At 36.4% G+C, this 72,089-nt stretch overlaps 2 long non-coding RNA genes and 1 pseudogene across 6 annotated transcripts; 2 read left to right on the top strand and 1 right to left on the bottom strand.

The window, feature by feature from the left end:
* Nucleotides 1-33,522: 33,522 nt before the first annotated feature.
* LOC126701270 (uncharacterized) lies at nt 33,523-38,191 on the bottom strand. Of its 5 annotated transcripts, XR_007647270.1 has the most exons (7): nt 37,871-38,191; nt 36,896-36,917; nt 36,635-36,723; nt 35,104-35,173; nt 34,840-34,949; nt 34,130-34,235; nt 33,523-33,822 (listed from the first exon to the last, which is right to left on the bottom strand). It is a non-coding gene; the product is annotated as an uncharacterized LOC126701270 (long non-coding RNA). The 5 variants fall into 5 exon arrangements; XR_007647269.1 differs by lacking the exon at nt 36,896-36,917 and having other exon boundaries at nt 34,412-34,949; XR_007647266.1 differs by lacking the exon at nt 36,896-36,917.
* A 10,669-nt stretch (nt 38,192-48,860) lies between these two features.
* Nucleotides 48,861-65,553, top strand: LOC126700977 (putative wall-associated receptor kinase-like 16; annotated as a pseudogene).
* A 3,920-nt stretch (nt 65,554-69,473) lies between these two features.
* LOC126699717 (uncharacterized) lies at nt 69,474-71,169 on the top strand. Its single transcript, XR_007646871.1, has 2 exons — nt 69,474-70,018; nt 70,918-71,169. It is a non-coding gene; the product is annotated as an uncharacterized LOC126699717 (long non-coding RNA).
* The last annotated feature ends 920 nt before the right edge of the window (nt 71,170-72,089 follow it).

The raw sequence follows: 72,089 nt of genomic DNA, 5'->3' as shown, positions 1-72,089 counted from the left end.
TTGTCATTGGTGTCGTATTGGCTCGGGTGTTGGCAATGAAGCAATACTAGTGCTGTTCGTTAATGGAACAATGCTAGCACTTGTTTTTTGCATGAACGTGTTCCACACTTGTCTTTGCAACGTAGTCACACCAATTGTTCTTATCATGAAGCCGCGCAAAGTTTGCATTTGCATTAATGCAACCACGTCAACACTTCATTCGCATCGAAGCCGTGCCAACGTTCATCTTTGTCATGAAGTCATATCAACACTTCATTTGTGCCGAAGCCATGAAGCCACGTCAACACTCCATTTTTGTCGAAGTCGTGCCAACGTTTATCTTTGCCATGAAGCAATATTTGCACTTGCATCTACTATGAAATCGCACCATTATTTGCATTGAAGTCGTGCTAACATTCATCTTTGCCATGAAGCCATGACAACACTTCATTTTCACTAAAGTCGTGCCAACATTGCATCTTTGCCATGAAGCAATATTTACACCGAAGTCATGCCAACGTTCATTTTTGTCATGTCAACACTTCATTCGTGCCGAGGCCATGCCAACATTGCATCTATACTGAGGCCATGCCAACATTGCATCTTTACCATTGAAGCTACGTCAACACTTCATTCGTCGAAGCCGTGACAACATTCATGAAGCCACGTCAAAACTTCATTTGCATAGAAGTCATGCCAATATTCATGAAACCATGTCAACACTCCATTTATACCGAGGCCATGCCAACATTGCATCTTTGCCATTGAAGCTATGTCAACACTTCATTCGCCGAAGTCGTGACAACATTCATGAAGCCATATAGCAATTTTCAAAGGCAACATTGCTCAGACATCAAGGGCGTATAGCACTGTAATCAGACATCAAGATTTCAGAGATGCCAACAAGATTTTGAAGATGCAAGGACTTCTCATTAAGATTTCGGAGATGCCAACGAAACCTTGAAGTTTCAAGAAGAATGCCACTAAGACTTTGACATTGCATGGACATGCCCCTTGGAGGAGAGATGATGCAACACCAACTTCAGATGTTGGAGGAAGGTGACATTGTCCAACTTTTGGAGACATCATGTGAAACTGCACTACTCAAAAGGGAGATGATGTGATTCAAATTTCAGAGTTGTGAAGTGGCACAACCTAGAAGAAAGACGATGTAGCTTAGACTTGTAAGGTACAAGAAGATGCCCCCAGAAGATAAGTGATGCAAAGCATACTTCAAAGATATAGGAGGATATCGATAAAAGATGAGCAATGCCATGTAGACTTCATTTCTTACAAAAGAGGTTAAAATTTTTATTTTACTCCACAACCAAGAACCAACTTATGTTTATCATTAGTTCAAGGAAAGCTGAGTAACACCAATTCTTTGCAGCTGTCATTTTCTACCATAATGATCTTTGAGTATCATGTAGTGAGCAATTGACTGATCTTAAGTGACGCCTTGCCAATCAAAGGGTTCTTGAAAGCACGTTGATGGCCTATGGAGAAACTCTTCAAGCTAGACAGGCAATCCTTCTTCTTTTCATGTGACTGAACTTAGTGAAAAGTACTAAGTTGCCTACGGAGGATTCTGGCCCTTTGCCCTTTCTGGGAAACATATTTGGCATAATGCCCCTGTTTCGAAACTATATAGGGGCGTGCCCCTGTTTGGATACTCGATCTCCGTAACGGCGAGTTACTTAAGTAACTCGATTATGAAGAAACCGAGTTGGGGGCAGGTTCTTGCCACGCTGGTGTTCCAGCTTGGCTTTTGGGCAATAAAATATTCCAGCGTTACTGTTTGGAACTCGTCAATACGGAAAACGAGTACTTAAAACCCGAATAACCGATAATCGAGTTATTCGGTTTACTCGGTTATTATATAACCGAGTTTTATGCTATTTTGACGCCATTTCACATCAGTTGTACACACGTGAAGCTGAACCCGATTAATAGGAAATCGAGTTATTAATACTCGGTTCTTTTATAATCGAGTTCTTCTGCTATATGCAGTTCTCCTCATCATTTTCAGATATTCTCCTCATTCTAAGAATTTTCGGTCAGGGGCACGCGTTTTCTCTCCATCATCTCAGGTTTTCCTAACTCATTCTCTTCTATGAAATACATTGAGAATTTTATTATTGTGTTGGTAAACATAGTTGTAGATATTATAAAAATTTATCAATCATTATGTATGTTTTTTGTTAGAGTATAATTTTCATTTAATAATTTGTATTACTTATGCTTTGGTATTTTCTTGAATGAGTGTTATGTGTATTTTCTTGAATGGTATTTTAGAGGTATATTAGTTGTTTGGTGTTGTTTGATGTTACAAGAAACGTACAAGGATCAATAGAAATGGTGATAAATGTTATGTGTGTACATTGGGTTATATTGCGTGTTATGTGTGTAATGGTTATGGTAAAATTTGAGTGTTAGTATTTAATTTTTAGCATGTAATAGTACACAAATTGATGAATGTCTTTGTCATGTACTGGATGCGGAGCCGGGGGGGGGGGGGGGAGGAGAGGGGGCAAGTGCCCCCCTTGACTTGTCCAAAAACATTCCATATGTACTACTATTAGGGAATATTTAGAATGCTTTACCCTCCTTGATGCAGAAAATAAACACAAATCAGGAAAAAAGCTTCCTGGCCCTGCTGAAATAGAGGGAAAATGACAAGCTTACCTAAGTCAATGACACCGTGTAAGGAAAAAAAATAGGAAACAAGGAAAAAGTTTCGTGACAGAAGCAAAAATAATTAGAAGAATTTCCGTTAGGCACAATAACACACACCAAGAGCTTTAACTTGTTAGCTGTTAGCTTTTAATTATCATGCACTTAAGCCTAGCATAATAATAATGCATTGCAGTGTCTTTCTTATGTCAATTGATAGTCCTATATTGTACACAATTTTTTTTTTGTTTTTTGGTCCTCAATTTGTTGACATTTCAGTTTTAAATTGTGGGTTTATGCTATGAACTAAAATTTTAATTATTTTGTAAAATAAAAAGAAAGTCGAACTTTTCCTATAGTTTCAAAAACAATCAAGAAAAGATAGTGAGATGTGTATACAACTTTGCAAGTAAATTGCTATATTTTAAATATTTTTAAAATTTATTTATTTCCACAATTTATTTTATAGTATTAACTTAAATGTGTAAATATAGTTTACATAGTTTTTGTATGACACTTATAGTTGTTTTTATAATTTTTTTGAATATATATATATAATTTTTTTTTGGTTAATATTGACTTCTAAGCTTGCCCCCCCTGAATTGAAATCCTACCTCCGCCACTGTCATGTACCATCTTATGCAGCATTACATTATTTACCAACAATTGATGCACACTATTAACTTGATCAGTTGATGTTATTGTATTCAGTGTCAATGTCTGGTTCTGGCAACCCACAACTCTATAGGCCTCACGATGTGTTCACTGCTATGGGTCGTTGCTGGGTATTGGAAGATGAGTTTAGCTATCCAATCAATCCAAATCTGCGAAATAGTGCTTATGTTCACAATACCATGAGACAGGAGTGGGATTGGTTATTTTGTGAACAACAAATGTTTTATGATGAGTTGACTGGTTTTAAGTTGCCAGTGCCTCAGCGACTCGCATCGCAGATGCCTAGAGACACGATTGACGAACTTCGTAAAGCATTGAACCGCATAAGAGAAGAAAATAATCGAATGAAGATACGTCTTAATCGATATCGGACCCAAGTCGAGATTCGAGAGTCAGTGGAGGGAGGGTGGTACGAGCACGCACAATTCATGCAATTACTTCTTGCTGATCCCATTTATCAGTCAGACGTGGAGATCTCAGATGAAGACTAATCGTGTCGTGGTGTAATTAGACTTTGTTATTTAACTATTTTTGTTAACTATGTTTTAAATGTATGTGGGTCACTGTTGTTGCATTTGTACTATGTAAACCTTATTATTGATTGTGAGGACCATGCACATTATTCGTAATCTAGTTTATTCCCACAGAACGTATAAAAGTCAAATATTCCCACACATGATTGATGTTTTTCAATAAGCACGTAGAACATAACAATAAGCACCTACAACATAACACAGAAAACTTAAAGTAACTTACACGATGTCACCAATATGCATGCATTGCATATTGAACACTAATGCTACTAACATTATTGACTTAACCTAGACATAACACACATACCACATAGGCATTCACTCTGACAGGTAGTCCTCGTAGTTGAGGACATTGTTACGTTCCGTCGGAGTGAGTTGCCGGTTCGTGGCGACGGCCAGCTCTTCCGCTAGCTGTAGCATGTGATACCTGGACCTACGCAGTATCATCAGATTATTCTCTTTTTTTATTTTTGTCACTGCACGCTCATATTGATGCATATTTTGTCGTGATAGTGTGAGTGAGACACGATCAACAAGAGGCGCTCCGATTCGCACGAGATCATCGTGCAGAGCGTTGGACTCGTTCACACGAAAGTCCCACTCCCGCCGCAGTCTGGCATAGTTTTCCCTCTCGTCGGAATCTCTCTCCCTCCTATAGTTATCTGGAAAACGAGGTAGCATCCAATTGCGCATTGACATTGGAAAATGTGACTTATGATCGGTATCTGTAGATGTTTTGCAAGGGTAGATGTAAATAGGAGTGGGACTTTATATAGGAGTTTTGCAAGGGTAGATGTAAATGGGACTAGGACTTTATATAGGAGTTTTGCAAGGGTAAATATTCACGTGGATGTGATTATATGTAAGGGTAAGTATTCACGTGAATAAAGATGATATGTCTCGACATTGTATTGTTTAGTGAGGTGTTGAGGAGCACATACTAACTGCGAACATGACTTGGCTATACAGTGGCACCTATTGGTGCACGTGGTTCGCTGAGGCAACTGTTTGATATGGCTATAGCTTATGCTACAGTAGAAGGCAGGTGATGTGTACTGCAAAGGAGGTTGTGTGTTTATTCACGTGAAGACTATTCAGCATTCCTATGCTTCATCTGACATGACTTGACGAGACAGTGCTGAGTTGCATTAAATGTTTCATAAACTTTTCAAGGATGCTCTGCATCATTGAAAACGGTGCATTGCAAAAATCTGCATATTTGTGTATTGACGAGCGTGTAGGTGATATGACTAGATAGGGTTCACGTGAAGACTATTCAGCATTCCTGTGCCTTGTCTGACATGACTTGACGAGACAATGCCGAGCTTTGTTAAATGTATCATAAACTTTTCAGGAATGCTCTGCATCCTTGAAAACGGTGCATTGCGAAAAGATGCATATCTGTGTGCGCATGTGCGTGTAAGTGATATGACTGGATAGGGTTCAACAATGTGACGCACTGTTAAGCAGCACATGCAGCACTGCAAAGTGTATAAGTAGAAATGGTGGACAGCTCACCCCCAAAATCAATGCATAAACTTTGAAGGGATGCTCTGTATTTTCACGTGAGTGTGGATGGGTACTTGTGGTCAGGGTTCAACAGTGCTAAGCTATCCATGGTAGCTACACTCATTGTTCCCTATGGTGGTATTTGGCAAGTGGGATTGAAGAAAGTTGATAACAACATTTGGTTTTGTAATGGTTGGCAGGATTTCGTTGAATACCATTCTATCTGTTATGTTTATTTTCTAGTTTTCAGATGTGAAGGAAAATCAAGCTTCCATGTTCTTATATTTGATAAGACTACCACTGAGATTCAATATCCACCCAATAACAACTGTAAATTGGAAGATCATCAGCTATAAATAATAGACTTATATGAAGATGATAGAAACATATCCCTTAGTTGATTTACCCATAAAACACGAAGCCAGACAAAAGTTTGTTACGAAAGTAACAAAAAACTTTCTTCTACATAAAGAGGAAGACAGAATGAGTGGTTGGCCTGGTTTGGATGAGTCTGTATGTAATGTATTTATATAAAATAGGACAGTTGTAGAACTAAGATACACGGATTCGGGTATATGATACAGCAACTGATGGTGTCATATATATGAATTATTTGTATTATTGAATCATATGTGTGGTTAGTATGTGTGGTTTGGATGAGTCTGTATGTATTGGATCTATTAAATTTTCCTACAAGTAATGTGCAATAAATCTAAGTTGGGTGATGAGTGTTATGTGGGTAACATTTCAATTTACACAGAGAGAATATTGGAAACATCAACATTTCTAAGCAGAGGACATTTTCCAACCAAAGCACAAGAATCATATGTAGCAACAAAGAACAACAGGGAAAGAATGAATTACCAGCCTACTACACTTAGCTAATCCATTGAAAACATTGCAACATACTGACATAACAATTTAATATAGTACCAGTTTCACGGAATGCATGTTGGAAGGGAGTATTATCTTGAACAAATGTGTGTTTTTACACCTCACCGGTGATGGTCTCAATTGGGCCCTACTCTACTTCGGCGAGTCCTTGCTTTAGGAACCATATGGTTTTTGTGTGAAAGAGTGGTTGGTGTGTGTGGTTTGGAAGAGTCTGTATTGTAGAATGTATGAAATTTTCAGTTTAAATTTTCATATGTAGCAACAAAGAACAGCAGGTAAAAAATGATAAACTGATTTCATTTAAACTTAGCGAAAACTAATGAATAGCTTCTCTTTAGTAATGCAAAAGTTGAACATACATAATCATCATTTGTCAGACGTTAAGAACAACATTTTGTATTGCACAGAATGTGTAGACATTAACAACAACGTCTAATGTTCGTAGGTAGAAATTTCTGGAAGTCATCATTGCTTGAATCTGAGAAGTCTGAAATATCTCTTTCATAATCTAACGCAGTAATTTCATTAATAGACTTCATGGCTCGCTCTTGCGCCTTCCCCTTTAGATTCTTCCTAGCTTTTTGGATTGCGTGAAAACGGTCTAGTCGCCTTTGCATTTGATTGTTCTCTTGTTCAAGACGCGCAAGTATGTTGGCAGGTTCATCTCTAGGTAACTCGGCTGAGCGTGCCTTAGGAACTCGTAACCCGTGCCATCGACAATACACCTCCAACTCACACCTCTTCTCGTATAGGGTTGACCATGGTGGTTCTGCTACGGTGAACTCTATTGTGGTTGTATCTGTACTTAGTTTTGTGGGTTTGCCGACCATGATGTGTCTGACGCTTCCAAGACTCTCGTACGTGTATATTGGCATATTAATGAAATCTCTCTTCTTTCCGACCCATTTCCCTCCATAGTGGTCTGTGTATGTCTGTAGTTGTTGATCTGCTGGAGCTTCTGATGATCCATATGTTGAAGTAGATCCAAACTTGTTTCGCATTTTACGCTTTGACATTGAGACGCTGCGACTCATAGCTTACTCAATCTACGAATTTAGTGGGAGTAGAAAGAAAGTCATTATTGTGGTGCATTTATAACCTCATATCATGGTTCAAGCATTACAATCAAAATTTAGTAGAGCTTGTCATGTCAATACAGGCTAGAAAAACATTGTATGAAGAGGGTCATAATTGTTACCATTGTCATGTGTCTAGATTCTTGTGGGGACGACACCAATTTAAATATGAAATTGGTGTCTAATTTTCCTCCATCTGTCTAAATTTAACTGGGATCAATTGTAATTACGCTACTATTACTGATAGAAGTTAGGTGAAAGTTAGCTGTGCTCCTATTTTATTAATTTTTTTCCCCCACACCCGTGTATTTTCAGGTTCACCTCTCCTTCTACAATAATCAAAACCCAAGATTGTTCCTCTCCCACTCAACTAACGGTGCATGGTCGCAGTTACCACACTGATTACGCCACCTTAACATACAGCTCCCCTATTTTTCAATGAATGCTATTTATGTATCTTATATAGGAAGAGGTTCTCCATCTATTCCGATTTTACTTTTCTTTACAACTTTAATGGTCCTGGTTTATGCTCTGCAAAACCAATTCCAACCATTCCTAAGGTTTGATTACTCATCTATATATATATTTATATATATAAAACCGAAGTCTCTGCTGGCACCACAATTTTCCACATCAACATCATTTAAAAAAAAAAAAACAAAAATTCTAATTTATTTTTTTCTCTAAAACCTAATAATAATACATAAAAGTGATAAAACTCAATAATACAAACCCAATTCTCTTCAAGCCGACTCCAATAATACACATCAAAAGTGATACCAAATAATTCATGAGGTCTTTAACCTTTAGACTAAACAACAATGACATACGGCAGAAAAATATTCTACCACCCAATCTAGAGACTGAGATAAAGGAATTCCAAGAATAACAATCATCGATGGAAATGCTAAGAGGATTTAAATTAATTTCTAAGCTCTTACTAACCCACCGTGATGCATATTGGTTAGCCAAGTCCTACAATTAGTGCCAAGGAGCTCTTGACTCATGTACATCTCATATATCAATTTATGTATATTCTATGATGAATGATTTTTGAAAACCAAAAAACCAATACTTCATTTCTAAACACAATTATCAAAAATACATTAGATTGAAATTTGAAGGAGGAATATTAAACCCAAACCATCTGAGAAGTGAAAACCCAAGGTTATCTATGATATCCAACCATCATTATGGGTTTCCACCACTTATTTTACTAAAAATTAGAAAGATCTAGACATAGAGAGATTCTTGACTTAGGGATTTGTTGAAAGTATATGATTTAATCTCTTCTATCTTCTTATGTATTAGAGGTGTGATATACATGTAATATATACTTATTCGTCTTACCATATAAAAATAGTTAAGCATAGGGTAAAGTTAAGTTATGGCCCTGATTCTATTTTTTATTTTTTGATAATTTCATAGTTGGAGTGGGGGATTTGAACCCTGGATGTCTACGTCGAAAACACTAGGAGGTGCCAATTAAACTACTAGGCTCTTGGCTAGGTTATGGCCCTAATTATCTTGCAAATTCAGAACTACTACCAGGCAGAAAAGGACATTGGCCAAAACAACTATGCTTTAGCATTGCCAATACATTTTAGCATTTCTAATATTAACTAAATGTAGTAAGATATTGGAATTTAAATTGGAATCAGACTAACCAAAATAATAATAATGCAAATATAATGATTGACATAAGGTGAAGAAATTTGTCTTTCGCAAAGTAGCATGCTTTAATCATAGAAGCAACACAGTCTTACAAATATACGTAGGCACCACAAATCATACCAAACATTTATTGAAAAAAAATAATAGTACTTGACAATTGTATCAAACTACTCAAATAACATACCGATTGGCAAGGGGACCTGCCTCCACTGGCGGTAGTGGCAACCTCATAACAGGGCATATCAATGGGAACCTCGAATACGCCCACAGCTGCACCAACATCACTGCTCCACCAATCTGCTTCGCCTTCGACTCCGATGCCTTGCATAAGTGCCTGTACAACCAGGCTAATGCCCCACTACCCCAACTGTACCTCTTCGCGTTGCTGATTGGGTTTAGGAACTGTAGAGGCAGCACCGACACCCGGTCTGCTGACTTATCCATAAACAAAATCGTCCCCAACCGATCGAGTATGTGATAGCGCGCATGTTGCTGCACTACCTCATCAGTAGCATCCGCAGCTAGGGGCCCACTAAATAGTGCATCCAGCCACGTGAATCTGAGCCTCGCCCTAGCAAGGATAGAGGTGTTCTCATGTGGATGCGGTATCGGGTCTGGTGGACGATGAGCCAATAACTCAAGACACAACGTAGGCCAATCCATCTTCACAGCCCCAGTAATTGGCAACCCATCAACAGGAACCCCTAGCATCACCTCAATATCTTGTAAGGTGATGCTCATCTCTCCATGCGGTAGGTGGAATGTGTGCGTCTCCGGACGCCAACGCTCAACTAGTGCTGTGATCAACGCATGATCCACTTCCAAGTTTGGGACCTTGAATAACCCTTCAAAACCCGCCTCAGTTATGTACCGAGCAATCCGTGGGTCAAGCCCATGCTCGGGTAACTTGCAACTTCGGCGTCTGCAGTTTAGCACGCCTGGCACTACCTGCACACGAAAGAGCATTGTCTTAGGATAGTGCACACGAAATAACTATAACAATGCTACATAATAATAATAATATGCAAGAAACAGTAGACTAACTAGTTAGTCCCGAACATTTTGCAAAACGTTAGTTACAATGTTAATTGCTTATTCGCTCTACCTCAATAGCAGATAGGATCAAATTCAACATCAATGACATTGTTTAAAATTAGCACTAAGGTGATGGGCATCATGTTTTGAAATGAATGAACAAAGTGCCTCACTATGTCAAATGGAGTAGGGAATTAGGAATCAAGGTCGTTAGTTGTCTTATGTGTAGCCATGCGTAATTGTGTGTGCAGGTTTGGAAAAAAGAATAGTAGCGGATTCAATTTTTTATTGATTACTATAGCTTCTAAATGACATGTACTGACTTTGAACATTTCTGCTCCATACAATGTTCTTGATTATTTATGCTTCATGCCATTTTCTCTTTGGATTAAATACAATTCTGCGTAAACCAAAACATTCTACCATGTCCAACGTCTATTTGCTAAGAATCAAAGAACCCTACAAAAATAAAATTAAATGATTTCGACATGTCCAAAGTTCAGTACAACTACACACCTGACCGGCTGGCGTCTCCCAAAGCAGTGTGGATCGATGAATCGGCTGCCGCGTCAACTGTGTACCAACCGTCGGTCCAGGATCCACATTTCCCACTTGCTGCATATCTGACACGCATGCAATCATGTTAGACACGTAAACACAGGCAAGTAAACACAGGCAAGTAATAGTGAAGAAAAGCTTGGCTTTTGCAAGTAAACACAGGCAAGTAATTGAATGTTCTACAACAAACTCACAGAAACAAATACAGAGAGACAGAGTGAAAGAGAGATTTCACAGAAAATTGAAACACATATAATTGCTAAACTGAATTATACATCATGCATCTATATACACTGATTTTCAATCGATTTAATCATATCAAGGAAGAGTTAAAGTAAAACACTAAAATATAAAGAACCTAACGTTCATGGCTGCAAGGCATAAACATAAAAGACACATAGTTGCAAATTGTATAAGCAACCTAACCAACCAACCAAGTTGAGATTCAATGTCTAAATCAAACAAAGTAAACCAACAAATGAACAAAGCATAATGCAAACCAAACAATCAATTAAGCACCACAAAAAACACCATTCTAGAACACTAAAACATAGCTCTAAAATTAAAAGGTACCCAATTACCAATTACCCCTAAACAAGCCCTGCCACCCATCAGTACTAGAATTTCCCTTCTTTAATCGAAGTGTAAACTTCCTTCCTTTTGCTTTTGCTGTTCCCGTACTTGACATCACACTCTAAAAGAAATTTTATTTAATAAAGCAAGAACTGAAAAGGGTTCATTGTAACTTAGTGGCTACTGAGGTGTGTTTTCAACAAAAAAAGGGGGAGACAAACATGGAAATAGGTCAAGGTTCCATTAGAGACTCTACTGCAATGGACATCTCACTCACAAGCACAGCTTTGGAGGCAACTAATAATAGTCAAATTAATATTGAGCTTTATTAAATGGATTAAACAACTGTGAGACCTATACCATCAAATGATGGTGTGTGCATAGTTATGTGTCAAATGAACACTGAATTGGTGACCATAATAGTCCAAGACCTTTGCTTTCTTCTCTTTTGGGTTTTTTCCCTTCATTTGTTTTTATGAAGTCGATTATTTTTTCTCTTAGAAGTCAATTATATTTTTATTGGTCAAGTCTTGGTCGTAAATTAGGTTATTAGTAATTCATTTCTTTTCTTCAAATCAAGCAGATTTTTTAAAATCAATAGTTGGCTTTCCTAAGTCAACTAGAAATAGGGTCAAGGTAGTTAAAGGCGAAAGGCAACCTTAAGGTGCCAAGGCCTTATATGGCCCGATGCCCTAAGGTGTGAGGCGACAAGGCCTTTGGTGCAGCCAAGGCCAGCCCATTACAGAAGACCTAGAATTTACCAAATAGTCTTCATTCTGGGAGAACTTAATTAAAAGCAATCCAACAGTGAAGAACAAAAACAAACAATCAAATAAGTGTCAAGTCAATTCAACTTTAGATCGACCAACGAAGGTCCCAAGATAACTCTTCATCATCTAAAATTCCCAAATTAAAAGGTCTTTAAAGAAAACTGCAATCAAATAACAGTACATTCAAGTTTAGACTAAGGAAGGTCCCAATAGAACTCTTCATCATCTGAAACATCCCAATAGACTAAGCCAATTACATTCCCATCACTGACTTGTACGTTTTTAATTTTTTATCATTTTTCATCTTTGACTGTTCTCATCTGATTCACCCATGGTAATGCCTTCTAATTGTTTAATCAATAGCCTCACTAAGTGGTTAAAAAAGAGCTCTCAATCTTGTGCTGTTACAAAAGACTTAACAACTAACTAGTTAAAAAAAGGAAATTCAGCAACCTGTTATAAAAACTACAAAGCAGCATTTCACATTTACAAGCTTAGATGCTCCTGCATCAAAAACTACTATCGATAATCTTATTGCAAAATGTTTACAGTTTACAAACAGACATGGAAATTTGTGACTCAGCTGGTTAAGTGGGGTCACATGTCAAGTGTGATGCACGTGTGCCACTTTTTTGTTAATATAACACCAACACATACAGCAGGACATTGTAGCAAGGTTATAAAATTGGGGAGTCATTAATGAATTTCGAAAGCATGGAGGACATTGTAATCAGAGTAAAAGTTTAGGATCGAACAGTGTAAATTACGTCTAACAAAAATTTTTCTTTTCACAGCTACTCAGTCCCTACACTAGCATCAATTATCAAAGATTTTCCAGGATGGAATCATCAAGGCATCTCATTCTGATAATAAATACCAGGATAGTGAGCCTACCATTGTTGTTGCTAATCCTTTCAATTCCGATGATGGGTACAGATGGCGTAAATATGGGCAGAAGGTGGTTAAGGGCAATGAATATCCACGAAGCTACTACAAATGTACATGTGTGGGTTGTAATGTCAGAAAATGGGTTGAGCAATCTCCTGCAAGAGAAATGCCTAAAATTAAGTACGAAGGCAAACATAATCATGAAATGCCTAACAAGCTTGCAAAAAAAATTAGTGATTCGCAATATCTGGCCGGAAATATGAACATTCTAAGTCACAATTGGAAACAAAAAGTGACTGTGAGGAGGAAGGTGTTGCAGAAACAAGAAGTTAATTCCGACACACAGAAATCAATACCCTAGGGAAATAAGTATAGTAGGCCAAACCACCAAAAAAATAAATAAATAAACAAAGCCCTAGGTCCGTCAGAAGCACCCTAGAGGATGTACTATTTCCATTCCTAAAAGCCACCACAAATCTCAATGCTCCCTAACCTAACCGAACCTATTATGAAAGGATTGGGTGACCCTAAAAGGCCACTAAGGCCACTAACTTCCCTTTTCAACCCCAAATGTAATAGATGATAATAATAATAATTCGATGTACTTAGTCAACAAACATAACCCACAGAAGCTGCTAATCTGACACAAGACAGGAGCTTGAACGGGCTTTAATACCAAATTTGATGTAGCCTTTTTAGGAATTTCAACACTAAACTAGATTCTTGATAACATATTGATTGTGTTGATGACTGTTTGGTATTTAAACAATAAAAAGAACATCAAATAAACAAAGATAAAACATTGGGCAATCACACGTAGGCTTTCCTAAGCACTCACATTTAGGTACGAGATAGCAATTGCGATTGAAAAAAGTTGGAATGTTCATTATATAGGCTACTTCTAAATCCTTTCTTACAGAGGCTAGGAATACTAATAACCAAAAAAATAAAAAATAAAAAAAAGTACTTAAACTTCTAAGACAATTCTAGTCTCTTAAGACAATCAATTATGCATCTGTACACAAAATGTAAGTGACTTTCAACTGATGTGGTAAGTAAGTTTATATGTTCCCATATGATATTACAAGGATAATGACATGAAAAAATAAAAAAAATTACAAACCAAAACTTAGATGTTGAATAAAAACAATATGGCACAGTTACAGCCGTAAGCAGAGTAAATGGCAGCAAAGGTTTTAGGATGTCCATGGTCTGTGTGTAGATATATGCGTGCATATCCATTATACACACATTATATCTATTATAATAATAACTAAACAGAGTGGAAGCTTGTAAAAGCCAGTAACTTTGAAGCTTGTAAAACCAATAGCTTCTCAATTCAACATCATTCAGCATTGAATTAAAAAGAAATTTTCCCTAATTCAAAATCATGACATAACTTGTGACATAATTTCTGGAAAAAATAGAGATTGGTTTGATACACTTTCAAACTATATGAATTACAAACCAATTTCCCCTAACAATGAACACCTTTGTCATGCTGACTGTATTTTACATGAATTTCTGCCCTAGATGTGCGTCATAAAACACTTCAAAACCAAACCCACTTCAAAACCAAACCCAACAAAGCTAAAACAGCAACAATAATTATGAATACAGATAGACAACAATCTAACAGCGAAAAACTTAGGAAGCCACACTCAAATCAGATTACATGCAAAGGGAAAAAATTAAAATTTGAACTCAGCATTTACAAATTACCTTAATACGTTTGTAATCCTTTAACTCCGAAGACAGATTGGGTTGAGCTTCGGCTATGGTGAGATTGAATAAGTGTGGGTATGGGTATGGGTATGGGTATGGGTATGGGTTTCGATTCAACTTCGGAAAGGGGCTACTGAATGGTTTGGTTTGGGTGCGGGTAGAAACAGGAGAATCTGACGGTGGCTACTCACGGTGGCTACTGAACAGACTGGCGGTGGCTACTGATCGGACTGAGGAAGGGAGAGAGACTGTAGACTGCAGAGGAAGGAAGCCAAACAGTTTTAGAGACGTTACATTTAAAAACTGGTTCATATTCCGCATATAACTCGATTTCCACATTGACGAGTTCCAGACAGTAACGCGGGAATATTTTATTCCCCAAAAGCCACGCTGGAACACCAGCGTGGCAAGAACCTGCCCACAACTCGATTTCTTCATAATCGAGTTACTTAAGTAACTCGCCGTTACGGATATCGAGTATACAAACAGGGGCACGCCCCTAAATAGTTTCAAAACAGGGGTATTATACCAAATATGTTTCCCAGAAAGGGCAAAAGGCCAGAATCCTCGTTGCCTATGTACCCCAAAGAGGGATCAAGTCATTACGTAGTTCAACAGATTTTTTTTTTTTTTTTATGATTTTTTTTTTGGTTATTTTTGTTTAATAATTTTTTTTTTAGTGCGTGACTGAACTCAGCAAAGGATACTAAGTTGCCTACGTACCCTTGGGAGGGATCAAGTCATCACGTAGTTCAATTGATTTTTTTTTTTTTGTTATAAATTTTTTTCCTTATGTGTTTTTGCAAAAAGGGGGGCGCAGTGTGTAATAGTGGGTATCACCACTAATCGAACCCGAGACCTTGGCCTCAAGGGAGACACGGGCGTCCAACCGCTACGCCACACTCGCAATTGGTGACATGGAGTGGGATTAATTTCTCCTTATTGGTATGCTTTCAAGGGTAATGGAAAGACGTCAAGTACTCTTGCAGCGCTACATTGGGTAGTTTAAGCTCTTACCGAGGAGCAATTCTTGATTTTCAAGCATAGAAGCGTTTGGGGAACTTCCCATTGATGGGGCCAATCCTTGCATCATCATTGTTGATCAACTTGTGAGCTTGGTTAGTGTTTGCCCCCTGCTTGAGAGTTGGAAGTACATCATAAGCAACGGTCACATGGTTTGACCTGACAAATTCCTTGTAGTCTAGATCAATCTTGTTTTTTTTGGCAAGCTTCATGATTTGTTCTTTGAAGACGAGGCATTTTTGTATTGGGTGGCTAATGATGCGATGATATTTGCAGTAGTTAGGGTCGTCAACTTTCCCCATGTCTTTTGGTCGCCTGCATTCTGGCAATTCAATTAGCTTTAATTGCAATAGTTGTTCTAAGATGTTTGGCACATCTTCATCTGGGAATGGATATACTTTTTGCTCACGTTCCTTAAAGGTCAGGTGACGTACTTCATTCTTTTGCCACCCTTCAAGCTGTTTTTCATTTGCATTTGCTCCTCTTCTTGGAACCTTGACTTCAGCAGTGTTAACAATCTTTAGGTTTTTGAGGCTGACTTTTGCATTCCTGTCATTCCTCCTTACTTCCTTTATGCTTTCCTCAAGTATGGGAGGGTTTTTACTTCCGCGGCTAGCAATGCTCAACTCCATGTCATGGGCACGAGTTGCTAACTCTTCAAATGTTCGGGGCTTTATCCCTTGAAAGATGTAAAGAAGTCCCCAATGCATGCCTTGGATGCACATCTCTACAGCAGATATTTCAAAAAGTCTATCCTTGCAACCTAGACTCAAAGAACGCCACCGATTGATATAATCGACCACTGGCTCATTTTCCCATTGCTTGGTATTAGTAAGCTCCATCATGCTCACCGTGCGACGTGTGCTATAGAATCGGTCAAGAAACTCTCTTTCGAGTTGCTCCCAACTGTCAATTGACTCAGGTTCTAAGTCTGTATACCAATCAAAGGCATTTCCTTTGAGTGAACGAACAAATTGCTTTACAAGGAGGCTTCCTTGAGTCCCTGCGTTCTCACAAGTTTCTACAAAGTGAGCAATGTGTTACTTAGGATTTCCTTTGCCATCAAACTGTAAGAACTTGGGGGGTTGATACCCATTTGGCATTCTCATGTTGTTGATACGCTTTGTGTAGGGTTTTGAATATGTGAGAGAACTTGTAGAAGAATCTTCATATTGTGCTCGGATGGTATTTGTTATCATGTCTTGTAATTGTTGGACTGACAACGAAGCAACTGAAGTAGATTTTTCTTGTTGGGGAGTGTTTTCAATTTCTCTCCCTTCATCATCCTTTGCAGATGTGAATTTATGACCATGACTTGATTCACCAAGATATTGTACTTCAAGTTTGTTCATTAAAGTTGCAATTTGAAGGTCCTTATCTTCAAGTGCTTTTGTGAGAAGGACAACCCTTTGTTCCATTTCGGCCATCTTTTCTTCCATGGTAGAGGTGTTAGTCATCATGACTGACACAACTTCCCAAGATGATGGAGAAGGAAGTGAATTGAAGTGAGCACGTGGAATCTCATCCTTTGGATTCCCTTTGGTGGGAGAGAAATCGTGCGGCCAACTTCTTGTGTAGGAAGAAGGGGATTTGCCCCCATACTTGGGGTGTTCCAAGGTGGAGATGTCCTTGTTGATGACCTTGTTTCTTGTAAGAGGGTCTAAGGAGATGATTGTCTGGACCTTGGCTTCCTTGGTTGTTTGATATTGAAGTTGATTGTTTGCTTTAGGTTGGCTACAATTGATTACACCAATGCAGTTGATGGTGGTAGCCGTACCAAGTTTAGTTGAAGTAGCTATTGTTGAAGCTTGAATGTTCTTGCTAGAAGCCATTGAAGTAGGCAGCAAGATGATGTTGATTTCTTTCTTTGAAGGAGAATGAGATGAGAGGCAGAGATGTCCCACCAAGCGTGCCAGAATTTGTAAGTGACTAAATTTCTAGTTTGAAATAAATCAAACAAGTAAAATAGTTTCACAAATGCGAATTTGTATTTACGATTATGTGGTACAATTCTCTGGAATTACAAAAGAGTGATCCTCTAATTCGATCTCCTTGCAAAACTTATTGATTAGATTTGTGGTAATGTGGTTTTGACTTGAACACAAAATATCCTTCAATTTGGTTGAGGGATGGATCGAAGATTACTGAAACGGAATTACAATGAATCTCTGGCTATGAGCTTGTTTAGAAATTCTTTGTTCTTCGCGTTCTTCGTGTTCTTCGTGCGTTCTTCGTCTTCGAAGGTTTGTGGTGGAAGTTCTTCGTGCGTTCTGTAATCGGCTGTATTTTGTGGACTTGATAATGTGACGTGTCAGCTTGTAATAGGTCGGGAATTTTCCCTCTCCACACTAACATATGTGCTCTAGTGGTACTGAAATTCTTCATCTTCTTTTAAAAGATTGCACCTTTTTAAATATTGCTAAACAATTTTGAAATAGATTACGAATTATGGCTTCTTTTGTATCCAATTTTTTGCATCACCTATTCAAACGTACGTGGATCTGTGTTAACTGTGCCTTCACCGAGAGACTTCCCCTGGCCTTATACCTCAAGTCCCTGTAGAAGTTGTACTTCCAAGTTCCAATGGGAATTTGATCACTGGTCATTCCAAATATGTGGGTGCGAGGGGTAGAACCTAATCACTAGTAGTTCCAGACTTACAGTACTACATAAGACCAAAAAACCAATACAAGTTTCACGTGGATCCGCCACTCACAATCTTCCGCGTGAACAACTATGACAAAAGTTAAAGTTAAGATTTTTGTTTGATCATTCTGGTGTGATCCCAAAAGTTCCGCTCAAGGACTTACAGATTACAGTTGGCACACATAGCAATTGGAATTATTGATTGCTCAAGGCGGACACACAGATAAAAGATTGAATTGTTTCTTGTTGCTGGGTTCTCAGCGATTTTTAGTCTGTGAGTATTGAATAGACGCTTCATTTTCATGTGAGTTCACTCTTTTTTCGCTAAAATTCATGACCACTTAAAAGTTACCATACAAAAGTTGTGTACTTTCTCAAATAAAATATAAGAAAATAACAAAAGAGTGAATGAAATAATACAGAATAAATTCTAAAAACACAATTTTTACGGCTTTATCACAATTTATTAGAAACATATATTGTAAGTGAAAAAAAAAAGTGTTAATTTTGAACTTAAATGTGTAAAATTAACACCTTATGTCATTTTACTCACACTGATGTGAGTGCTTTTTTTTTAAGATTTACCATACTTAAACCTTCAAAATGGCATAACTCTTGAAGGTTTAAGCAAGGCTTCTCACATGAGGGCTTTGATAAGGAAAAAGAAGGTAGAGAAAACAAATAAATGAGAAAACTTTTATAATAGGACAAAACTTAAATACAATACATAGGATGATGTTCCTCACCCCTTAGATTTCAGCCATCGGTCTCTTTTAAAAATCTCACCAAGCGACGACGATATATACATTATTTATTTCTGTTCTCACTTTTATAATAATAGCAAAAAAGTATAGAAATTAAAACACTGAAGAAAAATAATAATGTAAAGGATATATTATGATAGTGGAAACAAATTCAAAGATTGAGATTTGGAATGGATAGACACGGAATATACACAAATCTATATATATAATATTAGGAAAAGCAAAAAGAAAATCCAATTAAATTTCAAATTGAAATCCAATTAGAGTCTAATTTTGTTCCACATGTCTCATCTAATCTAAATTTTAAAATTTTGTGCCAGTAAGTTAATTTAGTGAAAAAATTGAATTTCAATTAGAGTTTAATTTTGTGCCACGTGTTTTATCTAATCTAAATTTTTAAAATTTGTGCCAAATTAGTTAATTTAGTATAAAAAACGAGAAGTCTAATATAATAAACCATAAAAAACATAAATCATATAACTAAAAAAAATTCAAATTTATAGGTCATCTATATATATATATATATATATAGGTAAAATTTAGAGAAAGTTGAATTAGAATTTAAAATTATAATCCAATTTTGTACATGTCTAAATTTATATAGGGACAACATAATTATCCATTTAAGCATGTGCCATGTGTTTACTTAAGTTTTTTAATATTTGTGTCAAGTGAGTTAATGAGTACAAAATATAAAGAATCTAATATTAATGAACTATAAAAATTTTAAAAAAAAAATTACATATACTCAATAAAAATCACCACATGTTTCTTAAAAAATAAATAAAATAAAAATCACCACACGTTCTATCTTATTAAAAAATAGGAAAAAATTATCATAAGTAGTATTAAATTTATGAAAGAATTTTAATATGTGACTAATTATGTAGTTGCACGATTTTCCTGGTCCAAATCCTACTGATCAGGCCTTGACCCAAGGCGCAACACACAATAAATCTTTGTAGAGGATGGGTCAAAGAACTTAGCCTCAGTGAACTTAGTCGGTCTGATGCATGGACAATGTTACTGTAGAAACAAAAAACACAAAAATGGATGTCTAACAGAAGATTCTATTTCCTAGGCACAGATCATACATTTTTCGTCCCCCTCTTTGAGGGACTCCACTACATTATATAGGCCTTTCATTCTTATCTGAACCTTACACTTGTTGATCATCTAGGTCCCCACTTGAGCACCTGTCCTATCAGACACCCTTATCACTCCTCTGTGAGTTGCAGTGGCCAAGGTAGCACTGTTCCGGGGTCTTTTCCTCATTAATGCGGCCAAGAGAGTGGTTGTGACACATTTAATGTGGTGGTGGCAGCTTTCCATTAGATATTTTGGGTTTTATTCTTTTTTATATGCTTGAAGGGTGAGCTGCAATGGTTGGGGCGAGCTCTTGATCCGGACTTCGTAATGTCCAAGGAGGAGTTACTCCTCGGATAGGTTTCTTTTACCGCAATTGGGTTTAAATAATGTTTGGGCTATGACTTCTCCTCGGACAGGATTCTTCTCGAACGGGCCCGTAGTTTACTTTGCCCCTTATTTTGGGCCGGGCCCCATAATAGCCCCTCAAAACTCCGGTTTGTATCTCCTTCCGAGGAGAAAAGTGGGGTTTTGATGTTAGTGAGAGGATGGAAGTAAGGAGGGCTTGGGGCGCGCGTGCGGGCAGTTACTTTGGACGCGCTACAATTTATGAGGCGCGGTCATTTACTCCCGGAGGCTTTATGTCTCCTTCATCCAACGGTGAGGCGTGGATCGGACGGCCAGCATTTTTTCTCGAATTTTTAGGCAGGAGCGATCTTTTCTCTCTCCTCCCAGCTATATAAGATGTCAGAGAGGTTCAGTTTTCTTTTTATCGGCATCTCATAAACTCCAGAGGATTCCAGAGAACTCCATCGTACTCCAGAGATCTACGAATACTTGCGTCCGCTAAGCTTCCATAGCCGTTTTTCGTGAAGCGTCTCCTCCAAGAGAGATTTCCAGGCATCCCATTGAGCGTTTTGTGAAGGTATCAGTAAATTTCGTTCATTTCGCTGTTTCAATTCCCTCCTCGGACTTTACTTTTCTCCTCGGTCTTTATTTTCATTCCTCCAGTTCAGCTCAGATGGGTAGATTCGAAAAACTAGTAAATACTCCGGCCGCTATGGAGGCCTTTAGGGCAAAATACCACATTCCCCTGGGGGTGGGGCTGCAGTACTGTCCTCTTGAAGGAATATTGACAGATAGAGGCGAGGGAGAAGTTGTTATCCCCATGATTGCTTTCATAAAGGGAGGGATGACACTTCCCATGCGTAGAATTACAAGGGAATACCTGTTCAACCATAAGTTGACGCCGCATCAGTGTGCCCCAAACATGTTCAAGATACTAGGCTGTGTAGACGTCCTAGACGAGTGGATGAATCTAGGCCTTACCTGGCACGATGTGGTTTATTTGTACGAGTGTCACCACATCGAGAAAGGAGGGTATTATCTTAAATCCCGATCCGAGGTCGTTAGGTTGATCTCTTGTCTCCCAGTATCCAATAAGACCGTGAAGAAGGATTTCCTTATTGCTTCAGGGGAGTGGTTCGATGGTATTCATTGTCCAACTCGGGCAGGAGTCCCAGGTGCGGTGTCTTTAGGGCCAATCCTTTTCGAGAAAGGGTTTAGTATTGGGGGGTTATTTTTCTTGCTTTCTTTACAATTGGAAAATTTCGTGAACTAATCCCACTCTTCTTGGACGTTTGCAAATAAAGTTCATGTCGCTCCTCGGCTAAGCCTCGTGAACGTGCCAGCGTTGAACTACCTTCTAAGGTCGGAAATTTACGTTACTGAGGACGGACAGTTACATGCAGCTTATCTGGTTCTGGGCTATCAACCTCTAAGCCGCTCTTTCCAAGCTATCGGTCACACCATAAGGGTTGGCAGTCCAAGGTTGGCTAGGATTGACGTCTCTAAGACCGGGTTCCTAGCTCGACGTGATCTTCCACCAGTCGTGCTACCCGGCGTTCGAGATCCCTTGCTAGCGGAGCAACTACCTCCGCCAGACGACCCTGGCGTTGCTGTTCCGGTTGAAGGGGAAACCGAATCATCTGGTCTTTCCTTTGAGGAAGAGATAAACGAGTTTTATTTTGAGGAGGAGGTTCAGCAAGCCCCCTTGATTGAGCTTTCTGATCCTGAAGGAAAGCAGGATCAACACTCCGCAGTTGGTGCTCCCTTAATCATAGCCTACTCGGACGACCCCTCGGACGAAGAGATAGACCCCATGGTTGGTAAGGGAAAAACTTTACGGGAGTTGATGGCCTCCCGAGGGAAAGGTCAATCATCAAAAGGACCAACTCAGTCACAGGCCCAGACCCTTCCCCCTGTGGTATCTTAGATTCCTTCGGACCTAGGCCTCAAGGTTAACCCGGACCTGAAGAAGAAAAGGCCGGTTGACGCTTCTGAGGAAGGTGAGGTGGTTGCCCAGCCGACCAAGCAACAAAAAACCACCCGGGCGCCGAGGAGCAGAAGGGGTGACTCCGTGGAAAGCCGGGATGAGGAGAACCGTGCTGAGGTGCGCGCTACCCCGCGTACATGGAGCCCCAAGCTGGAGCTAGATGGGGTTGCTATTCCCTACAATGCATCGATCCGAGACTATAACCGGGCCCGAGCAGGGTACGTAGCTGATGCCTTGGAGCAACCCCTACTCCTTCCTCGAGATATGGAGGCCTACAAGCGATTCTCTCAGCCTGAGATTTTCCTATCCCTCAAAAGGGATCTCGCCATGGTAAGTGACCCTTTACTATTTTATTAAATTAATTTATTTAACCCTGTTAAATTCTAAACCAATCTTGTTTTGTTCGCAGATTACTCAGCAGGTATTTGTGGCTGAGGAGTTTTGTCGTGATAATCGCAGTCGGGCTGAGGCTGAAACCCAGTCTCGGATGGAGATGGAGAAAGCCTTGGGGTCCCTCAAGCACGATCACCTTGAAATCACGGAGAAGTTCAAGGAGTCAGAGAAACGGCGCAAGAGTGCAGAGGCCGGTTTAAAAAGTGCCGAGACCCAAGCGGAGGATCAGCGCAAAGAGCTGTACGCGACCCAGATCAACCTTGCCACCGAGAAGCAGGCAGTGTTGGATCTCAAGACTGCCCTACAAAAAGTCGAGGATGAGCTACAGCGAGTCAAAGAGGAGGCTCAACTGATCCGAGAGGCTGCAGAGGCTGAAAAGAATGCTTCTCGCCAGCTCGGGGTCCAAGAAACGGAGGCCAGGCTATTCGAGGAGATCCCCGAGGTGTGCAGGGACTACTGCAGCATCTCATGGGCTCATGCCCTTGATGCTGCAGGAATTCCTGCGGATTCGGCGCTGAGACTGCCCGAGAACATCTTCTATCCTCAGGAGATCCGAGAGAATCCTGATGGCGCCCAAGCGGCTTCGGAGCAGGATCTGGCAGTGCCTGATGCCGTCCCTGTGCTTGATAAAGCGAAGGATCCTGCCACAGACTCTACCACCGAGGCTCCTCCTCCTCAGCCAGAGCAAAAAAAAGATCCTCTTGCTAAGGCTTAGCTTTTAGGCTTTTAATTTTTGTATTCCCCTTTTTTTTTTTGAATGAGAGTCGTCCTGTTTTTGCGTTCTTTTGTAAGAACCTCTCTTTGTATTGACCTCGGAATATTAATATAGAATGTTTGCTTTGCTTTCTATGGATGTATGCTAGTACCACTCCTTTTTGTTTTATCGTTTGCAACGACATAAATAAATATAAACGGTCGAGATAAAAAGGATGCTGTGCAGCGAATTTGAATGAGGGTTGCAATGATGCTAGACTGCGCGCACGCCTTAAAATGATTTCCCTTAAGTAATAATTTCCTAAACTGTCATAAGTAATAATTTCCCCTAAGTCTGTGGTCCGAGGAGCCATGCAGGACTTAGGTTCTGTTTAAAACTATAATAAATCGTCACAAGTAATAATTTCCCCTAAGTCTGTGGTCCGAGGAGCCATGCAGGACTTAGGTTCTGTTTAAAACTATGATAAATCATCACAAGTAATAATTTCCCCTAAGTCTGTGGTCCGAGGAACCATGCAGGACTTAGGTTCTGTTTAAAACTATGATAAATCGTCATAAGTAATAATTTCCCCTAAGTCTGTGGTCCGAGGAGCCATGCAGGACTTAGGTTCTGTTTAAAACTATGATAAATCGTCATAAGTAATAATTTCCCCTAAGTCTGTGGTCCGAGGAGCCATGTAGGACTTAGGTTCTGTTTAAAACTATGAATAGTTGCCATAAGTAATAATTTTCCCTAAGTCTGTGGTCCGAGGAGCCATGTAGGACTTAGGTTCTGTTTAAAACTATGATAAATCGTCATAAGTAATAATTTCCCCTAAGTCTGTGATCCGAGGAACCATGTAGGACTTAGGTTCTATTTAAAACTATGATAAATCGTCATAAATAATAATTTCCCCTAAGTCTGTGGTCCGAGGAGCCATGCAGGACTTAGGTTCTGTTTAAAACTATGAATAGTTGCCATAAGTAATAATTTCCCCTAAGTCTGTGGTCCGAGGAGCCATGCAGGACTTAGGTTCTGTTTAAAACTTGGATAAATTGTCATAAGTAATAATTTCCCCTAAGTCTGTGGTCCGAGGAGCCATGCAGGACTTAAGTTCTGTTTAAAACTTGGATAAATTGTCATAAGTAATAATTTCCCCTAAGTCTGTGGTCCGAGGAGCCATGCAGGACTTAGGTTTTGTTTAAAACTATGAATAGTTGCCATAAGTAATAATTTCCCCTAAGTCTGTGGTCCAAGGAGCCATGCAGGACTTAGGTTCTGTTTAAAACTATGAATAGTCGTAAATAGACCAGTGGGCACAAGATAATCACGAAACAAAACATGGGCGAAGCCATTTTCATTAATAATAGTATCTTCTTAGGTTATTTACATTCCATGGTCAAGGTACAGTTTTTTCATCCAAATCTTCTAGATAATAAGCACCTATCCCGGCCACGGACGTGATGCAATACGGTCCTTCCCAATTGGGCCCCAGCTTGCCCTAAGAGGGGTTTTTTGCGCCGCCGAGAATCTTTCTCATTACGAGATCACCCGAACCTAGAGGTCGCAGTTTAACATTGGCATCATATCCTTGTCTTAGTTTCTGATGATAATAGGCCATATGGATCGTTGCTTTTTCCCTTCTTTCCTCGGCTAGGTCTAGGCTTCTTCCCAATAACTCGTCGTTATTGTTTGGGGTGAACGAGTAAGCCCTCAATGTGGGAAAGTTGTTCTCGATTGGGAGCACGGCCTCAGCCCCATAAGTCATCGAAAAGGGGGTTTCACCGGTTGACTGTCGCAGCGTTGTCCGATAGGTCCATAAGACGTGTGGGAGCTCTTTTACCCATCTCCCCTTTGCCTCATCCAGTCTTTTCTTCAGTCCGTTCACTATGACCTTGTTCACGACCTCGACTTGCCCATTTCCTTAGGGGTAGGCGGGAGTGGAATATCGGTTAATGATCCCAAACTCGTGGCAATACTCCCTAAAGCTCTTACTGTCGAATTGAAGACCGTTGTCTGAAATGAGTGTACGTGGAGTTCCGAAGCGGGTGATAATGTTCTTCCAAATGAATTTCTGGGCATCCACGTCCCTAATGTTGGCCAAAGGTTCATCCTCCACCCATTTAGTGAAGTAATCGGTTCCGACTATTATGTATCGCTTGTTCCCCGCAGCTTTGGGGAAAGGTCCGACAATATCAAGACCCCATTGTGCGAACGGCCATGGGCTAGAGAGGGGGTTGAGGACCCCTCCGGGTTGGTGGATATTTGGGGCGAATCTCTGGCACTGATCACACTTCTTAGCGTATTCTTGGGCCTCTCTTTGCATGTTCGGCCACTAGTATCCTTGGGTGAGTGCCCTGTGTGCCAGCGACCTTCCTTCGGTGTGACTTCCACAAATTCCCTCGTGTAACTCTTCAAGTAGAGACTCGGATTCTTCTGGATGTATGCAGAGTAGGTACGGCCCAGAGTAGGAGCGCCGATATAGTTTGTGGTCCTCTGATAGCCAGAACCGAGGAGCATTCCTACGTATCTTCTCGGCCTCTAATTTTCCCTCTGGTAAGATGTCGTTTCGGAGGAAGTTTTTTATGGGGTCCATCCAGCTGGGACTCTTTCTGATCTGATGGACCTGGGCCAGGTTTCTTCTAATGGGACTTGCCTGGACTAGATCTTCGACAAGGATCATTCGCGGCAGATTATGCGCCGAGGACGTGGCGAGAGTGGCCAGCAAGTCTGCATAGGTGTTTACACTCCTGGAAATGTGCGTCAGATTGAAGGACTCAAAGCTCGTCCATAGGCGTGTGACTTGTCCTAGATACTCTTGCATCCTAGCATCTCTGGCTTCCAGCTCACCCATCACTTGGCTGACGACCAACCTGGAGTCCGAGAATGCTTCTATTACTCTTCCGCCCAATCTTTGAACCATCGTCATCCCTTGAAGTAAGGCTTCGTATTCGGCTTCATTGTTCGTAGCTGAGAACCCGAGCCTCAGTGATTTTTCAATGGCAGCACCGTCCGGTGATATTAAAACTATCCTAACTCCAGATCCTCTCTGGTTGGCCGCGCCATCCACGTAGACCTTCCAATGCAAGGTTCCCCCTGCTGAAATTGTACCAATTGATTTTCCATCCATGTCTTTCTTCTCGGTTATTGTTTCTATAGAGGGTTCAGCAAACTCCGCGACCAAGTCTGCGAGGATCTGACCTTTCACGGAGGATCTGGGCATATATTTAATATTAAAGGCCCCTAAAAGCGCACTCCACATGGCGATCCTTCCCGTGTAGTCGGCGCTTCGAAGCACCGCTCGAAGGGGGAGCTGAGTTAGAACGATGACCGTATGCGCCTGAAAGTAGTGAGGGAGCTTCCGTGTGGCGTGCACTATCGCCAGAATTGCTTTTTCCAAGGGTAGGTATCTCACCTTAGCCTCATGTAATGACTTGCTCACATAGTAAACCAGTCGCTGTACCCCATTATCATCCCGAATCAGTACCAGGCTGACAGCATGGGAGGCTACAACAACGTATGCAAACAGTACCTCGTCTGCCTCAGGGCTGGACATGATTGGTGGTCGTGATAGGTATTCCTTAAGCTGCTGGAAGGCCCGAACACAATCCTCCAACCATTCAAACCCTTTCCACTTATTTATCAAGAGGTAGAAAGGTCGACATCGATCCGCTGATCGTGATATGAACCTGTTTAACGCTGCGATCATGCCTGTGAGCTTCTGTACTTCTTTCAAATTCCGAGGAGCATGCAGGCTGTTAATTGCTTTAATCTGATCGGGACTTACTTCTATTCCCCTGTGGGTTACCATATACCCCAAGAATTTCCCAAACCCGACCCCAAATGAACATTTAGAAGCATTGAGCCACAGCTTGTGCTCCCTTAGGATAGCAAAGATTGTTTCGAGGTCTTTCACGTGCTCGGACACCACTTTACTTTTTACAACCATATCATCTATGTAGACCTCAATGATTTTGCCCAGATGTGGCTCGAACATCCTGGTCATCATCCTTTGGTAGGTTGACCCCACGTTCTTCAGTCCAAACGGCATCACCTTATAGTGATAGTTTCCGACGGGCGTCATGAAAGCTGTCTTCTCCTGGTCATCTAACGCAAGGGGTACCTGGTGATAGCCCTGGAAGGCGTCCAGGAAACTCATTCGAGGGTGACCCACGGTTACGTCCACCAATCGGTCGATTCTGGATAAGGGAAATGGGTCCTTTGGGCATGCCTTGTTCAGGTCCGTGAAGTCCACGCAGACTCTCCACTTCCCTGTCTTCTTCCTTACCACCACCGTGTTTGCCAACCATTCGGGGTAAAAGACCTCTTTGATAGCCCCTGCTTTTTTCAGTTTTGCCACCTCGTCTTTTACGGCACTAGCATGTTCCTTTGAGGGGCGTCGGGGTAGCTGCTTCTTCGGAGTGGAAGAGGGGTTAACGTTCAGGTGGTGACAAATAAGGCTAGGATCAACTCCCGGAGCGTCGTAGGCGTCGCATGCAAACACATCAACATTTCCTCTGAGAAATCTGACCAGTTCCTCTTTTTCTTGAGAAGGCAACTCGGAGCCGACCTAAAAAAACTTCTCCGGGTCGCTGTTGACAGGGAATTTATCTAAACTTTCACACCTTATTTCCTCGGCTAGTCCATCGCCTTGCCCTGACGAGGCGGCTGGTTGCTATAAGCTCTCAGGGGCCGAGGACTCAGCACAGGGTCGATGTAAGATGGCGGCCACCATACACTGCCTGGCCATTGCCTGATCTCCTCGGATCTCTTCTACTTGTCCTCTGGATGGGTATTTCACTTTTTAGTGGAGTATGGAGGATACGGCTTCTACGGCGTGGATCCATGGCCTGGTAACTATCACTGTGTAGGGTGAGTAAGCGTCGACTACGATAAAATTTACCTCCACCACCTCCGACCTAGTCTGTATGGGTAGTCGAATCTGCCCCTTTGGCGTAACAATCCTCCCTTCGAAGCTGAGAAGGGGGGAGTCATAAGCTGCCAAATCTTCCGGCTTCAGGTTCAGCCCCTTGTATAGATCAGGGTATATTATCTCTACCGCACTTCCCGAGTCTACTAACACCATTTTCACATCGAAGCCTCCAATTCTTAACGTAACCACTAAGGCATCATCGTGAGGTTGAATAGTTCCTCTCTTATCCTCGTCCGAGAATCCCAGTATCAAAGACCTTCCCTTTTTTGACCTTTTGGGCTCCCTTTGCCTGTCATCGGAGGGGAGCCGATCAACAACCAGTACCCTGGGGAGGGGTGGCCCAATTCTTCCTGGTGCGGCGAGGATGACATGTATCGTTCCGGTGAGGGGTCTTAAGGACACATCCTTTCGAGACTCTTGTATTGCTTGACCGGGATGGCCGCTTGAGGGGTGCAGAAGGTGACGTAACTTCCCTTCTCGGACCAACTAATCTAGGTGATTCCATAGATTCCTGCAATCCTCAGTGGTATGCCCATGGTCCTGATGATAGTGGCAGTATAGGTTCTGGTTACGTTTGGAAGGGTCTCCAACCATCTTTCCCGGCCATCTGAAATAGGGCTCGTTCCTTACTTTCTCCAGCACCTGCTGTACTGGCTCCCTGAATACGGCATTCACTGTCTGCGGGTTGCTCTGTCCAGCCGGTCGCGAAAAATCTCTCCTCGGCTGGCTGTGGTTGTATCGTTCCGACCTAAAATCGTTTGCTTTGGGAGGAGTGGTCTTCTTCTTTCCCCTTCCTTGCAATTGATCTTCCTCCACCCTTTTGTATTTGTCGATCCTATCCATCAACTGATGAACGTTGGCAACCAGTTTACCAGTGAGGGATTTCTTTAAGCCATGCTCGGTGGGGAGACCGCTTTTGAATGTGCTGATAGCAACATCATCATGGTTGTCATCTAACTCGTTATACACCTCCCAATATCTATCCGAATATGCTTTCAGGGTCTCTCCTTCGTGCATGGATAAGGACAATAGCGAACTGAGGGGTCGAAGGACTCTGGTGTTTGTAATAAAGCGGGAGCAGAAGGCCTGAGTGAGCTGCTTGTATGAGCCTATGGAATTTGTCTTCAGGCTGTTGAACCATCTCATCGCCATTGATCCCAAGCTGGATGGGAAGATTTTGCACATTAGGGCTTCATTCTGCGAGTAGATCGCCATTTTTTGGTTAAACTGACTCAAGTGCTCTACCGAGTCTGCTCGGTCGTTATAGATGGCGAACGCTGGTTGGTTGAAGCGTCGAGGTAGCTTAGCCCCTTCGATTCTGTACGTGAAGGGTGACCTTGAAACTTGGTCTAGCGCCCTCTTCATAGCATCGTTTCCCGAACCCTTGCTCGATGGGTTCTCATATTTCCGTACAGGGCGTGGTTCCCTTTCGTAAGAGAAGGTTTCACTTAGGGGGGTCCTCGACCTCCGTCGGTAACTCGCATCCTCCGCATTAGAGGACTCATCTGAGCCAGAGGGAGATCGTTTTCGCTACACACGTCGCAACTTCCTTTTCAGGTCATCTATCTCTCGCTGCATGGCCTGATGACTATTTCGCCTCTGGGACACGTGACTACCTGTTTGAGTGTGACTCTGGCTCGTCCGGATAGTATGCACACTTCCCTCACGATTCCCTCTGCCGCCTAGGTTGGCAGGGTTATTTTGCCTTTGGGACTCAACGGGTTGTGTCTGTTGGGAGTTAGCCTGGTGAGGATTCTCCTGGTGTGGACCTAGTTCTGCCATGCTCGACCGTTGTGCTAGCTGATACCCTAGTTCTCCCCACAGACGGCACCAATTGTAGTTGCACGATTTTCCTGGTCCAAATCCTATTGATCAGGCCTTGGCCCAAGGCGCAACACACAATAAATCTTTGTAGAGGATGGGTCAAAGAACTTAGCCTCAGTGAACTTAGTCGGTCTGATGCATGGACAATGTTACTGTAGAAACAAAAAACACAAGAATGGATGTCTAACAGAAGATTCTATTTCCTGGGCACAGATCATACATTTTTCGTCCCCCTCTTTGAGGGACTCCACTACATTATATAGGCCTCTCATTCTTATCTGAACCTTACACTTGTTGATCATCTAGGTCCCCACTTGAGCACCTGTCCTATCAGACACCCTTATCACTCCTCTGTGAGTTGCAGTGGCCAAGGTAACACTGTTCAGGGGTCTTTTCCTCATTAATGCGGCCAAGAGAGTGGTTGTGACACATTTAATGTGGTGGTGGCAGTTTTCCATGAAATATTTTGGGTTTTATTCTTTTTTATATGCTTGGAGGGTGAGTTGCAATGGTTGGGACGAGCTCTTGATCCGGACTTCGTAATGTTCGAGGAGGAGTTACTCCTCGGACAGGTTTCTTTTACCACAATTGGGCTTAAATAATGTTTGGACTATGACTTCTCCTTGGACAGGATTCTTCTCGAACGGGCCCGTAGTTTACTTAGCCCCTTATTTTGGGCCGGGCCCCACAAATTATATTTTATTTAAAAAATAATTTGACTAATTAGCTATATTTTATAATAAAAAATGTATCTATACGTATACATGAATACATGTGTTACATATTTTTTTAAATAATAATAATATTTTGACTAATTATTTATATTTTTATAATAAAAATTTTATTTAATTTTAAATGCATCTATGTATTTACATGAAATTACAAGCAAGATCGATATAAAGGCAGACGGCCGAATTTCCAAAAGCATAAATTCACTGAAAAGACGGAAAAAGCCGGAGCTAAAAATACAGCAACGGACGCAGAGAACATTAATTACGAATATATAAGAGGGTGTTTGGTTTGTGTTTTTAAACAACCATTTTCAGTTTTTAAACAACATTTTACGCATTTCAATGCACTTTTTCACCCACACGTATTTTCATAAATGTTTTTAAATAACAATTTTCAATTTTTAAACACATATACCAAACGAACCCTAAGTATCTGGGACTTCCATGTTTCATACTTTCATCTCTTCTTTCACTTATTATTATTATTTTTTTTTTTTTAATAAAATATTTTATGGGTGTGGCGTGATTTGTGACAGAAGATCACTTAAACCTTTTCTTTTGAGGAGGGCTTGTTATTAATTTGCGAGAGATAATGGTGTCGGTGAAATTGTAGTGGAATCTGATTCTCTTGTAGTTTATCAGGCAATCATAGGAAAGTCTCCTCCTCTATCATCAATAGCCTCATTTGTTTATGGAATCATTTCTCTATCGCATGCATGAGTTCAATCGTTTTGCGGTCTTAGTGTTTCACATATATGTAAAAATGGGAACTGACCGGCTCATTTGTTAGCAAAATGTGCTCAAAGTGTTGAGCACTATGTTACCTAAATTGAGTCCTTAATTTTTTAGAACACGCTATCTCAAAATATATAATTTCCTTTCAAAGTATCAAAAAAAAAAAACCCTTTCTTTTGATATTTTCTTTGTACTTGTTTTGTAAAAGCTACTTTGATGTAAATTGCTCAATGTCCCTAGCACATGAGGTTAAGGGGAATTACGGTGTTTTTGTTTCAGTGTAAAATATTTTTCAGGTGAAAAATATTTTCATGTGAAAATATTTTCAAGAAAAAAAAATATTTTCAAGTGTTTGGCTGCATTATGAAAATTATTTTAGAAAATATTTTCAAGTGTTTAGTTGCATTCTAAAAATGTTATTTTCTTACTAGTTTCTCACATTTTTTCAACTATTTTCTCAGCTTCCAAACAAATTTCATAATAAAAATTTTCAATAATAAACTTAAAAGAAAAAAAAATCAAAACAAAACATCCATTGAACTCAAAAATTCGATGAAACGGAGAGAGAGGGAGGAAGAGAGAGTGATCGACAATTGACGGAAAGGGAGAGGTAGATTGAGAAAGAGAGAGATCGGGCATGGGTGGGTCATGGGTGCGATCTCACCAGTGCTAGGGGTGTGATCTGGGTAGTGTTGGGGTGCGACGAGACTGGTGCGATCTAGGGTTGGATGCAATGGTGCAATTTGGGGTTGTGGTGTGCACGATCTCACCGGCTCTACTCTCTCTTCTTGCACTTGGTTCTATTTTTTCTTTTTCTTTTTTTTTTCTTTTTTTTGTGGAAATGGTTTGAAGGTAAGCTTAGAGATGGGTTTTGGACCGTGGGGCGACACGATCTAGGCTGGCCGGAGCTTAGCTGAGGTGAGTTTGGATATGGGTTTTGGACCGTGTGGGGAGTGTGCTCAGGCTTTCTCTCTTCAAGTGTGATTTCCGGAAACACTACAAGAAAAACGGGCTATTGCGGCGGGCCAAAACCGCCGCTAAAGCCCAAAAAAGCGCCGCTAAAGGTACATGTGACCTATAGCGGCGGGTGCTATTGCGGCGGGCCGTCCCGTCAGTGTTGCAGTGCCGCTGTAGGTAGATTGCGGCGGTCGCGAAAAGCACCGCTATAGATGTACCATTTAGCGGCGGGTGAAGGTTTATTGCGGCGGGCATAAAACCGCCGCCATACGTGTTCAGAATTCGTGATATTTACTTTTAGCGGCGGGGTCATGCCCGCCGCTATTGGTGTCTACCTTTAGCGGCGGGCATACGGCGCCGCTATAGGCAATTAATCAAAATAAACGAATTGCACTTGTAGCGGCGGGTAGAAACGCCGCTATATGATTTGACCTTTAGCGGCGGGCGATAAGCGCCGCTATAGGTAATCATTTTAAACATAAAATGTGCACCTTTAGCGGCGTTTTTTGCCCGCCGCTATAGGTCTTTTTTTTTCTTTTTCTTTTTCTTTTTGTGGTGGGTTTTAAAACCACATTTCTATTACAAATAATCCTATAATAATTTTAGCCCTACTAAGACAATACCACAAATTTAACCAGATAACATCACAATTGTCTCAAAACCAACATTATATTAATATAGAAATATATTATTAAATACATAATATTGTCTTATAACCATCATCATAAAATTAACAAAAGAAAAGATGTGGTCATTTGTACACAGGAGTGCCATCACACATTGCATGATACAAGGAGTGCCTTCAATCCACATGTTAGGCAGATTCAATAAAATCATAATTAAAAAAAAGATCATCATTTTATTCCTTAAGCATTCTCATGGACATCCACACAACCAAGAGTAATATTTTGATAAATATCATTAAGCAACCAACACATATTTAAGTGTTTGCCAATGATACATGGCACTCAATGCTTGTTATAAAACCACATTAACAACTATGTTGAACTTAGGATACCTCATCAACTCGGCACAACAATTCTTGCAGCAAATTAATATTCACATTAAATTGAGAAACCAGTTATTCTAAACTCACATTTTGCATATAGGAAGTCCATCATTCCCTTCTCCAAATCCAGCTACACAACAATGAAAGAAATTGCATAAGTTAGGATTATAGTGCAAAGTTACCAAGTCAAAATACATAAAGTTATTATTTTTATCCATGCTTCCAGAACATATCCTTCAATGCATTAATGGGAAGAGAACAAGCTCTAGAATTGAATAAGGATTTCTATCTCATTCTTAGATTTTTTTTTTTTCCTTCTCAATTGGTAATTACACACATTCAGTAAGTCATGAACAATAAAAATTTCTCTCAAACTATGCATTTTTTTGAACCAAACCCATTCAAAATAAAATGGAATAAAACTACTAATCACTTACTTTATTCTAGATAGAGAAATTGATGAAATTAGTATCTACCAAAACCCGATATGGCAGTCCCATCAAGGTGTTGTAATTGAAGAAAAGTGCCGATGAAACCTTCAGCCTATATTGAACAAAATTAAACACATTACAACACAATATAAACCCTTAACAAATCCCAAAGCTCCTATACCCAAAATTTAACACCAAAAATCTATATATATATATATATATATATAGACTTTTATAAATACTTAAAAAATTCAAAGGAAAACTAGATAAATAACAATGGTAAGTTACATATGTTTTTGAGGGTCAAAACATAGTTGCAGAAGCACCCTAAGTATGTCTTACAACCATGGTACCATACCTATTTCCTTTTTGAAACAAACACCAAAAACAAACAAACAAAAAAAGCATGTTAACATATGGTTAACAAGAACTATAAATGAGTAATCGTTGCCTTGAATCATTGGGATATAACTTAGAGTAGAATGTCACCCAGCCATCAAGTCTAGATTTTCTAATATAGCCACATCACATGCTCCCCACCCCCCCCCCCCCCCCAATATCCAATATATATATAATGCATAAGAATCATGCACCTTCAAATGACAATCAATAGCAACTACAAGTACATATTTTGAGAGACAGAAAGAGATGTGTAGGTTATGTCAAAGACTCGAAGGTAGAAGATAAGTGCGTGTGAGAAAGAGAAGTGGTCATACGTGTTCCCTATGGCCCTAGAGACCTAGGACCTACCTCATTTGCCAATCTTTTCTAATCAACTATTTTGTCTTTGTATTTATCTGAGAGCTTCTCTTTCACACCTGTGCTCCTGTGAGACAAGCAAGATTAAAGGGAAAGTAACTAATAACAAAGAAGGTACAATTACAAACACTAAATCCAGAACTGATTTCACAAACTGAATGTGATAATTGATGTTCACATTATTGTACGACACAAGCTCAAATCTAGGGGAAAAAGTTTACCATCCCCAAGATAGATGAACTGTCTCTTACCCTCCACAGGCTCAGCTTGGATTCTTTCAATTATTAGCCCCTAGTGCCACACAAAACCCAATTAGCCAAAATTCAGAAAAATATAAATTTATAAACTCACAAACATAGACAACCACATAGTCAATGGCTAGAGAAATTTTTACATCAATATACCATACATGGGGTCACAAAGAAAACTAAAACCTGTTCCAATACATATTCTCTATAAAAAAATTATATTATTCTACTTACTTTTGCAACAATCAAGAATGAAAGGGAATAATAAGGTGGGTCATCGGTCACACATTTGGACAAAAGAAAAATGTTTGTTTATATTATGTGGAACTGTGAATTCAACAAGGTGGGTTCCCTAGCTTTTATTGTTAGTTTAGATTATTAGAATTTTCAGTCTCAAACTAGCTTCTTTGTTCACACCTGTTTTACACGATTTCAAGTCCGCTCCAAAACAATTTTATCAACAACAAAAAATTAGGCACAATTCTGAACAGGTGAAAAAACGCGTCTAAATAACTACCAATGGCTCCTCTACTTACAAATTATGGTTCAAGCGATTAATAAACCGATTTCACGGACAATGAAAATATGGTAATCATTAAGTAATCACATCACAATTCACAAGGGTGTTATTTCACAACTCACAAAGAACTCATATTTTTCATTTCATGGGATTCGAATGCCATCAAATGAAAAATAAAGTAAATTAAAAAAAATAAAATTAAAAAAAAATAATTAAAAAAACGAAGAGAAAAAGCACATACAGTGTTAAGAAAAGTTAGAAGTTAACAAACAGCAAGAATGAAAAAGGAGATGATGAGATGATAATTGCAAAGGTAGCAATAAGAGCAACAAAGGAGATGATGACAACAAAAGTAAGAGTGGCAGCAAGAAATGGATAGATAACAAGAGTGATGATGGAAGCAAAGATAATAGCAATCAGAGTTTAAATTTAATTAGAAATCTGAATGTAAAAACAATGCACCTGAACCAATCAAAATTTCCCAGACTGTACGGATGCAATTCTCAATTCAATCTTTTCTTTCTTATCAATATCAGACGCAAATTCAATTTTGATCACGATTTGATTTCTATCCTTTTTTTCTTGCTCATTCTAAACAATTCAAAAATTCAATTCAATTCCAGTCTACTTCAATGTTGGGCCTACTTTTTTTTGGTGGGTTCCTACAAATCCTTTTGTATTTTGGCCCATTTAGTGAGTTGACTGTTTTGGATCATCAAATTACTGTTTTACAATAATTCCAACTCACTAGTCACTACAATACTTCACCTTGTTCACAACATGCTCATACCCCAATCCCCAAACAACCCCCAACAAAAAGGAAATAAAACGCAAAATATTCACAATGAAATTAAGAATAAATATATCCATACACTTAAGAAAATGTTAATCAAAGCATTTCACTAAAGAGTATACAAAACGAGTTAATGCATACAACTTAGTCATCCAGCAATCAGGCCAAAAGATCCTTAACTTTAACTTTACCTCTTCAGTCCCTTGAAACAAAAGGAACCATCAGTGTTTATTTCACCTCTAGAATAGAAAAAGACTTGAAACCTCCAGCAATCCTTCCTCTGAAATGCAAAAAAAAAAAAGCTTGTTCTATCCGCCCAATCCTCAAAAGATTACATGCTACTAAAGCAACGAAAGAAAAAGATATTTATATATATATATATATATATTTTTTTTTTATAAGAAAGAAATTTATATACTACATGGAAAAAAACGAGGATATGGATAACTTACAATAAGACACATTCTTCATTCACTACGGGCAAGAAATGGCAAGAAAAAAGATTATTAAATAGACTTATTATAATTTTCAATCGAGAAATGACAGTATAAATGAATAAAGGCAAATTAAACAACCAAATTGAACCCAATACAAACTATGATAAGGTCTTAACATCACCAAACACCAATTTCTCAAAATCTATGCTATAGTAATTATTAAAAGATTTGTCGCGATAGCAATGCAACTGATCACATTGTGGCTATCCTAAGTGTCCAATATATCAGTGACCGCAAAATTTCATGCTAAAGATTGCAATTAGAATATATCACAGTACTTTTAAGTTAGATACACAGTACTTTGATTTAATCCATAAGAAAAAGATAACAAAAAATTTATTTAAGTTCCCAAACAACAAACAAAATCTGTCATGTTTATCAATATACACCACTTATACCTATGTCAAGGAAAACCAGCAAGTAAATTTTTATCCTATTGATTGTTGAGAATTTGTAGAAAGAAAATAAATGTGAAAATTTGAATTTAAATAGCATATTGTTTTTCAGTTTATTTAAAAAAGGGGATTGTTTGGTAAATTAAAAAAGTGAACTTTGAAATGATTTTGGCTGAGCCTAATGTGATACCTGAAAAAATCTAACTAATAAATAATACCTGAAAAATCAAGCACAACCACCAAATACATTAAATCAACTAATAAACAAAGAAAGGGCTTTACTTCTCTATATATAAAACTACATCAGACTAAACACTTTTAATCTGATCCAAAATAACATTTAAAAAAAAAAAAAAAAACCCTTTTACTTTATTATTAGTGCATCCATCCTCACTAAAGCATTTTATCAAACAATACGAATTTCCTTTCTACATATGAATGTATATGTCAATTTATAAAATCAAAACAAAACAAAATAAAACACATATGTAAATAGAAAAATTCAGAAAATAAATTCAAAACAAGAGAAGAAAACCTTCTTGCAACGTCAGGTGTTAAAAGTGGAGAGAACTTCGGACACCGGTGGTTGGAAACGGTTTTGGGCGTTTTCTGACGAGAGAAAGGTCGATCTCGTTGGAACTGTTGATAATCGACAGTGTATCAATACACACAAAAATTAACAAAATCCACACAATAAACACTCTCAGATTTTCGTTAATCTTCGTTTTTTTTAAAGCATGATGAAGAGGGCCAAGTATGGAAGAGGGAGGCATGGAAGATGGAACTCAGAGAGAAGAAAAGAAAAGAAGGAGGGTGAGGGCGTGAGGCGGCTGAAGAGAAATGAGAGAGTAGGGTTTTTTTTTTTATGTTTTAAGCTGATGTAAAACGACGTAGTTTTGTAGGAGAGAAAAAATTAAAATAATAATATGCTTTCAGCAAGGTTCGAACCTGGGCCAAACATAGTTAGACGCGAGTTTTACCACTGGACTAGTGGTACACATTCCTTAACATGTTGTACATAATTATATTTAATACATATAAGTTGGTTTGATAGAAACTTAAAAATGAAAAAAGGCGGTTCTGAAGGTTCGAACCTGGGACATGAAGTTGAAACACAAACCAGAGAAACACTAAGGCAACATACATTTTACAATCATACTTTACCTATAATAATATATATAGTCCTTATCATAATAATAATAGTAATAATAATAATAAAATAAAAATAAATAAAAAACGTTTTTGGTCTTTTTATTAGTCATCAAGGGTATTTTGGTATTTTTTCAGGAATTGGGTATTTTGGTCATTTTCAGGTTTTGGGAGTGTTTCGGTTGTTATAATTTACTAATTAATAACAATATAATTAATACTTCCAATTATGTAATATATTTTAATACTACAAATTAATTGAGTATAATTTAATAATTAATAAGAGTTAATATAATACTTCAAATTATTAAAATATAATTTAACACCACAAATTAATAAAATGAAATATATTATTTAATAAAAATATATTTTAATAATTCAATATCTTCTTAACATGCATACCAATTTTCATGTCAATTGCATGTAATTTACCATTTGATCTTTAAACTAATCTTTTATGCGTTATTTTAAACTACAAAAACTTGAATTTAAACAATTGACTGATGACATGACTATTAATCTTTGATCACCTTGAAATTTTGTAAGCATGAAAAATATATGAAGATAATGCAATCTAATGGTAGATTTGTCTAAATTCACATTGAATTAAGAAATATAGGGTTGGGTTCAAGTTACACGTGATGTAACTCTAAAAAATGTTACACCAACATATAATTTATTGTTGAATTCATATTTTGAAAATCCAACCGTTGGATCCCATTTTCTATATGTTCTTAACATGCATGCCAATTTTCATGCCAATCAGATGTAATTTACCATTTGATCTTTAAATTCATCTTTTATGCATTATTTTAAACTACAAAAACTTGAATTTAAACAATTGATTGATGACATGACTATTAATCTTTGATCACCTTGAAATTTTGTAAGCATGAAAAATATATGAAGATAATGTAATCTAACGGTAGATTTGTCAAAATTCACAACGAATTAAGAAATATAGGGTTGAGTTCAAGTTACACGTGATATAACTCTAAAAAATGTTACACCAACCAATAACTTATTGTTAAATTAATATTTTGAAAATCCAACCGCTGGATCACATTTTCTATATGTTCTTAACGTGCATACCAATTTTCATGCCAATCGGATGTAATTTACCATTTGATCATCAAACTCTTTTTATGCGTTATTTTAAACTACAAAAACTTAAATTTAAACAATTGATTGATGACATGGCTATTAATTTTTGATCACCTTGAAATTTTGTAAGCAAGAAAACTATATGAAGATAATGTAATCTAACGGTAGATTTGTCAAAGTTCACATTGAATTAAAAAATATAGGGTTAAGTTCAAGTTACACTTTTTGTAACTCTAAAAAATGTTACACCAGCTAATAACTTATTGTTGAATTCATATTTTGCAAATCCAACCGTCGGATCACATTTTCTATATGTTCTTAACGTGCATGCCAATTTTCATGTCAATCGGATATAATTTACCATTTGATCTTTAAACTCTTTTTATGCGTTATTTTAAACTACAAAAACTTGAATTTAAACAATTAATTGATGACATAACTATTAATCTCTGATCACCTTCAAATTTTGTAAGCATGAAAAATATATGAAGATAATATAATCTAACGGTAGATTTCTCAAAATTCACATTAAATTAAGAAATATAAGGTTGGGTTCAAGTTACACTTGATGTAACTTTAAAAAATGTCACGAGAACCAATAACTTATTGTTGAATTCATATTTTGCAAATCCAACCACTGGATCACATTTTCTATATGTTCTTAACGTGCATGCCAATTTTCATGTCAATCGGATGTAATTTAACATTTGATCTTTAAACTCTTTTTATGCGTTATTTTAAACTACAAAAATTTGAATTTAAACAATTAATTGATGACATAACTATTAATCTCTGATCACCTTCAAATTTTTTAAGCATGAAAAATATATGAAGATAATATAATCTAACGGTAGATTTCTCAAAATTCACATTAAATTAAGAAATATAAGGTTGGGTTCAAGTTACACTTGATGTAACTTTAAAAAATGTCACGAGAACCAATAACTTATTGTTGAATTCATATTTTGCAAATCCAACCACTGGATCACATTTTCTATATGTTCTTAACGTGCATGCCAATTTTCATGTCAATCGGATGTAATTTAACATTTGATCTTTAAACTCTTTTTATGCGTTATTTTAAACTACAAAAATTTGAATTTAAACAATTAATTGATGACATAACTATTAATCTCTGATCACCTTCAAATTTTTTAAGCATGAAAAATATATGAAGATAATATAATCTAACGGTAGATTTCTCAAAATTCACATTAAATTAAGAAATATAAGGTTGGGTTCAAGTTACACTTGATGTAACTTTAAAAAATGTCACGAGAACCAATAACTTATTGTTGAATTCATATTTTGCAAATCCAACCGCTGGATCACATTTTCTATATGTTCTTAACGTGCATGCCAATTTTCATGTCAATCGGATGTAATTTACCATTTGATCTTTAAACTCTTTTTATGCGTTATTTTAAACTACAAAAACTTGAATTTAAACAATTGATTGATGACATGACTATTAATCTTTGATCACCTTGAAATTTTGTAAGCATGAAAAATATATAAAGATAATGCAATCTAACGGTAGATTTGTCAAAATTCACATTGAATTAAGAAATATAGGGTTGGGTTCAAGTTACACGTGATGTAACTCTAAAAAATGTTACACCAACATATAATTTATTGTTGAATTTTATATTTTGAAAATCCAACCGTTGGATCACATTTTATATATGTTCTTAACATGCATGCCAATTTTCATGCCAATCGGATGTAATTTACCATTTGATCTTTAAATTCATCTTTTATGCGTGATTTTAAACTACAAAAACTTGAATTTAAACAATTGATTGATGACATGGCTATTGATCTTTGATCACCTTGAAATTTTGTAAGCATGAAAAATATATGAAGATAATGTAATCTAACGGTATATTTGTCAAAATTCACAACGAATTAAGAAATATAGGGTTGAGTTCAAGTTACACGTGATATAACTCTAAAAAATGTTACACTAACCAATAACTTTTTGTTGAATTCATATTTTGAAAATCCAACCGTTGGATCACATTTTCTATATGTTTTTAACATGCATGCCAATTTTCTTGCCAATCAGATGTAAATTACCCTTTCATCTTTAAACTAATCTTTTATGCATTATTTTAAACTTCGAAAACTTGAATTTAAACAATTGATTGATGACATAGCTATAAATCTCTGATCACATTGAAATTTTGTAAGCATGAAAAATATATGAAAATAATGTAATCTAACGGTAGATTTGTCAAAATTCACATCGAATTAAGAAATATAGGGTTAGGTTCAAGTTACACTTGTTGTAACTCTAAAAAATGTTACACCAACTAATAACTTATTGTTGAATTCATATTTTTCAAATCCAACCGCTGGATCACATTTTCTATATGTTCTTAACGTACATGCCAATTTTCATGTCAATCGGATGTAATTTACCATTTGATCTTTAAACTCTTTTTATGCGTTATTTTAAACTACAAAAACTTGAATTTAAACAATTAATTGATGACATGACTATTAATCTCTGATCACCTTCAAATTTTTTAAGCATGAAAAATATATGAAGATAATATAATCTATCGGTAGATTTCTCAAAATTCACATCAAATTAAGAAATATAAGGTTGGGTTCAAGTTACACTTAATGTAACTTTAAAAAATGTCACGAGAACCAATAACTTATTGTTGAATTCATATTTTGAAAATCCAACCATTGGATCACATTTTCTATTTTCTCTTAACATGCATGCCAATTTTCATGTCAATCGGGTGTAATTTACCATTTTAACTTTAAACTCATCTTTTATACGTTATTTTGAACTATAAAAACTTGAATTTAAACAATTGATTGATGACATAGCTATAAATCTCTGATCACATTGAAATTTTGTAAGCATAAAAAATATATGAAGATAATGTAATCTAACGGTAGATTTGTCAAAATTCACATTGAATTAAGAAATATAGGGTTGGGTTCAAGTTATACTTGATGTAACTCTAAAAAATGTCACACTAACCAATAACTTTTTGTTGAATTCATATTTTGAAAATCCAACCGTTGGATCACATTTTCTATATGTTTTTAACATGCATGCCAATTTGCTTGCCAATCGGATGTAAATTACCCTTTCATCTTTAAACTAATCTTTTATACATTATTTTAAACTTCGAAAACTTGAATTTAAACAATTGATTACTGACATAGCTATAAATCTCTGATCACATTGAAATTTTGTAAGCATGAAAAATATATGAAGATAATGTAATTTAACGGTAGATTTGTCAAAATTCACATCAAATTAAGAAATATAGGGTTGGGTTCAAGTTACACTTGATGTAACTCTAAAAAATGTAACACCAACCAATAACTTATTGTTGAATTCATATTTTGAGAATCCAACTGTTGGATCACATTTTCTATATGTTTTTAACATGCATGCCAATTATCTTGCCAATTGGATGTAATTTACCCTTTGATCTTTAAACTCATCTTTTATGCGTTATTTTAAACTATGAAAACTTGAATTAAACAATTGATTGATGACATGGCTATTAATCTTTGATCACCTTAAAATTTTTTACGCATGAAAAATATATGAAGATAATGTAATCTATCGGTAGATTTGTTAAAATTCACATCAAATTAAGAAATATAGGGTTGGGTTCAAGTTACACTTGATGTAACTCTAAAGAATGTTACACTAACCAATAACTTATTGTTGAATTCATATTTTGAAAATCTAACCGTTGGATCATATTTTCTATTTTTTCTTAACATGCATGCCAATTTTCATGCCAATCAGGTATAATTTACCATTTGATATTTAAACTCATCTTTTATGTGTTATTTTAAATTACAAAAACTTGAATTTAAATAATTAATTGATGACATGACTATTAATCTTTAATCACCTTGAAATTTTGTATGCTTGAAAAATATATGAAGATAATGTAATCTGACGGTAGATTTTTCAAAATTCACATTGAATTAAGAAATATAGGGTTGGGTTCAAGTTATACTTGATGTAACTCTAAAAAAGATTACACCAACTAATAACTTATCGTTGAATTCATATTTTTAAAATCCAACCGTTGGATCACATTATATATTTGTTCTTAACATGCATGCCAATTTTCATGCCTATCGGGTGTAATTTACCATTTGATCTTTAACTCATCTTTTATGCGTTATTTTAAATTACAAAAACTTGAATTTAAACAATTGATTGATGACATAACTATTAATTTTTGATCACCTTGAAATTTTGTATGCGTAAAAAATATATGTAGATAATGTAATCTAACGGTAGATTTGTCAAAATTCACATCGAATTAAGAAATATAGCGTTGGGTTCAAGTTACACTTGATGTAACTCTAAAAAATGTTACACCAACCAATAACTTATTGTTGAATTCATATTTTGAAAATCCGACCGTTTGATCACATTTTCTATATGTTCTTAACGTGCATGCCAATTTTCATGCTAATCGAGTGTAATTTACCATTTAATCTTTAAAATCATCTTTTATGTGTTATTTTAAATTATAAAAACTTGAATTTAAACAATTGATTGATGACATGACTATTAGTTTTTTATTACCTTGAAATTTTGTATGCTTGAAAAATATATGAAGATAATGTAATCTAACGGTAGATTTGTGAAAATTCACATCGAATTAAGAAATATAGCGTTGGGTTCAAGTTACACTTGATGAAACTTTAAAAAATGTTACACCAACCAATAACTTATTGTTGAATTCGTATTTTAAAAATCCAACCGTTGGATCACATTTTCTATTTTTTTTTAACATGCATGCCAATTTTCATGCCAATCGGGTGTAATTTACCATTTGATCTTTAAACTCATCTTTTATGCGTTATTTTAAATTACAAAAACTTGAATTTAAATAATTAATTGATAACATGACTATTAATCTTTGATCACCTTAAAATTTTGTATGCATGAAAAATATATGAAGATAATGTAATCTAACGGTACATTTGTCAAAATTCACATCGAATTAAGAAATATATCGTTGGGTTCTAGTTACACTTGATGTAACTCTAAAAAATGTTACACCAACCAATAACTTATTGTTGAATTCAAATTTTGAAAATCCAACCGTTGGATCATATTTTCTATATGTTCTTAACATGTATGCCAATTTTCATGCCAATCGGGTGTAATTTACTATTTGATCTTTAAATGGGAAGACGAAAAAATTGAGGGAAATTTAAATGTCTATTGCGGCGGTCCAACCCGCCGCAAAAAGGAGTACATATTGCGGCGGGTCAATCACCCGCCGCTATATCTAAGATTAATGCCGCTAAAACGGGTCTATTGCGGCGGGTCATTCGCCCGCCGCTGTAGTCTGCCGCAAAATATTTGAGCTATTGCGGCGGTTCATTAACCCGCCGCTATATCTAAGCTGAATGCCACTAAAGCAGGTCTATTGCGGCGGGTCATTGGCCCGCCGCTGTAGTACGCCGCAAAATACTAGAGCTATTGCGGCGGCCATATGGAACGCCGCAATAGATCTCATGTACAGCGGCGGGCCAAAAAAGCGCCGCAATAGGCGACATATAGCGGCGGTTTTTGCACCCGCCGCAATAGGCCCGCCGCAATTGCTCAGTTTTCTTGTAGTGAAATTGTTTGAAGGTAAAATCAAAGCGTAAATGATTTTACACTCAAAGTGGCTTATTTTTTGGTCAAAGCATAAATGATTTTCCATTGACCGTATTTTCCGTAACTACCAAACATACACAAGGGTGTAAAATAATTTCCTAAAAGTGTTTTTAGGTGAAACAAACACACCCTTAGATGAGGAAATAACACGTGTACATTTTTATTTTTTTATCCACATAATCCACAAATATGTCAATACATAAATGTTGTTGTACTTCAAAAAAATGTATGTCTTCATCTTCTTCTTGCATTTCTTTTTTTTTTTTACCAAATTAATATTTCAACACATGGTCCAAGTTATTTATTTTATACCTCTCATATCCAAGGTGAAAGTTTTGCAAAATTTTGACTTTTGAAGGAAAGTTTTCAATATAAGGAAGGAATAGGTCATAATGCCCATCAAAATGAACCAAGAACCACCAAGAAATTCCTTAAAATTGCGTTTGGATACTTGGATTTAGATTTGAATTTTAAATTGATGGATTTAAAATGCCTTAATTCTAAATCTATAAGTATTGAAGTTTTATGAATTTCTAAAATTCTATGAGTTTAGAAGTTATTTCAAATTCAATAATTTTAAGGTTTAAAATCCTTGGTATATTTGTTAAATCCAAATTCTTAACCATTTTTAAACTATTTAAACAAGGTATTTAGATTTTAATCATCCAACCAAATTCATATACTCAAATCCTATCATCTAAACACACCATTAAATATTCATATACTCAAATCCTGTCATCTAAACACACCATTAAATATCACATTCGATGAAGAAAAAAACTATGAAAAACGTGATGCATGTGAAAGATTACGTCTCACTGGGGACAGGCTGGAATTAATGGTCTCAAAAATCATTTAGTATGCTGTTTGGGCAAATGAAACATTGAGAAGACATTTCATCAAATAAAAAAAAAAGCATTGAGAAGAAAACACAACGACAGAAAGAGTTGTGGCATGCATGAGAATAAAAAATTAAGGTGTGTCTTTAACATGCATGTTTACTATGTGAAGTAAGGACATATGGAAGTTAAATAGTAGGGTAGGTGTGTTGTTAGGACAAAACTATAGCTTGAGAGTCTTAGATGCATGTGAAACACTTGGGAAGGTATCTATGCATGAGAATAAAAAATTAAGGTGTGTCTTTAACTTGTTTACTATGTGAAGTAAGGACATATGGAAGTTAAATAGTAGGGTAGGTGTGTTGTTAGGACAAAACTATAGCTTGAGAGTCTTAGATGCATGTGAAACACTTGGGAAGGTATCTTCAGATAGGGATGGAACCACGTTTTTAATTTAGATTTTTTCTCAATAGCACATATAATTATTAAAACAAAACTAACATTTTTAATTTAGATTTCTTAAAATTACATTTCATTTCCACTTCAAAGTTAAGTTAGTCCAAAGAGAGACCTTAAAAATTGAAATAATCAAATGGCTTACACCTATGGCCCCTTCCGAAAACATAATAATAATAATAATGCCTACACTACTGTATTGAAGGTGTTGACTACCTCAAAAAATATTGCCAACTCTTCCTCAAACCACCAGGACCTCAAGATCTTTGATGCGATGGTTTAAGGGCTTTTACCCATGTCCCTTTCCTCTCTCTCTCTCTCTCTCTCTCTCTCTCTGTGAAAGTAATTTATATATTAAAAAAAAAGTAATTTTTTTTGGTTTATTTATTTTATTTTATTTGAAAAATCTTAAATTTTTTAGGATTGAAAAATCAGTTAACTATGTTTGTCTGTTTGGGTGTTGATATAGCAAAGAGAATGAAGAATGGATTTTGTTTAGAAAATCATCATTTTTTTAATGTTTTTTTTGTTGAGTAAAACATAAAGTTGGTTATATTTCAGATAAGGTCAAATTAAATGTACTTTTTTGTGTCAAATAATTTGGTTATTGCATTTTTTTTTTTTTTCAAAGTTAGATTTTCCTCTTATCGTCATAGTCATCAATTTGTCATTTTGTTTTATGGTTCTCAAAGAATTTTTTTTTATATTTATATTTATATTATTTGTGTTTGGAATTAGGTGCCAAATTGGATATCATGAATAGCATAATTTTACTTTTATATAGAATATAGCGTAGCTTGGCTTGAGAGTTAAGGGAAATTGCTGCAAAAAATTTAGTACTCACTGAGTGATTATTAACTTGAAATGCATTAAAAATATTTATTGTATATTAGGTTCATGATCAGGACTAAGACGGCGCTTGAAGGTTCAAACAATAATTTTAGCGGACTCAAATGCAATTCCAAGAAGTATAGGAATATATGGGATTCCAATTAATGGATCTTGATCTAGGGTGTGGGCATTGTTGTTGATAGCGGTGGTGACAACAATGGTTGATGAGGATTGTAGATTGCGACTCTGAGTCCATGTTAAAAAGTAAAATGATTTTGAAAGAGAGAATCAAATAGAGCGAAAAAGAATTGTGAGTTAGAGAGAGTTAGGAAAATAAAATGTTTTCCTAATGACATATGCCCAGAATGAAAAATCTCAAATAGTCACGTTTCATTCAGAAAATAGAGGCACAAACACTCTTATCACTTATCAGCACTCTCTAGTCTCAAGGTTCCATCACTAGGTCTTAAGTCTTGGCCTGTGGACATAGTGTAGAATATTTCTACCCACCGGGAAGCCATTGGAGATCGTGGTGGCTGTAGAGGTCTGGGGAAGAGTTGTGGTAGATCCATTTTCGTTGGACTAAAGTTTTTTAATACGGTTTAATACTAAATCCAAGAGGTATGAACCAAATTCTATATTTTTTGTTTGAGAATATATTCATATGCTTTTTCCTTTATTGAATTTGAAAAACTAACGATGTGTGTAAGGAATGGAGGGGTTTCCCTCAGCCATGTGCGTGGGGTATCAAATTCCCATATGCATGCACCCATGTCTAGCCATGCTACAGGCAGCTACAACTATTGTACCTGTGATACATTATACAGATACATTATACAGAATACAGTAAAGTGATTCAAATTTCAACCTTAACAAGTATAGTCCTAGCTTCCTCTATAGTTGCTGTCTTTGGGTCCCTTGTACAACAATGGAAGGCAATTTTTTGCTTTCTGACGATTCAAGCCCTCTGAGCAACGACACTGATTCGCATTCGGAACTCAAGGCAAACGAATATTCCTTTTCCCCCAGGGCCCATGATGCCAACAACTGTCATAGTACTCTAAAAAACCAAGAAATGTACCTTTTTTATGGTACGTAAAATGTGAGATACATATATATATATAATATATATATATATATAATGTTGTAACTTGTAAGGGCATTTGCATAAGGCTAATCAAAGTAGTATGATGCTAAAAATTTAAGTGTGCACAAGTAAAAACACCACGCATTTTTAGTCCGACTCTTCTATCTTGCTTGCGTCTTTTTATGGTTACTTACTTGGAAACAACACATTGGACGAGACCAGACTGGTTCAGGATTGCTAGAAAGAAAGTTTCGGCGCATCCAAAACACAAAATAGAATCAAAATCAAGTTTTTGCTGAGAAACAAAGTTGCGGCCATGGGCGTACATGGGATGCTCCTAGTCGTCCAGATATCACTGCAGATAGGGCTGATAATATCACCAATAATGGTGGCAGCAGCATCTCTAGCCAAGCTTGGCTGCCCCAACAAGTGTGGAGATATAGAAATTCCATATCCATTTGGCTTGAATAAAGATTGTTCCCTCAATAAGAACTTCCTCATCACTTGTGACAAGAAAGTAGCAAAGACAGGTAATTTGACTGTTAAAAACACAAGGCCGGCCTTTCCACTAGGCCAATTAGACAATTGGCTAAGGCCCCCAAGTGAAAAGGTGGCTCCAAAATTTTAGAAAAGAAATATCCGGCACATCCTTTTAAACAAAAAAAACAAAAATTTTGGTTGATCCAGTTACACATTGGTTCTAAACAAAATCATTACCCAAAAATAACATTATTATCCTCTAAACAAACCAAAAATCAATAAGGTAAACTACAAATCCGGTCGACTAACCACAAAACAATCACAAATCAAAACAAATAAAACAACTCAAATCAATAAAATTTTTACCATTCCCTCTACTTCTTTCTCTCTGCTCTCCGCATCTCTCATTCTTTCTCTGATTCTCTCACTGTTGCTGGCTGCTTGATTGGCTCAACTACTGAAGCAAGCTTCCTCCGCGGCTCCACCTCTCTCAACTGCTCAAGGTTTTGAGTTTTGATCAGGACTGAGGAATCACTATATTAGGTATAATTTATTTGGGTGCTTGGCTTTCTATTGGGCCTGTTTTGTTTATATTGAGTTGAGCTATGTGGCTGCTTGGATCATGGCCTCGTTCTATTAGTTTGCATCTCTCTCTCTCTTTTCCTTTTTTTTTTCTTTTTTTTTTTTGTCTTCTCCTCTTCTCCGCTCATGAACACCAGAGACTAGACTTCTCATTTCTGAGCATTTGGCTTCTCAATGCATTTTCAAAACATGTGGGATGTGTTTATTCTTTTTGAAAGTAACGTGTGGTTGTGGTAAAACTATTGAATTCTATTTAGAATTCACGTGAGACTTAGGTGAGATGTTTGACCTTTTATACTTGTTTCAAGTTTTTTTTTTTTTTTTTTTTTTTAATTTTTAATATAATGATTAGATAATTTAGATTTATTTGTAATGGATTGGGCCATTGTAGAAGGATAAAGATAAAGATGAATATCCACCTAAATATACTTAAAGGCATAGGATTTAAATTTAGCAATATATATATATATATATATATAGGATTTTATATATAGCGGTAATCTCGAAACGGTACACGGGTATTCACTAGTACCGAAATATATCATTCCCCTGACTAAAACAAAATGGCTTGCAGTACGAAATTGACTCCCTTATTATAGATAGGATTTGTTTTGTGTTTTTTTGTGGGTGGATCTTATTAATAAGCCTTGTGTTATGATTGTGCTTAAATTTTTGTTATGCTTGTGTTTAATTTTTTTTTTTAATTTTAATCTTGTGTTTATATATATATATATATATATATATTAGTTAGTGGAAATATATTGAATAAGTCTTTATTTATGCAAATTGAGATTGCTAAAAACTTTTTATTGTTCGGTAAAATTACAACAATACTTTTTACATAAATCAAGTTCTATTTCTCCTTTGCTCTACACTTAAAAGTTATTTTTTATTTTAGTCTTTATAAATATATTGTTTGATTAGAAATGTCTACTAGAGAGATTAAGTGGATTAGCTATATTATCGATTGAAAAGAATGTTGGAAGAACTTGAATACAAAAATTTAATTAGTGAATTTGTGTGAGAGACCACGCCACCGGCCCATTTTTATGGGATGTTGGGTCAAACCCACGTGAATGGGTGGAGTTATGTTATTGTCTCTCAAAATGGAGGTTCGACTAGTTATATTTTCCCTTTTAGATTAAGGGTTTTACAATAGAGTCACCACTTATTTAATTACTGGGATAAATAAGAAAACCAAAATTGAAAAATTCCTCATTTTATTAATTTTCAATTGAATTTATATTAATCATAGGAAAATTACATGGTTTTGGTCCTAGATACAATCTAAGATAAAGTACATAACTTTGTTTCTTAGTTGCAATCTAAAAATCGAAAATTACATGAATAAGCATTTGATCTACTAATCCTTGATCTAAGTTTGAAGGTTATGTTACAAGGTGGGAAGGTGTTAGACACCCACCTTGCCCGGTGAAACCGATCTTCTAGATTATAGTGGCCAACATTCATATCACATCATTCAATATGTTATCAATCAATTTGCATGTTAAATTTAATGTATGTGCATGTGATAAACCCTAATTCAATTTATTAAGCATTGCATTTGGATTGAAAAATAAACTCTAGTGAATGTGTGTGGATGGTGATATCCTAGATTCAAGAATTTAAAAGAATTATTAAACAAACATCTTTTTCATGTTTTTTAATGTGGATTTAAGATCGAAGCTAGTGTTATGCTCGAACATGTGAAAAACAACCAAGAACATATAAAGAACACATAAAAACATTCAAACATATTCAAGATAATTTAAATAGTTACTATCATGCTTTAATCTTAAATTCTTATCGTGACAACACAAAAAAACAAGTTAGTGAAAAAGATTATACCTTCATGTAAGATCCATATGGTGAAGGAGAAGACTCTTGGTAGAGGTCCTAAGGGTGGAGGAAAAGAAAAGTTAGGAGAAGAAGAGTGAGTCTCACTCAATACCTTAAGTCTCAAGAATACCAAGATATTATAAGACTACTCAATTTCATTAGAACTCAAGAGAGGGGAAGAGAGGGTTTTTTTTTTTTTTTTTTTTTTTTGTCCTAGAATGATGGAGCAGGGGGGTTTATATAGTAGTGGTGGAGGAAATATGAATGAAATGTCATTTAATGAGGGTTGAAAAAGAATCATGAACCTAAACCTCGTTTTAGCCTTTGGAGAAATTTGGTGCATTAAATGTGGAGATTGATGAGAGTGAAGAGTAAGCAAAGTTCGGTTTTCCTGTAGCTGCTGTAACAGCCTATAGAGCCAACTTTGAAAAATCATATCTGCCTCAATTCTAATTAGAATTGTCTCATTCTTATGCTCAAATTGAAGCTCTAGATGTCTACTTTCTGGAAAAATTAACCTCATTTATAGATTCAAAATATTTTGAGAGATATTGATGAAATAGTGAGCAGAAATCATTTGTTAGAAAATAGTTTCAACACAATTAACATTAATAGGTCCCAAATTAGTTCCCAATTAATATTAAATGGCTCCAATCACTCCCATTTCAAAATTAATTGGTTCCAAATTTACTATAATTAAAAGATAATTGCACAAATTACTTACCGAATAATTAATGTTTAACTATCTAGTTAATTAGGTGTGTGCAACCCTACCATAAAATGTAGTCCTAACCAATCAAATTATGACATATCATCGATCTCAAATTGATTATACTTATAACCAATTGAAATCAATTGTTCATAATCACATATAGTCGAACTCAATTTGTGATAGTGCATCTCAGCTGTTAAAACTTGATTTGATGATAACTTTCAATCTGATGATCCGATTAGGGCTCATAACCATTCGATTTGATTGTTACAACATCAAGATCATTTTGGTGAAATGAGATTAAGAATCTAATGACCAGAATCAAGATGCATATCTCCAATGTGAAATTACCCTTTTACCCTCCATGTGAGATTAAATACGGGTTGCAAAATAGGGTGTCAACAGAATGCCCCTCATTGGGCAGAGCTTGAAAAATGAATGTCAATGTATGAAAGAGACACCTAACTTTGTAATCAGTATTTAACCATGGTGAATGTATGATGCATGTAAATAAAAATGCAGATGGTCATGTTCTAGATCAAAATGTGGACTGAATCTCGAGGGAGATTACCTACGTACCTCTTAATGGGAGAATCAGGTCTAAATGTGGTTCATGCATGCAGCCCCCCCTCCCCCCCACCCTTTTTTTTCTTTTTTTTTTGAAAAAAAAAAAATGAGTACAAGACATGCTTACCAGTGGTCTGATGGACTTGAAATTTGGACGTGCTTCCCCGAGGTCCAATGGATTTGTGGAAGGTGATATTTGTGCCAATGTGTATGGGTCCTTTACCCTAGTTCCTGCAAAATAAATATTTTTAATTAGTAACAGAGTTATTAATTGAAGGAAATTTGACATACCTAGCCAATGTCTCTAGTTTAGGGCTTGTTGCAATGCTTGGATGAGTTCCAAGATGAATAATTTAATGTTAGACTTGCTTTTTTTGTACGGCCATCACCTTTTTTGGTTTGGAAATATAAGAGAGCTGCTATAGATCCTATGGATTTTGGGAGAGCTAAGGTCGATCCCTGAGTGTATAGGAGAACTAAACTCGATCCTATGGGTTTCGAGAGAACTAAGGTCGATCCCTTGAAGGTAGGAGAACTACTGTCGATCCTACAAGGTATAGGAGAGCTAAGGTCAATCTTATGAGTTTTGGGAGAACTAAAGTCGATCCCTTGAAGGAAGGAGAACTACTGTCGATCCTACAGTGTATAGGAGAACTAAAGTCGATCTTATGAGTTTCGGGAGAACTAAGGTCGATCCCTTGAAGGTAGGAGAACTATTGTCGATCCTACAAGGTATAGGAGAACTAAGGTCAATCCTATGGGTTTCGGGAGAACTAAGGTCGATCCTTTGAAGGTAGGAGAACTATTGTCTATCCTACAGGGTATATGAGAGCTAAGGTCAATCCTATGAGTTTCAGGAGAACTAAGGTCGATCCCTTGAAGGTAGGAGAACTATTGTCTATCCTACAGGGTATAGGAGAGCTAAGGTCAATCCTATGAGTTTCAGGAGAACTAAGGTCGATCCCTTGAAGGTAGGAGAACCACTATCGATCCTATAGTGTATAGGAGAACTAAGGTCAATCTTATGAGTTTCGGGAGAACTAAGGTCTATCCCTTGGAGGTAGGAGAGCTATTGTCAATCCCACAGTGTATAGGAGAACTAAGGTCAATCCTATGGGTTTCGGGAGAATTAAGGTCGATCCCTTGAAGGTAGGAGAACTACTGTCGATCCTACAGGGTATAGGAGAACTAAGGTCAATCCTATGAGTTTCAGGAGAACTAAGGTCGATCCCTTAGAGGTAGGAGAGCTACTATCGATCCTACAGTGTATAGGAGAGCTAAGGTCGATCCTATGGGTTTCGAGAGAACTAAGGTTGATCCCTTGAATGTGGGAGAGCTACTGTCGATCCTATATGGTATAGGTCATACTATTATCTGGCTATATAAGGGTGCATATCTGAGATAACTTGTGTTGAATGAGATAAAGGATCCTTCACTTTGATTCTTGCAAAAAAGCAAGTTTCAATTAGAAGTGGAGTCATTCATTACAAGAAATTGGAAGCATTTAGCCAATGCCCCTAGTTTGGGGCATATTCCTTGCTTGGATGGAAGTTGAGTTAATTTGATATTACTATCATTGTGAAACATGAAAGAAGATCACGGTCTGCCATCATTGTTTCCTGCAAAATGGCTTTCTTTCTCTAGCTTGTTAGAAACCAATTATCATGAAAACATTTGTGGCCAATGCCCCTCATATGGACACGCTTGCAAAAAAAATGGATTGATGCCTCAAATAAAAACATGCTTTCATGCAAGAAGGACATATCTGCACACAATATAAATAGGCCAATGCCCCAAGTTTGAGCATGCTTGATGCAAAACAAATGAGCTTAGCCTAACATACACCCAAACAATTTTGTCACATTGTTTTGAATTTGTTCCCCAAGATTGTTTGGGTGATTGGGACCGGGCCTTTGAAAGGCTGCCTACGTACCTCTCTCGTAGAGGATCAGGTCAAGACGTAGTTCAAGAGAACTGAATTTTGAAAAAGAATGATTTTTTTTTTCTTTTTTGAAAAAAAAAATTCCATTTTTTTTTTTTTTTTGGGAACAAGAGGTGATCCTTTGAACAACCATTTTGGCAAATCAAAGTGTTTAAGAATCAAACAAATCTCTTTGATTAGGAAGGATCAAGATCATTAAACTCATGTAATCAAATTTGCTTCATCCTTTTGAACATCGTCAGATTAAGTCTCCAAAGGCAATCAAGAAGTGAAGTGTGATAATATTTATGAATCACATTGTTGGGTGCAAACAAGGAGAGTGCTCCAAGTTTGGAAGTTCTTTTGAGTCATTTTGAGAATTTGAGAATTTGAGAAATTTTATCCTCGAACATATCATCCTATAGGGTTTGACAATTTTAAGCATTTTTCCTTTTTAATTCAAGAGAAAAATATTATTAGAGTTAAGATATGCCTACAATTAGCAAAACTTCAAGGAGGTCTTGTTCATGTGTTGTAATGTAGGCTGGGTTTAGGTTATGAAATGAATGATATAAAAAGGCTCAAAATTCCCTATGATGTTCCCCCAAGTATGCATTACTCAAAAATCAAGTATTGGAGGAGTTTTCCCATTTCTTCTTTGCCATCTTCTCACTAGTCTTCATTGATCACTTGTATCAATATTTGTTTTTATGCTCATTCCTCTTGAATCATACCTCTAGACTTTCATCTTGTAAAATTATTCTCTTTTTAGGTTGCATCTTCAAGTTTCCAGTTTGGTAGAATCTTCCAATTTTTTTTCTTTTCTTCTTCTTCTTCTTTTCTTTGGCCCTAACTTTTGCCTAGACCATCCTTTTGGGTTTTCAGCCTAGTGGGCTTCTTTTTGTTTCTTTCTTTCTTTCTTTCTTTTTTTTTTTTTTGGCCCTAGCTTTTGCCTAGACCGCCCTTTTTGGTTTTCAGCCTAGCGGGCTTCTTTTCTTCTTTGGGTCTTTAATCTCTTGATTGAATGAACTTTTGGGGACCTTTTGCCCTCCTTATATTTCTCAACTTAAAGATTTTCGGTCATTTTGATGCACTTCTATTCTTCTTTCTTGCCTTGATGCACTTACACCTTTCAGTGTTTGATGAATCTTTTCCTTTTTTGATGAACTCTCTTTTAGATAAAATTCGTATTCCTCTTGGCATGATGAATTTTGGGCTCTTCAAACTTGATGTACACTTTTTTTCTTCTCACATTGATGGAATTTCATTTATCTTTCCTTAATTGAGTGAAACCTCATTTTTCTTTGATGATCTCTTATCTTTAGCTTAATGAATCCTCTACTTGTCCTTCATGTCTTCTAGGAGAGCTTTATCAATTAGCTTCAAAGCTACAAGGTCAACTCTTCCTCTACATGAGATTTAATCATGCATACTTTGAATTTTCCCACCCTAGATTTAGATTTTAGTGGGTTCATGCGAAAAAGAGGCTAAGTGTTTAAAGGCTCAAATGGGCTAGCAATGGATAATGAACATTCTTAGTAATAGGAAATAATTTGGTTGAACCAAAGATGGCCTCCTATCCCTAGTAATGCTTGCTTGTAGGCACAGTGACTCGAGCTCTTTTAATAAATTCATCTTAAAAGAAAAAGAACGAATGCTCTAATATTGTGAAACAAAAGACTTTTGAAAATTGGATCAAGTGCATGGATTCTTGGGATTTTCCAATAGATGGATTCTTTTTTATTGCCTTTTAAGACCATTTCTTCTTATATTCTAAGTCAAGTAGCAAAAGTCTTTTCATGGATCAAATGAAATTAATCATTCCTTGGTACAAGTTGATTGCTCAAACCTTTAAACATCAAGATTTAGAAAATGTTTTGTTCAATGGATCCTCATGTACCATTTTGAAAAGGGGACTTTTTTTTTTTTTTTTTTGGGAAGATTGGGAAATCTTGAATTTTTTTTTTTTTTGAATTTTTTTTAAATATATACATGAAAAAAGTACATCAAATGCTACATGGATTTTTAGAAACATAGAAATATGGAATAAACAAACAAACAAACTTTAATCTTAACCATGATGTTGCAAACCAATTGTGGAGTGAGGCAAAGTTGGGCCACTTGCTTCTTCTTGGTCCATTTAGGATGCTTGAGACTTGGTATGCTTGAACCTTGATTATGATAAAATGGCTTGGGCTTGCACTTGGAAGGCTTGAACCTTGATTATGATCTTTTGGTATTTGCTTGAAATGGCTTGAGCTTACACTTGGAAGGCATGCATCTTGTGAGCTTTTGGCCTTTGATGTTGACCATGTCTATACACCTTTGATGGGCTCAAGTATTGGGCTTAGAATGATTCAAGAAACAATTTTGGCCTTCCATGCCAAGTAGAGTTCAATTATAGGCTTTTAGGCTTGAGTTCATTCATAACATACATGGTTCATTCATAACATACAAGGTTCAAACAATCATGATGGGCTTAAGCGTTGGACTTAAGTCATCATGGTTCAAACAACAACCAAACAAATGCGTAATGAAATGCAATTTACATGGACTGACCTAAAGGTGGGTTCTGTGGGTCATTACAACATGAGTAGAAGGTAGGTTAAAGGTCCCCACAAGTTAGGACGTCATACCTCCCAACTTGTGATGCCAAGAGCACCGCGTTGGTCCGAACGGTACAGTTTGTCCTTATGTACCACCATGGCATAACCATGATGATCCTTGTCGCGGTGGGTGGTAGGTTCACCGCTAGGTATGTGAGTCTCAGAAATACCATAATCCACAGTTAATACTACCGGGCTTCCGGGCTAGCACACAAATAAAATAAATTTCATTTAAGTAAATGATGCATGACATGCAATATAATGACATATTATATACAAAAAAGCAATAAACAAACAATGACATGGTTGGCCACTATAATCTAATTGAAACTTAGCCCTCAATATCCCCAGTGGAGTCGCCACTGTGAGAGACCACGCCCCTGGCCCATTTTTATGGGATGTTGGGTCAAACCCACGTGAATGGGTGAAGTTGTGTTATTGCCTCTCAAAATGGAGGTTCGACTAATTATATTTTTCCCTTTAGGTTAAAGGTTTTACAATGAAGTCGTCACTTATTTAATTATTGGGATAAATAAGAAAACCAAAATTGAAAAATTCCTCATTTTATTAATTTTCAATTGAATTTACATTAATCATAGGAAAAATACATGGCCTTGGTCCTGGATACAATCTAAAATAAAGTACATGACTTTATTTCTTAGTTACAATCTAAAAATCAAAAATTACATGAATAAGCATTTGATCTACTAACCCTTGATCTAAGTTCGGAGGTTATGTTATAAGGTGGGAATGTGTTAGGCACCCACCTTGCCCAGTGAAACCGATCTTCTAGATTATGGTGGCCAACATTCATATCATATCATTCAATATGCTATCAATCAATTTGCATGTTGAATTTAATGTATGTGCATGTGATAAACCCTAATTCAATTTATTAAGCATTGCATTTGGATTGAAAAATAAACTTTAGTGAATGTGTGTGGATGGTGATATCCTAGATTCAAGAATTTAAAATAATTATTAAACAAACATCTTTTTCATGTTTTTTAATGTGGATTTAAGATCGAAACTAGTGTTATGCATGAACATGTGATGAATAACTAAGAACATATAAAAACATTCAAACATATTCAAGATAATTTAAATAGTTACTATCATGCTTTAATCCTAAATTCTCATCATGGCAACACAAAAAAACAAGTTAGGAAAAGGAATTATATCTTCATGCAAGATCCATATGGTGGAGGAGGAGATTCTTGGTAGAGGTCCTAAGGGTGGAGGAAAAGAAGAGTCAGGAGAGGAAGAGTGAGTTTCACTCAATACCTTGAGTCTCAGGAAGACCCAGATATGACAAGACTACTCAATTTCACTAGAACTCAAGAGAGGGGAAGAAAGGGGGGTTTTTGTGTCCTGAAATGAAGAAGATGGGGGGTTTATATAGTAATACTGGAAGAAATATGAATGAAAGGTCATTTAATGAAGGTTGACAAAGAATCATGAACCTAGACCTCATTTTAGCCTTTGGGGAAATCTGGTGCATTAAATGTGGAGATTGATGAGAGTGAAAAACAAGCAAAGTTCGGTTTTCCTGTAGCTGCTGTAACAGCCTGTAGAGCCAATTTTGAAAAATCATATCTGCCTTAATTCTAATTGGAATTGTCTCATTCTTGTACTTAAATTGAAGCCCCAGATGTCTAGTTTCTGGGAAAATTAACCTCATTCACAGATTCAAAATATTCTGAGAAATATTGACGAAATAGTGAGCAGAGGTCATTTGTTAGAAAATGGTTTCAGCACAATTAACATTAATAGGTCCCAAATTAGGTCCCAATTAACATTAAATGGCTCCAATTACTCCCATTTCAGACTTAATTGGTTCCAAATTTACTCTAATTAAAATATATTTGCACAAATTACTCACTGAATAATTAATGTTTAACTATCTAGTTAATTAGGTGTGTGCAACCCTACCATAAAATGTAATCCTAACCAATCAAATTATGACACATCATCGATCTCAAATTGATTATACTTATAACCAATTAAAATCAATTGTTCATAATCACATATAGTCGTACTTAATTTGTGATAGTGCATCTCAGTCATTAAAACTTGATCTGATGATAACTTTCAATCTGATGGTCCGATTAGGGCTCATGACTAGTCGATTTGATCGTTACAACATTAAGATCATTTTAGTGAAATGAGATTAAGGATCTAAGGACCAGAATCAAGATGCATATTTCTAGTGTGAAATTACCCTTTTACCCTCTATGTGAGATTAAATACGGGTTGCAAAATAGGGTATCAACAATTTGCATCTCAAAAAGCAAGAAAAATATATTTTTAATGAAATATATTATAATATAAAAATATTAATAAACATTAATTTAATTAATATATAAGTATAAAAAATACCTAATTTTTAGTTCTCGCCTTAATCCCCAAAATGTCTAGGGCCAGCCCTGTAAAAACATATCTATTGCGGCTCACGACTTGCATGTCTTGCAATTTGTAGCCCGGGACTGTTACAATCAAAACGGTGATTTTGTGAAAGGCAATGAAGCCTGGCTCAATGCAGCCATTGACACCATTTCCAAGTCCAAAAATACGTTCACTGTTGTTGGCTATGACACTTATGCATTCCTTCATGGGGTACAAAACGGAGAACAGTACTCCATCGGGTGCATGTCTATATGCAAAAGCCATCGCAATGTGGTTAATGGGTCATGCTCTGGCGTTGGGTGTTGCGAGGTAGCAATTCCCGATGGATTAAAAGATATGTCAATGGAAGTACGTAGCTTTCACAATCACACAAATGTATAAAACTTCAATCCCTGTGGCTATGCATTTGTTGTGGAACAAGGTCAGTTCAATTTCTCATCTCATTACCTCTGTAACTTATCAAATGAAAAGCTCCCTTTGGTGCTTAAATGGACAATTTCGAATGAGAAATGTGGAGAAGCAGCTAAAAAAATCAAGGAAATCGTATGTAAGGGAAATAGTAAATGTTTTGACCCCTCTACCAAGTCAGGATACCGATGCCAGTGCAATTCGGGTTATCGAGGTAACCCATATCTTCCTCATGGTTGCCAAGGTTTGTATTACTACTCCATATGTTTGGTTTTGGTCTTTTTGGATGTATGTTTTGCTTATGATTATAGTACTATATATTATGGGCGTTCATAAGAATATTCTCCACTTGATTCACAGACATTAACGAGTGTAAGGATCCAACTCTCAATAATTGCACAAGAGCAGGACACTGTGTCAACACACAAGAGAATTATACATGTCGTTGACCAAAGTGGTTCCATGGGAATGGAAGAAAAGATGGTGAAGGTTGTGTTGCAGATCCCTTATTAGTGCTTAAGATTTCCTTTGGTAAGTATATTTATGTAAATTTACTTCTAACGCATGGGTTGCTAGAAAAACTTTTCTTTCTTTCGTCTTTTCTTCCTTGAAAGCTTATTATAATTTATGTAGATTTTTTTTAAGAGATGTAGAATTTTGGCTAAATTGCAAACTACACTTCTAAGTTCTGGGAATGTTTAGATTTCACAACTTGAAGTTTCAAATTCTGAATTTTACCCTTGAAGTTCTATTCTATTTGCATCAGTAGTCCCTTCATCCATATTTTTCGTTAAGTGCCACATAAATTTGTCACGCGTATTTATTTCTTCCAATAAAATAATGACACGTCATTTTTATTATGCCATGTCATTTTTAAAATTAAAATATTTTTTTAATGCTACAAGAATGATGTATCATTTTATTGGACAAACTAAACACCTGTGGCAAGTTTTTGTGGCATTTAACAAAAAATATAGATAGAGGGGCTGCTAATGCAAATAAAATAGAACTTCAAAAGTTAAAATTCATATTCTGAAACTTCAGGGTATAAAATTCAAACACTCACAAACTTTAGGGGTGTAGTTTTTCATTTAACATATAATTTTTATTTAAAAACCCTCTTCATCTTTAAAAATAAAAAATAAATATATGTAAACATTCATTTAGATTATAATGTCTCATCTTTATCTCTTAGTTTTGGCCTATCCAAAATCCCTATTATGTCCTTGAATCGAAATACGATTTCTCTTGGGATTTTGGTTTTAGGGTTGAGGCAAGTTTGCCCGCTCTATTGTAATTTTCTTTCCTTGAAATAAATTTTTTATTTTTTCGGTTGATAAAATAAAGAGTGAAATACTATTTTGGTCCCTAATTTTACTAAAAGTTTGTTTTTCGTCCCTAAACTTTAAAAGTTCTTTTTTTATCCCTAAACTTTGTAAAGAGTTTTTTGAATAGTATAGAAACAAAAATAAGGATGAAAAAAGAACTTTTTCAATAGTTTAGGGATGAAAAACAAACTTTTAGTAAAGTTTAAGAACATAAATAAAAACATTTTCAATAGTTTAGAGACGAAATATGAACTTTTCAATAGTTTAGGGACGAAAAATGAACTTCTTAAAGTTTAGAGACAAAAAACAAACTTTTAATAAAGTTTAGGAACCAAAATAGTATTTTATCCAAAAATAAAAATAAAAAGAGTGTCCAAATTTTATTTCTAGACTAAAAAGGAAATTAATTTGTCCCTAAACTGGGTTTAAATCAGATTTTTGTTTGAATTTATAAAGTTACATCTTCATCCTTCAAAATTTTAAAGGATATAAATTGTCTTTAATTCCATTTGGCATTAAATATAAGTATAAACCTATGGACACATTCAATTTCACTAGTGATCAACTATGAGTGTTGGACAATTCAATCCACTACTTTTTTACATTGACAACCCCAATTTACATTTAATGGTACATCCCAATTTACCAATAAAGTTCATGCTTCAATAAATCTAAGGACATAGCCAAACTACATTTGCACAATTCTTGACATAAATTTTAGAACTTAGAACATTTCAAACACATGGAAACCATTAAATGTACTGTTTGAATAGTTCATTTGAAATGTGTTGTGCAACAACGAAAGTCTAATATTAATTCTTATGATTTGGGGCTAAAGAAAGCACATTCATGTAAAACATCCACAACTGACAATAATATTTAATGTGGTTTGACCAACTCAATGCCAATATCCAAGGGTAATGACAACCAAAATATCTACTATTAATGATATGAATTACAATTAATCAACATCCACATAACTCACACAAACAACACTTACAAAACTCACAAACTCAAAGCCCTAACATATCCAGTACCTCTCTCACACTCACAAAACAAACAAACTCTCAACACACAACCACAAGTAATCTTTCAACCTCAATAATCTACCAACTACTCATTCAGAGAAACCCACTAATGTTCTTCTAAGAGTTTTTCTTTACTCTCCACATGGAAGGAACCTTCGGCAAAAGCCACCGAACCCTTTGCAACAATGTCTATTTATAAAGTTTCAAACATTTCCTTCTACTTTAAGGAAACCCAATCCAAAACTAATTAAAATTTTGAAGCAATATTCAACAAAAGAAATAAGTAACAAATACCAACAACCAAAAAATTGAATTAGTGTCCCTTAAATCCTTAAGTATTGTATCTATCTATTATAAAATGAGTTTATTGAATTTTGTCATATTATTAATAGTGCTAGACAATATTTGATTGAACGTTGATGACATAATAAATCTCTCTCTGTTTTTCTCTTTTTCTTTTTTTTGGAGAATGGATGACATGATAAATCTAATTTACTCATTTCATAATAAATATTTAAAATTTTAAATCTCCATTATTAAGTTATTCAAATAACTCTAAAAAAATCATAATCCAAAAATTGTAATGTTTATATGTAAGTTTCTCTAACCCATCCAAGAAACTTACATGAGAAGAATTATAAATTTTGATTTGCAACAAAATGAATAATAGATCAACTTTATCTTAATTTCATATGCAGTCACTGGAATAAGCTTCATTGCTATACTTCTAGTTTGCTCTTGGTTGTACTTTGTAATCAAGAAAAGAAGGCTAGTCAAGCTTAAAGAAAAATGTTTTCAACAAAATGGAGAATTGGTTTTGCGACAACAACAATCTAGTGAAGAATCTAGTAAAACAGTCAAAATCTTCACTGCTAAAGAGTTAAAGAATGCCATTAGCAATTTTGGTGAGAGCAAGATCATTGGCCGAGGAGGATATGGTACAGTTTATAAAGGATTTTTTCCAAATAATAGGATTGTTGCAATCAAAAGTCCAAAACAATAGATGAAAACCAAATAGAGCAATTCATTAATGAAGTAGTTGTTCTCTCCCAAATCAATCACAAGAATGTGGTCAAATTATTGGGTTGTTGTTTAGAGACACAAGTTCCTTTATTAGTCTATGAATTTGTCCCTAATGGTACCCTCTTCAAGCACATACATAAAGAAAGCATCGCGACCCTATCATTATCATGGGAAACTCATCTAAGGATAGCTGTAGAAATAGCAGATGCAATGTCGTACTTGCGCTCTGCAGCTTCTATACTTATAATTCATTAGGGATGGCAATCCAAGTCTGACCTACGGGAACCCAACCCGACCCTAATGGGTCGGATTTTACCCGACCCGATTAAAAATAGGGTCGGGTATGGGTTTAAAATAAAAAATCTGAAGCGAGTTGGGGCCGGGTTTCATCAAAACCTGACCTGGTTACATATAAAATGACCTAACTACCCTTATATATAAATATATATATATATATATATATATATAGAGTTATAAACAACCCTGAGTGTTTGGATCCATGTTCATGTTCACGTTTCCTTGTTTTTACGCGTTTAAAGCTTTTTTTTTTTTCTAAGACCAACGCCTGGTGCACTATTCATGGGACATGAACAATGCACCAAGGCATATGAACAGTAAAAAAATGAGTGAATAGTAATTTTTTACCCATTTAAAAATTATTTTGCTACAATGTTTTCAATTTTCAATTTTCAGCAAAATAAGTTGTATCCAAATGGACCCTAAGTCATTTCATTTTCATCTCATTCTCCCATTCTCATCTTTGAGCCACCACCCTCCCTCTCTCAAATCTCCAGTCACTCTCACGGCCACAGTAATAGCCACACGGCCACAGCCACAGCCACACGGCCATGGCCCCACCGCCGCCGCCCTCAACTCCTTAAGCCCTCACTCTCACCAACCCGCACAGCCACACTCATGCCTTATTGTCTCACCGTTGCCCCCCTCAATCGCTCCCTCTCCTTCCTCACAGCCTCACTTCTCTCTTCTTCTTCTTTTTGCCATTCCTATTTAGGTTCATTAGGGTTTAGGACCTTTGGGATTGTTAGGGTTTGGGTTCCCTTTTTTTCTTTTTTTCCTTTTTTTTTCTTTTTTTTTTTTTTTTTTGAGAATCTAGTTTGGGTATGTGATTTCTGTGTTTGTGTTTATGATTTTGAAAGGGAAAATAAAAAATCTGAAATTTTTGGGTTTTTAGTTGCTACTCTAGTCCGATTGAAGAATATGATCCTGGGGTTTTTGATTTTGGGTTTCTGATCTAGGTTAATGAACAAGATCTTGGTGTCTAGGGGTTTTTTTTTTAGGTTTCTGATCTAGATTGATGAACATGATCTTAGGGTTTTTTTTTGGGTTTCTGATCTAGATTAATGAACATGATCTTGGGGTTTTTTTTTTTGGGATTTCTGATCTAGGTTTGTGGAGGTTTAGGGTTCAGGCAACCTTTTTTTTTTTTTTTGTGATTGGGCCACGGATTGGGCCCTGAAGTGGCATGGGCTGGGCGGGGCTTGTGGGTCCCGACGGGGCAGGTCTGGGGCGCAGAAAAAATCCATTTATTAAACGGGGCAGGTTCTGGTTTCTAGGGCTAACCCGCGGGTCAAGTTTGGGCATAAAGAAACTCGACCCGAACTTGACCCGTTGCCATTCCTATGATTCATAGAGATGTCAAGTCTACAAACATACTGCTCGATGATGATTTTACTGCAAAAGTTTCTGACTTTGGAACTTCAAAGTTGGTTCCACGAGATCAAAAGCAATTAGTTACTATAGTATAAGGAACTCTTGCATATTTGGATTCTGAATACATTCAAACAAATCAATTGATGGAAAAAAGTGATGTTTATAGCTTTGGAGTGGTCCTTGTGGAGCTACTAATAGGACAGAAGGCACTTTCATTTGCTAGGCCTGAAGAACAAAGAAGTCTAGCTATGTATTTTCTTTACTCATTGAGAGAGAATCAATTGTTTGAAATTCTTGAAAATGGTATAATGGAACAAAGTAACATCGAGCAAGTAAAGAAATTTGCGAAACTTGCAGCGAAGTGCTTAGAGCGAGGTAAAAGGGGATGAGAGGCCTACTATGAAGGAAGTTGCAAGTGAGTTAGATGGACTGAGTAAGATGGAGAAGCATCCGTGAGATAATGTTGAATCAAATTCAATGGAAAGTGACGGGACCCTTGATTGGTGAATGTTGAATGGTTAGACATCTAGTGATTAAAAATATCGTGATCAACTCTATCATAGCATAATAAAACTATTGGGACTGAGACCATGAATTCCCAGTGTAATTTGTTTTTGCTGAAAAATCCCATGTATAAATAGTGAGCTTTGAGAGACGGATGAACATCTCTCACGATGTCATGCAACTATCTTTTTATTGTCGTTTTTCGATAAACTTAGTGTTCTCTTTATTGTTGGTCCATGCTGAAATCCGGTAGCGTGGTAGGTTCCAAGCTTGCATTATTTCCTTTGCAGAACTTCCATTAATGGTGAATGCTTAAATCGAATCGAAGTTACCAGAGTATTCAAGTCAATCAACGCGCAGGTAGTTATTGTACATATCCCAACAGTAAATTTTTCTTTAAAAAAAAAAAAAATCATTTGTTGTGGGCAAGTCCGAATACTGTTGTTTCTCTTAATGAAGTGTTAAAATGAAAAATTCTATTAATTCATGGCCAAATCCTAGAATCAACCAAGTTTAATTGACCATTGATAAAAAAATCTGACTGAATAATCAAAGTGAATTTATTTTAATTTTAAAGAATATAAAAAATTTTAAAAAAAAAAAGCTTTAATTCGACTATTTACTAGAGCTAAAATTTAACCTGAAATGTACCGATGAGATATCATATGACAATGGCTTAAACACAGTAAGTTTTCATTGTGAGGAACTTTGACTCTAGATTGACCGTTGTCAAACCAAGTTCAAACAACATCAGATTGAGACTAAATCACTAAACAAACACATTGGAAAGAGCACGGGAAAATCTTCAATCTGGCCGATCTTGAGCACGTACAAAAACTCCAACAAGCAACTTGAACTCTCAAAAATAGAAAACTTTTATCAAAGCGTAATGACTAGACTTGCTCATTATTGAGGTACCATTTTCTATATTGCTTACTGTTCTAATCAGTATCAAACGGTTTTTAATTTGGTTCACATGCTTTATTCTTGATTATGATATCATATATTGCATTGTGATTATTTATCTGTCTTGTTTTTCCACACATGCATTGATGCACTCTTTTGAGTATTTCATGAAAGACAAGTACATTTTGATCAAGTTCAACCTCTTCTTGCAACTTCTTTGGTTAGATTGTTTTTGGTTGGGATTTTATTTGTGATGATGCCGTAAATATCACCAGTGAGCCACACGATCTTCGCACGCTCGTAATGATACCTGCACAGCAAAGAGAGAAGACCTAATAGAGAACACCGGTGTGGTACCGGCCAAATACCTTCCGAATGTCAAGTTAGAACTATTCTTACAACTCTAGAGTATTAGAGAAGGGTAAATTATTCGTACCTTGATTTGTAAGGATATTGGGGCTTTTATAGTAGTAGAAGGTTGACATCTCTTCCTTGGTGTAGAAGTCTTTTCCTTATAGGAATCCTCTTGAATAGTCCCAAACGTGATGGACAAGACATTTCCTTATAGAGAAGATCTTCATTAATGCACGTATCTTCCAGAATCCTCTTTGTGCTAGGATTCCATTTACCTTGGGATTCTATGGTGGCTAAGTGTGTGTGTCGCAAGTATTTCCCATTAGGGTTTCTGGCTACCACGTGAGCGCTCGATCTGTCCCTGTCGCATCCATTTATGCAAGATCCGTCCATAACAAACCTTGCACAAGTTGGGCCCGTCCTCTATCGGCCCACGGATGTGGAACCGTCAAGCCCATTTCATGGAGATCTGTCAACCTAGATTTTTACCCTCTTCAGTTGCCCCCTCACCCCATGGGTCCATCATCTTTGAGTGAAAGGACCCGTGGGGTGACGGTTCAAGGTTCAGGGGATGATGGTTCAAAGGCTTGTGGGGCAACGGTTTCAATACGAATACCGAGAACTGTGCCCACCCCTGACAGGTTGTCTAGAAGCCACTTATGACGTATGACACATGTCGCTCTTCCATTGGATATTATCTCGGATCGAAGCGTCACTTTTTCTTCCATGTACTTCCTCTATAAATATCACACTCTACTTTTCTCATCTATATATATATATAAAACCGAAACTTTTGAAGCTTCCACAATTTTCCACATCATCGCCATTTAAAAAAAATTAAAAAATTATTTTTATTTTCCAATCCACGTCATCATTTTTTTGTTCTCCTTCCCCAAACCCTAAACCTCTTCTTACACACCACCTCTTTGTTCTCTATTTCTCTCCCTCATCTCTCTTCTCTACCCTTTCAACCTCTGATTTGTTTTTGTTCATGGCAAAACATACAACTCTACAGTAAAGGGCAATTTTCCTTTGGGATGTGTTACTCCATAGAATTGATTTCTATTTTTCATTTATAACTGCAAAATGTTCTCCATTATCGACTGCATGAGAGAGGAAGTCATATACTGAGATTTACTTTAGACTATTGGTCAACTGTGAAGTCCTTTTATTTCCCTTTTTCCAATCCTTCCAAAATCAGATTTTTTGCACTGTGAAGTCGTTTGCTCCTTTTGTTATTATTATTATTTTTTTGTTTCTCTTAAAAATATAGATCATAATGGTGTCATGTCCACCAGGAGGTTCTTTGACTTATTTTAACATGGTTTTTTTTAACATATGTTCTACTGTGTTTGTCAGGCTGAAGAGCTTGCCGCTGGACGAGATGGTGAGCCTATATAACTATAAGTGAACGTTTTGTCTGCTTTGCTTTTCTAAATTCTTATTGTTTTTCCTTCCTTTGTGTTCATTGCCGATGGGAGATCAGAGTACTAATTAGCCCAATTACGTTCTTTTCTTTTCTATTTTTTTTTGTTGAATCACTGCTATTATCTAAATTAATTCTTTGCTTCTTGCATATTTCATTGACAGGTCAATCACGTAGCCACTGAATCATCATCACCAACATTGATCGTTTGTGCTAATTTTTCTATTATATACTATCCTTTGTGTAAGTTCCCCGATAAAACCCTAAACCTCTTCTTACACACCGCTAAAATTATTGAACAAAGAGGAATTCAATAATTTTGGTGTTTCTCAAGAACTCCTTGGTAAGATCACCTTGAATCCTCAATCTTCCTTATCTTCTTCCTTTTTTGTTGCTGTTGTGCTAATCTATTTGCTTATAATTAATTTGTGGTTTTTGTTTCCATAGTTTTTGAACATTCTTGAATTAGGACGAAATCAAGATGACTTTGAGGCTGAAGGATTGATTTGGGGTTTTTATTAGTTTTGGGATTTTGGGGTTCCTAATTAGGGTTTGCTGCAATTATAGATTTCAATTGCTAATATGTTTCCTCTTTGTTCTTTTTTGTTTTTCCCAGGGGAACACCATAGAAGATCAAATTCTACCTATGCTTTGTCTCTTTGTGTTTTGAGGTTTTAATTTAATTTAGGATTTCATCCCGAACCTGTTCTCTTTATTTATTTGTTAGTAGGAGTGAAATTGTGGTTTTTGGGTCCAGTTTAGCACTTTGGTTTACTAATTTGTGTTTTTTTAATTCAAAACTTCTAAATAAGGTTTTAAATATATTTTGGGTTCTATTTGTTGTTATCCATATAATTGTAGACAAGCTATGAGTCTTCCATGTTTGAAAGACTTAATCTTCATCAAAATATATGAACACTAACAAAAATATTTTTAATTTTGCATTTCGTAGGATTTAGTTTTCTGTATTTTGGTTGGTTGGTTTTGATTTAATTTATTGGGTATCAAACCTGTGAAGAATTTTGGAGAGCAAGCTTGATCAGCTTTGTGGAGGCTCTTTGTGTTCTAAACCTGCTTGTATGTTAGTAAGAGCAAAGTAGATGGTGAGGTCTTGGGTTCAAGATCCAGCCAATGTATATGTATCTTACTTATAAAAAAAATGTAGGTTAGCTCAGTCTTTAGGCTTATCATAGCAATTTCTGTTGTAATTTTGTACAATATTAGCTCTGTTCCATTTCAATTCCTTTTATACATTGTATAGTTTCTTCTTATAGTGTTATAGTTTTTTCAATGATATGATTGTGATTTAAAATGGTATGGAGAGCTGCAAAGATATGTTTGATCTAAATTCCAAAAGGAGCAACCAGGAGCAGCTATGCTAATTGTTACTCCCTATAAGATGCATTTAGATTTTATTTATTTTGCCACTTCCCTTATTGTTATATCACTGAATTATCCTCTAGACTTATTATATTTGTAAATGCTCTTGATGAATTTTTTTCATATTAGGGAAGTTATTAATTATCTCTAATTTGTTTTAATTGGAACTCTTACAATACAAATATGTAAGTACATATATGTAATTGCAGGTACAGAGCTATAGCCATGCTTAGCATGCCATCAACCTCATTGAAATTTATGTTGCATAAAGGATATAAGAAAGTTGTGTTGTTTTCACCTTGCAATGGCAAAGACAAGATTTAGCAAAATAAGTACAGCATCCAAAGTTTTATTCAGCAAAAATATAATCAGGATGAGATTTTGATTGGTTTCTCATGTCAGGTAATTCTCCCAATTCTTTTCAAATTTGTTTTCCTAAATTATATCCGTTTGTCTCTCTATTTGTTTGTAAACTCCACCATTGAATCTCTGTACATCCCTATTTTTTCCTCTCTTTTTTCCATATGGATTTTTCTTTTATTTCGTTTGGTTCCCTATTGCTTGATTATTTTTCATGTTTTTTTTTTTTGTTTGATGGGTTTCCTTTGGTTTTGGAGGATTGCAAGGAACACAACCTAGAAGGTTTTAATTCTTCTACTATTCCGTTTTGTTCCTTTTTCTACTATTAAAAAAAAAACAGAACAAAGTTCTCCATTGTTCTATGGTTCATCATTTTAAGTTGTACTATGTTTTTTTTTTTTTTTTTAATTTAATTTTTTTAATGAAAAAGTTGTACTATGTTGATAAAACAAAGTTTAGAAATTTAGTACTTTTATTGTTAATTGCTTCTTCGCTGAGATGTAATTGTTCTCAACTCTATAGGATTCTCTTCTTTTTTCTTTTTTTTTTTCTTTTTTGGTTATGGTTTTTTTCCCTAGCCTGTGTTTATATTAAACATGTTGATGAAAGGGTGATTATTTACATTTAAAGCTTTTTTTTTTTTTAATGAGAATCACAAAGACATCTAAAACTGAAAAAGAAAGTTTAAACTCCTAGAGTTTAATTTATAGATTGCTTAAGTTGAACTTTATGCCCTAAGACTTTGGGGTTACACATCAATTTTTTCATCTTTGTTGAAAATCTGAGTTGGATCATATTTTGTTCCTAAACCTATTACTGTTTTAGAATCCAAATTTTGGATTGGAATCATGCTTTTCTATATTACTTGCAATTAATTTTTTAACTCAAATTTGTAGTTGGATTGTCATATCTTTTGTCTCACAGAATGTTAAATGTTGTAGGTGGTTTCTTTTACCCAAATTTGTGTTGTGGACTTTTATTATTGCCCATAATCCATCCTATGATCCTTGCTTGACACTTGAGGTTAGAAGAAAAGGAGAGAGCCCCCCTTTTAAAATTTTTTTTTTATTCCATAGCTATTTTCAACCAGACAAGACTTTGTTTTTGGGCATTAATTGTAAGGCCATGAAAGTTCTTAAATTGAAGGATTTACATTGGCAACTGCTTATTCTTAACTTAAATTTGTTAAGATTCTCATCCCTTTTTTAGTCAATTTGTATTTTCCTTATATTTTTCCCCATTTTGCTCTTGCTTTAACATTCTGTACTATTATGGGTTAAAAAAAATTTATAATATGCTTTGAGCCATGCAAATTATAAAAATTATCCCGTGCATCGCAGGGGTTAGCGACTAGTTTCTCTAATTTCTATTGAAACACACTGTTAGAACGCTTCCATCAACCTTATCAAAGACCACTCCATTCAATTGTTGTATCCGTCATCAACGCCCTTCTTCCGTTCACTCACTAACTTGGTAAGTACTCCCTTTTTCACAAGTCTCTTTTACCTCCAGATATACTCTCTATTTTCCTAGACTTTATACCCCCGTCACCCCTTCTAGACCCGTCAGAGTCTTAATTTTCGTCGTCACGTGTAGGCAATGTCTAGTGTGTCAAGTAACCAATCAGTTGTCCATGACGAGGCGGATTACGAGGAAGTATACCTATCACGTCACAAAGACCAATAGAGTCCAAGTGAAGAAAGGAATCCATCCACCTTTTCCTCGTCCTCAACGAATGAGGATATGGAGATGGCTGGCCCAAAGGAGGTTTCTAATGATGGGGTTGTCAATCTGTGCCATCTTAAGTACGACACCTGTAAGCTGGACATTCTGGACCGTTCTAAGGTAGGTCTTACGGGCTTTTTTGGACGACCTAGCTTCGGCTGTGCCTCCTACTATCATTCGTATATCTCCAATTGGGGGTCTAGGGCGTTTATTCTCCCATTGTGGGGCTTGCTTTTTTGGTGGATCCGTCCTTTCCTTACAAACGAACCTCTGCAATTTCCCTTGTCTTATAAGAGCTTTTATTTGCTGCTTCAGATCGTAGCAATCGGCTGTGTCGTGGCCGTGATCACAGTGGAAATGGCAATACTTATCCCTCGACCTCTTATTG

This window comes from Quercus robur, chromosome 9, assembly GCF_932294415.1.
Source record: "Quercus robur chromosome 9, dhQueRobu3.1, whole genome shotgun sequence".
In the NCBI taxonomy this organism is placed as follows: domain Eukaryota; kingdom Viridiplantae; phylum Streptophyta; class Magnoliopsida; order Fagales; family Fagaceae; genus Quercus; species Quercus robur.
The sequence above is the reverse complement of the archived record's forward strand: the minus strand, read 5'-3'. Positions and strand labels throughout refer to the sequence as shown.